Source organism: Trichechus manatus, unplaced genomic scaffold (assembly GCF_000243295.1).
Source record: "Trichechus manatus latirostris isolate Lorelei unplaced genomic scaffold, TriManLat1.0 scaffold00005, whole genome shotgun sequence".
Taxonomy (NCBI): domain Eukaryota; kingdom Metazoa; phylum Chordata; class Mammalia; order Sirenia; family Trichechidae; genus Trichechus; species Trichechus manatus.
Window position 1 is genome coordinate 13,553,670 of NW_004443941.1, and position 72,089 is coordinate 13,625,758.

At 37.8% G+C, this 72,089-nt stretch overlaps 1 protein-coding gene across 4 annotated transcripts; it reads right to left on the minus strand.

The window, feature by feature from the left end:
• Nucleotides 1-2,485: 2,485 nt before the first annotated feature.
• Nucleotides 2,486-58,913, minus strand: FOXN2 (forkhead box N2). 4 transcript variants are annotated; one of them, XM_023735370.1, is made up of 6 exons: nt 58,838-58,913; nt 22,961-23,510; nt 13,403-13,527; nt 11,113-11,177; nt 7,171-7,239; nt 2,486-5,786 (listed from the first exon to the last, which is right to left on the minus strand). In XM_023735370.1, the coding sequence occupies exons 2-6, from the start codon at nt 23,495-23,497 to the stop codon at nt 5,263-5,265; spliced, it is 1,320 nt and encodes a 439-aa protein (XP_023591138.1). In that variant the 5' UTR covers nt 23,498-23,510; nt 58,838-58,913; the 3' UTR covers nt 2,486-5,262. The 4 variants fall into 4 exon arrangements, with proteins under 4 accessions (XP_023591138.1, XP_004369537.1, XP_023591139.1 ...); XM_004369480.2 differs by lacking the exon at nt 58,838-58,913 and adding an exon at nt 58,474-58,629; XM_023735371.1 differs by lacking the exon at nt 58,838-58,913 and adding an exon at nt 57,658-57,754.
• Between the last annotated feature and the right edge of the window lie 13,176 nt (nt 58,914-72,089).

The window sequence follows — 72,089 nt, forward strand, 5'->3', positions numbered from 1 at the left end:
TTCTGCAATCTCTTTTCCGTCCAACTCCCAGTTTCCTTTTATTAAACTTTCTCAAGAGGAACGCAACACCAGTATTTACTTGAGCCAGAATCTTGAGGTTGAGGCAAAACCCTAATGGAAGTAAATTACTTATACAAAAAATTTGTGCAAATCACTTCCAGGTAAGGAGGGATTGTTGTTTATCAACTACATTATGAGCTAAATAAGCTTTTATAGCTCGCCTTGAAGTTTGCTGGAAAATACCCCTCCTCTCCAAACAACAGATTTGTAAATAAACTTTTGGAACACAAACTATCCTTCAGTTTAAGAGCGTTGAATTCTCTGTATACACAAAAGTTAGCTCCTGGTTGTTTTTTCACCTACAGCTTCTAAACATTTCTCTTTATTTAAAATTTCAGGGACCATAACTACACTGGCATTTTAAATCTAAATCTACATTTTTTGATGGCTTTATTTCATTTTTAAAAACTATCAAATTCATTATGTTCTGGAATTCTTAAGACTGAATGCATTCTTAATCCACATTTTAATAATAGGTTATTGTTCTAAAAATATTTTCTTTCCCCTTCAGAACTAGTATGAACTAGAAAACAATAAATGCAAAAGTGAGAATAAAATTCTTTTAAGGAATACATATATGGCTCCCAAATGGCTATAATTTTTAAGTGACTGTTGTACTTCAGAGGGATGCCTTGGAAGGAGGGGGGGCATAGAGAGGGTGGTGGTAGTTTCTAATCAATATGGCTGACTCACGTAACTCAACTTGAAGAAAGAACTCTATGTAGAAAATACTATTTAAATTACCAGCATAGCACTTCAAGGGGGGAAACAAGATAAAGGTGTTGGTTGTAGATGATTCCTTTTTATATTGGATACCCCAATTTTCAAACAGTGATACTACTGGTATATTAAAAGTAACATTAGTGCACTTAGAAATAATCTTAATAATTTTATATCCTACTCAATTTTTGTTATATTTCAAAATATCTCACACACACACAGGTTATCTTTTAAATACATGAATAGGAAAAACAGCTCAACTTTAGGAAGAGAATCATTTAATTAATACTATGTTTTTCAGTGATTAAAATGACATACAGAAACCAGGAAAAACAACACTTTCAAAAATAGAAGATATTTTAAATTCTGAAATTGAAACATGTATTTTCATCTGCATGACTCCAATTCTGTACAACTGCAAAGGTGTGTGCGTGTGTATGTACAGAGAACCATGAGCCGCCTACGTCTACTTTACCCCTCCCCACAAATAAACAGCACAAAAATGTTATAAAACAAAGTTTATTTTGTAATACTTTATCATAATGAATTGCATCTCTTTGGTAAAAATAAACTTTATAAACATTTTAATAACCAGATTAGATACAAAAACTAAACATTTTTAAGTTGTTTTTAATATGAGCAAAGGACTGGCAGCTGAGAAGTGGTTCACTTGTGACTGGTCATCTACTGGCAGTTATAACTCAAACTCAGAAAAATCGTTATGCTACATCAGAAAAGAGGGCAGGGAAACAGTTGAATATCTCAGAACTGCTTAAGACAGAAAGCATTCTTATACGTTCATTTAAAAATAAATAATAGTTACAATGGATTGGCAATTATACATTTTCATACACTGTATGATGGCAACATAACACTTTAAAATTAAGCACGTAGTTTAATAAGAAATGTACAACAATTTAACACAAAGTTTGACAACAGCACTGGCAGTCAGATGCAAAGAATGTGCTTTAAGAAAAAAAATGGCAGGTGTGACGTTAAAATACTCTACTTTGCCTTTCAATAAATATTTTGACTACATCATTAACATATTGAAGTAAACTTTGTTTTAATCAAAGCTTACACATTTCAAATTAAGGAAGAACTATAAAATACGTGTAAACCAGAAAGCCTCAAAAGTCTCATAATTAAATGCTATGGTCTCCACAAACTGCTGTTAAGTTACCGTAGTATTTAAGACAATAGTCTTTACCGCTTTGTGAAGTATTCACATCTGTTGCTTAAATTGCTGGGAAAGGCCTCCTGGTCCACCAAGACACAGGTATTCCCTCCTTAACACTTTCTCTAGCTTTGAATTCATGCTGACAGATATTTAATTGACCATCTAGTATGAACCCTTTACATAATGCCTCAGAAAGTTAAAAAAAAAACAAAGGTGGGGGGACATTTATATATATGAAACTTGACAACATACAAAGGAACCTAAGTTAACAGAAGGCATGCTAGCCATAAGGAGGGCAGGAAAGGCCCAAACGTGGAAAAAGCAGGTGATCCACCCACGGTTAGCTTCTTCACGAAGACAGGTAATCTGCTTTCTCTAAATTGGAAAAGTGAAATATTAACTAATTTAGTAATATATTGCACAAATGAATTTCAAAAAAACAAAACAAAACACTGACTCTGTTTGGGAACTGGAAGATGAAAATTAATTGTGCTGAGTCAAAACTTTACCAGGGATCAGCTATGAACTGGAATTGGTTGCAACACAAATTTTTTTTTTTTTTTTACAATTTACATTTTGATGTAAGGCAAAATTATATGTTCAGCCACAGTTTTAAAATATGTCAGGACATCCCCATATATGTGACCTCTCCAGAGTGGCCAAGTCGTTTTTATTATACGAAAATTTGTTACTATTATTGGAAATACAATTTCCAGTCCACAGGATTTGCAGTGACTCTCCTTAACTGGGTAGCTATTAGCCATGCTTCTCTGTCAACACACCTGAGCAATGGGATCATAATCTCTACGGAAGTCACAATAGGGGAGATGAGGACTGTGTAATTAAAAAGGTTTCTTCCCTTGAAAATAACTGCCTTGGTATATTAGCAAATGGAAGGCTATGCACTGAATTCTGTGCAAAAATTAAGTGCAAAATATCCTGGAACTTCTCCCTGCTAGCTTTTAGCACACAAGTGTTTATCTTCTTGCTAGTGATAAACGTAACTTCAAACGTTTTTATCTGTAGGAAGAGTACAAATCAGGGAGAGAAAATGAAGGCATTTAAAGAGTTACTGCTACTTACATTAAGACAAAATAATTCTGAAGATGCCTGCGCCAACTGAGAACAACTCTCCCCCATTTTCATCTCAGGTCATTTTCCTTTGCTTATAAAGAGTAATGGTCTAATAGACAGGAGCCAGGGAGAACACAGGTGGCACAGAATTTCCATAGAACAAAATAAACTGAAACCAGATCACTGAAACACTGTTACTAAGGTCTATCCATAGGGCCATGGTAAGCAGCTTATAAATGTGTGCTGAAACACTGTGTTATTAAAATGATTTTTATAACATGTTGACTATCTCTACTGTGGTAAAAGCACTTCTTTATTGTTAAATTTACTGCCTACAGTAAAAGGTGTGAATTTGGGCTAGCCATTTTCTGTAGTAGATGGGACATATATTAAGAACCGAAGTCCAAACACATCATCCTGCATGCTTAAGGACTATTTTTCATTATCAATGAATTGCAAAATTACTATACTTCAAAAGCATTGGTTCTATTAACGTGGCTATCTAGGGTCAGTAAAACTAACATGGAAACAAAACAGAGACCTTACTGTCGTTCCCCCGGCTTAAAGTCTTGTTAACTGAAAAAGATATTTGTTTTTTTTAATCAAGTTTCTTGTTTGACAGTTTTGCCCAAATAAAATTTAAGTTAAAATAGAAGTATTTGTTGCTTAAAAAAAATCTCAAGAAAATGCTTTATCGTCTTAGAAAAGCAGAAAGCTGCAAACCAACATCATGAGCGTGACGTTTGTGTATGTGTATACTGATACAGGAAATTATCAGAAAAATAAAAACGTCATTGTATATGAAACAGAGTGTAGCATGAGTTAAGACTGAATTTTTAAAAACCTTTTTTCAAACATTCTAAAAAAAAATATGACAAATAAGTTCAATTGTACTACCATCCTTTGTTCTTTCTGAATAATATAGTTAAAACTATGCAAATGACATTATGAACAAAACATCTCATACAAGCAGATTTCTTCAAATACTTAAAACACCATGGTCGATGCACTTTTGGAACAGCAGTATAAACTCTTTTAGCAAGGATTAATGGCACATATAGGTGTACACTGCCTCCCCAAAAGGGTGTATTGTGTAAGATTTCATTTTATACAAATTTTAAAATCCATGAGGATATTTTTCTCTCTAGTTTTGTTAAATCCTTTGTAGTTAGGTATACATACAAATTTAATTCATACAAAGCTTGCACAGAAGTTTTTTCCTAAATGACCTACCTTAATGACGACAAAGTAATAAGCATTTAAGTGTTTGTTTTAGATTATACTCCATTCCTATTACAAGATTCTCAGAATTCAGAACGTTTAACAAGCGAATGAAAGATCTTCTTACTGCAAAAGTGTATCAACATGGGTGTGAATCCATAACACACTCTATGGCTCTATCTTCTCCTTGGATTGTAGTTTCTACTCAACGAAGACAGCTAGCGACTAAGACTTAAGCAATGTTTGCAAAGCACTCTGGGAAACAGCAAAGGGACCCAATAAATGCTATGACGTGTCTGCAAAGTAAAAAAAATTCACAGATAACATTGTAATAGGAATTGGAGTGTTCTCAGATGAAAATTATACCACAAAATTGTAATTTCTAAATCTTTGAACTCTTTCCTGTATTCTCTACCTATGTAACAAAAAGGAACTTACTAGACATCTAGGATCTTTTCCAATTTATATTTGACTTTGTTCATGCCTCAAAAAAAAAAAAAAAATTAAAAACAAAAACTAAGACAAAATAAAACATCCAAATCTTATCCTTGTGTCAGGGGAGGAATATGTGAGAAAGACATCAGCAAAATTTTTAGCAAAATCAGTAATTACAGTTAATTACAGACTGAAAATGGAAAAAAAAAAAAACAAAGTTGCAAATTCTTACATTTTGACATATTAGCAGAAGGAAAGATTTTTCCTCTAATTTTGAGATAGATGTGGGGTATTTCATTATAAAAATTTCCAAATCTTGGAGACACTTATCACAACAATTATCCTTTTAGAACTTCACATCATATATTTATGATTGGGCATGATCCTAACAGCAATTATTTAACAAAAATAAAAAAATAAAATAAAACATTAATGTTTTGAAGGAAATAAGTAATCAGCACCCCTCCCACCCTGAAACTAAAGACGTCCATTATGGCTTTGAAATCCCTTGTAAAGAATAAAGTAGAAGAGTATTGCCACACTTCAAAATAATTTCACACTAATAAGGATTTCTATTTCTTCCGCTGCTTTTGATTTTGTGTCTTAACAGTACTTATTAGGGAACCCAGACATGTGCGAATTCCAGCGAGGTGGAGCAGAGACCCAGCTGCCTCTTTGAGCTCCTCATCAATTTCCGGACACGGCTGCTTCCTCCTCTTTTTGCCTGGCCGTCCTTTCCCAGCGGTATCTGCACAGGCCTGTGATGCATAGCCACTGTCTCCAAGAGGGTCATCTTCATAATCAACGTCTGTATCTTCCTCACTCTGAAACCCTTCGCTGCCGTCACTGCCCACATGGCCACTCTTTGGGATAAATTCATACAGCTCATCCACAGAAGACAGGGAAGACACACTGGACCTGGATGCACAGCGCTGCGTGGCCATGCTGCTCGCGCTGTAATTGTGATCCTCCTTGGGATCAGTGCTGGTGGCTAGAGAGTCACTCTCTTGTAAACGCACAGCACCGGGATGGCTAAATGCATTGCTGTAACTCCTCTTTTTTTGCAGTGCTGTTTTAAGAGGAAGAGGTTTCTCACCTGAAGAAAATACAACTTCCATCAATAGGTCAAATGCAAAAACAAGCCATCTGGAAACCATGATATTAAAAAAAAAGAGAGAGTGAGACATGAGAAATCAATCAGCTGCAATACTTGGAACTTATGTGGACCCTGATTTGAGCACACAAACTGCAAAGAAAATAGTTATGAGATCATCAGAGACTTTTGAATACAAACCGGATGTCTGACAAAAAAAAAGAAAAACCTACGATATTACACCTGAGCAGTAAGTGCCTTAGATTAATAATATTTTGTGGTTTATTTCTTTTTTATGTAGTTCATATCATTCTGTAGGTATTCATTTGAAAATCTCTCTTAAACCACTTAACAATATATGTACGTTATATGTCCTTTCCATGGAAAATATAATTATTTTGAACTGTTGCACAGAATGCCTCAGTATAAATGTACCACTATTTAGCTAATCATTTCCCTGTTGATATTTACGTTGTTACCAATTTTTCACCAATGCTGCAATAAAAATCCTTCTAGATGCCTCTTCTCTCACATATATGCAGATATTTTTTCTAAGAAAAACATCAAGAAGTAGAATTGCTAAGTAAAAGTATATACACATTTTAAGTTATAATTGGTACTCTCAAATTGCCCTCAAAAGTGGTTGTACCAATTCATAACCAACAGTGTATGACAATACCCAGTTCCAATACTTAACACCTAATATCATTAATCATTTTAATCTGATAATCTGAAGGACAAAAAAACTGTACCTCAGTGTTGTTTCACTTTGCATTTCCCCGATTGGTAGAGAAATTGGACATGAGCACTGTCCACGTACATTTACTCTTTTGAACCCACCTATTCATATCCTTTGCTGATTCTTCTGCTGAACCATTTTCTTATTCTGTGCTTGCAGGATGCTTTTTTTATATATACTGGATATTAATCCTTTGTTACACAGGGTAAAAATATGTTCTCCCAGTATTTTGCTTGTATTACGTTTGTTAAAGATGTCTTTTATTGTACAGAATTTTAAAATTTTGATGTTTAATTAAATTTACCAATCTTTTCCTTTATGAATTTTACATTTAGTATCTTAAAGAAGGCTTTCTAAGGTTATAAATATATTTTCCTATTTATTTTTAGAACTTAAAGCTTATTTTTTCTAAGTATGCTATTCATTTGTCCACTTCTTGTTTAATGTGAAAAGTTGTATCACAGCATTAACTTCAATCTCTCAACTGCTCACATAAATTAATGGAAATAGAACAGAAACTAAGTTATTCAGATGAAAATACAATTTAGTGAAAAAGAAGGAACTCTGTAATGCACGTTTTGTTTTCTAAATTATATTTGAAAAGGCACTCAGAGAATGTATTTTAAAAAGAAAAGCATGATTGCTTACATTCTAAAATTCCTTGTTCTAGAGAAGTATTTAAAAGCATCATTGCAGTGGCAGCATCAATATCAGATTCTGAAAAGGGAAAACAGCGGTCATATTAATGTTTTTTATAAAGGAGAAGGCTATGAAATGTATTTGCATCTATTCAAAGACAAAACCAACATTAAGATTCTGGTGTATATTCTTCTACTTAAAAATAAATAAGTAAATAAATAAAAGCATACACATATATTAAACAAAAATGGATGTTATAGATATCATTTTACGATCTGCTTTTGTTCACTTGAAGTTATGGAGCAATTCTGTGAACATTATTGCATAAAGGAGAATGGAGAGGCACTAGAGACAGTAAAAGTTCTCTTCTTTAATTATTCAAAAGGAAAATAAAAACCTGAACTGTATTTCAGTAATGTTTTGCCCTTCCAAACTCAAAACCAAACTCACTGTCGTCGAGTTGATTCTGACCCCAGCGACCCTTAAACAGGCTAAATTAGCTAAGAATGTACACGAAGGCATTACTACTTTTTATCATTTTTACCCTGAATAATATCCTTACCTATGCATATTACTGTTACAAAGTACTGCATTAATTACATACTAGTTATAGAAGACAAAAAAAATAATTGGTTGGTCTATGTCATGTGATTCTACAAACACTAAATGAAAATTCTTATAGGCAAAAAAACATTAGTAATGCCTTTAGTCATAATTATGCACAAGCCTATGAGCACCACAGATCTATACACTACTCAAGAGATCAAACATAATAATGCATATTTGATAGGAAAAACTGACTTTAAAAGGCTGGTAAAATCAGCAGATCCCACTCCAGATAAGGTGGTTATGCTCTCCTATCTACTTAGATACTAATATTGGATTTTCTTCTCCATCTAGGTCCAAGTGTGAGCTAAGAAAAGTAAAATGGTATAATCTAAAATGTAAGGGAAAAGTTAGAAAACATTTATAAATTTTAGATTACTTCCCATTCCTATCTCAAAGGTGAAAATGTTTATTAGCCCAGAGTTTCCAATTTTATTTGCAGTATCTAATTCTAAAGTCATTGTAGATAATAAAGCCATGGAGACTGGCTTGTTTTCTCCCAACTGGATGGTAAACTCTCCAAAGGCAAGAAATGCTACTGACTTGAGTAAATCAGAAGGCGGCTGCTACAAGGCAGCATGAAATACTATAGCTCATCTCCATCAAATAAAATGTGACCTCCTGACATAACAGTGTCTACATTAATATCTTCCCAATTAGGCTGTTAGTTTCTTTAGGCTAAGCTGATCATCACCAAATTAATAACTAACACTGAGTACTTTCAGTGAGCCTGACATGTTCTAAGCACTTGTATTAATTCATCAAATCCTCACAACTTTTGGCTGTGGATATTTTTTAATATTTCTACTTTAAAGACGAGAAAACAGACAAGAGGGGTATCTAGAAATGGTGGAGGTGGGATCTGAACCACCAGAACCCAGGCCTCTAATTATTCCTCTGCCATCCCTTAATACTTACTAAAATTACAGAATATATTAGAAATTCTGTATCCTGTTATTTGTTTAATAAATTTAGCATCCTGCCATGAGCCTGACATTGTTCCAGGCTTTGGGAATACAGCAGAAAACAAAACAGGAAAATCCCTAACTTCTCAGAAGACAAAGATATAATGAAAACACAGTCTGTCAGACAGTGATAAGCGCTGGGAGAAAAATTGAGCAAGGAAGGGAGACAGACAGTGCTAGGGAGGCGGCCGAAGTTTTAAGGACAGAAGGAAGTACAGAAGTCAGGGAAGGTCTAATGGCGAAGGTGATATGTGAGCAAAGACCTGAGAATGAAGCCATGTAGATATGAGGGAAAAGGATTTCAGGCAGAAAGAACAGCAAGTTCAAAGGATTTAAATCAATGATGCCCCATATGTCATTGCCAGAGGACAGCAAAACGAAGACCTCTCCAGTTCCTTAGAATGAAACCTGCCTACAATTTTACAGAGTTCAGAATTCTAATATGTCTTTGAAGAAAAAAGGTACAGAAGCTAGCCCATATGGTATCTCTGTGTGAACTGGAAACAAGGCCAACTCTTCGTACCAGGACACACAACGGGGAGAATGGCGTGTGGGCTGGATTTAGACCCCACTCACTGCCTCAGCCAGGTGTCCCTGTGCCAGGCACAACTTGCATGGCATTAAGCAAAGGCCCTAACCGAGAGACTCCTGCTCCATGATGTAATTTTCTTCTAATAAAAAATGGTCTACCTTGTTTCCAATTTTTACAAAAAAAATAGGAGGTGGTGGGGAGGAAATGACTCTCACACTAAAATCTATTATAATGATGAGCCGATTACAGAAATTTATAATCGTATAAATGAAGTACCTATAAAATATTTTTTAAAATTTTTTTTAAAAAGGTAGCATGGTGACTTTTTCTAGTAAACTTCCAGCACAACTCAAGGAGTCATATTTCTGAAACAAAATACCTAAAATAAAGCAATCTGGTAAGTGGCTTATCCTGATGACATAAGAAGGCTACATGAACACATTTCTTAGTTTCTAAAATTTTAAAAGTGATAAAAAAAATAAGGTTCTGTTTATTTAAACAGCAGAATGATAGAAAAGAAGTGCTCCTTAAATAGACTTATTTCTTGTAGAGAATTTATTACAGACAAATTAATTTGAACTCTCCTACATGAAATTGACTTTATGAAACCAGACACTTTTCAAAAAGATTTTACCTGTATCTGATCTATCTGGTTTAAACATTTCTATGTAGCTTCCTGCCATGCCTTGCTAATTAACTAAAAACTTTCAACATTAAAAATAAGCATCAGAGAAATGACCCTGTACACTATGATAATCAAGAACACCTGATTATCAATGCTTTGTCCAAAGTACACCCTTGAACTTCCTGGACCAGGAGTAATAAAAGTTCTATAGATAGAATTTAAAACAATTTTTATTTGTAGTACCCAATCTGTTTTGGTATTAAAACTAAACTGAAGACACATTTATCGCCACATTTAAAACACTTAAGAATGCTTTTTTCCCCCATTGATAATGTGCTTTATGCCATTTTAAAATTGGTTCTTTCTTTTCTTAAACACTATATACCCATGGCTGTCAAGTCAATTCTGACTCATAGCAACCCTACAGGACAGAGTAGAACTGCCTATACGGTTTCCAAGGAGTGGCTGGCGGATTCGAAATGCCGGCCTTTTGGTTAGCAGCTGAGCTCTTAATCACTGCACCATGAGGGCTCCGCGAATGTATCTACTCATCTGTTGTTATTGTTGTTAGGTGCCACTGAGTCAGCTCTGGCTCATGGTGACCTTCTGTATAACAGAATGAAACACTGCCCAGTCCTACACCATCTTCACAATCTTTGGAACGTTTGAGTCCACTGTTGTGGCTACTGAGTAGTGTGTTCCATCACAGGGGTCTCATTGTTCAGCACTGTATTGGACAATGTCCTGTTGTGATCCAGACGTTTCACTGGCTAAGTTTTGGAATTAGGTTGCCAGGTCTCTCTTTCTAGTCCGTCTTAGTCTGGAAGCTCTGCTGAAACCTGTCTACCACAAGTGACCCTGCTAGTATTTCAAATACTGGTGGCACAGCTTCCAGCATCATGTATGCTGCAAGTCACCACAGTACGACCAACAGACAGACAGTGGTCTACTCATACGTTGCTGTTGTTGGCTGCCACCACGTTTGTCCCTGACTCATGGCAACCCCATGCGTACATGGCATAAAAAAGGACCAGTGGAACTACATCAAAATGTTAACAACACAATCAAGAGTGACTTTTACCTTTTCTTCTGTAGATGTTTTTATTTTTCAAATTTGCTACAATGAACATATAATGCTTTTATAATTAGAAAAAAATTAAACAAAAAAATCCTGGATTTTGACCTGAGTTTTTCTGATTTGAAATACTGATCTTTACACATACCTTTGAGAGTACGTACTTGGTTCTGCTTTAGTACAGAGGTTAAGTAGTGAGGTGATAAAGAGCCACTGAAAAATACAGAGAAAAGACAAATGTGCTTATAAAAATCTTTATTTCATTTTTTACAGAATTTATAACACAGATAGCTAATTTGTACAATAGAAAACAAACTATTTTTGCCTTGTTTTCTTTGCTAATACTACTCAGTTTAGGAAGGGTCCGCCAAGCAGAGAAATCATGGGCTTTAGTGTGGAAAAGATCCCAAACTGACTCATAACTATTTGGGTGATCTTAGGCAAAATAATTTATCTTGCAGTTTCTTCATCCGTAAAATAGGAATAATTAAATCTCTCACAGAGGGCTAGTGTGATAACTAAACAGAAAGAATGCATTTAAAATGCCTGAAATAATAGATAATACATAAGTTACTTAGTTTTGTACCCAATGCTTAAGTATGATGTGGTATTAGTACAGGTGTTACCATAGAAATTAAAGTATTTATCAAGACAAATGTCTAAGGGAGACTGGATGGTAATGATGCCAGACAGATAAATTCCTGAATAAATACCAATATCAAATTGAACCTTCTACATTCATGGAAAGAAACCAGCATTCTGTTTTGTTTTTGATTCCAAAAATTAAAATCTGTTATGGAAAACTATCTCTTTTCTTTGGAATTTGTGATAGTATTATAAAAAAACTTGTTAATTAAGTCTAGTTCATACTCAGTTTGACATACACTGTACCTCATACTCTTCCTCACACTTACAAATTATAACATGAAGAAGGCTACACAAAGGTATGGCAGATGGGACTGTTATTTTGCCAAAGAACAAAGAGGAGAAAACGTTTCATTTCACATTAAGGTAATGTTTGAAAGTCAAAGATTTTAACTTTTATGCTATCATGTTTTATCTACCTTTTTTCTCTTTATGCCACAAAATTACCTTTATTTATCATCTAAACTTGGTGAGGCTAAAAGATCTAAACATGACCGTGCCAACTATCAAAGGCGCAGGAAAGCACATGTGATGCTTTACAAAACGTGTGACAATTCTCTCATTTCATCTTTAATAAAATATCAGAGCTAAACAAAACACCTAAGTAACCATCAACAGAACTTTCTTTTAATTTCTAAATTATTATTTCTTTAACTGGACCACCTCATAAGCACCAACATTAACTAAAAAGAAGATATCAACTCCCAAACAACAACGATATAAACTCTGATAACTTCTTTTCTAGGTTTCATTTCATAAGGATAAACTACTACTCAGTAGTTCTGTTACAATGATCCTTCTAATCTTCAAATATGGTGAATGAGCTTAAAATCTCAGAGTGTATATATTACTGACATTTCAATTTTAGCATTACTAGTTTTTACTATAGTTTAGCTACAAATACTACTCTACAAGTTATCTAATAATATTTTAAGACTTCAGATTGAAAATTTCTACTTAGTATTTTATTAAAAAGTTTAAAAATTTCTTCAAAAAACAAATTAACCATTATAGACTACCCGTAAAAGTATCGTAACAGTATCTGGTGCTTTCAACTCAAATACACATAATAGAATTTTAAAATAGATTCTGAAGGCTTCTTTAGAGAAAGGAAACAAAATCAGATTTAAGGCGCTCACATCATTTGCAGGTTTGACTTAAAATGAGACAGCTGTAGGATCAACAGGAGTCAGAGGGTTTGAAAACAAAACAGAAGGAAATGTATTACGTTTATTTGCAATAACAAAGCAAAACAAACAAACAAAACCTTCTAAGTGTTATTACACTTGTAAAACATTTAAAAATGAGACTTGGATATAATTTTTAAATACTGAAAGTGCTATAAAAGAGGAAAAAACTTAAAATAGAAAAAATCTAAATATATATACATTATATAATAAATATTACAATGACAAAAACTGTTAATCATCATATTTAAATTTAATATTCTTTTAATTTCCTGTATCTTTAGGTCTGCACTAGTACTGTAGGCAATTAAAATAATTTAACTTTTTTGTAACTAAAATCATATTACAACTTTCTTTAAACTTCAAGTATAATATCTTCAGTACTGACTACATCTTACAGAATTTACGTTCTCACCTACTTAATTTCCTAATTGTGTTCTAGAAACACAGGTAGACTATAAGTAAAAATGCCTTAGGCTAATGTCTTATCCATAAATACTTCTCCATAAAATAAAAATAAACAAAGACCTCCATGTTTAAGTTTCTCCATTTCACACAATGATGCTTATAAATCACCACCTGACATGTCTACGGGCGATCCCTTACCTTTGTGGAGAGGCAGGAGGGGTGTAAAATGTTAATGCTGAGGAAAAGGGTTGCTTCTTCAGTGCCTGCATAAGATTGGGTTTATATTCTGGATCAACGCACCATAAAGAACCTTTTCCATTAACCTAGAATAAATGATACAAGAATTAAGACTTGAAATTTTTAGACACGTACAACCAGTGATGAAAGGTTGTTAATAAATGTGTGGAGAAAAAAACCACTAAAACCTTCAGAATACAATGTAAAAGTTGAGGTGAGTTTGGTATGCACGCATTAAAGGCCCAGAAGCCAGACTGCCTGGGTTCTTCTGTTTTTAAGCCTTCAGGTGAAGGCTTGCAGAACAAATAGTTTCTCATGAAACAGTAGTATATGTATTGTTTTATGACATTGGTTAACAACCCCACAACATGTCACCCCTCTCCCTTCTCAACCTTTTTTTTCTTTTTTTGGTGAAAATATACATAGCCAAACATACACCATTTCAGAAATTTCTACATGCACAGTTCAGTGACATCGACTACGCTCTTCCAATTGTGCTGCTATTCTCACTTTAGATGAAGGCTTACAGAACAAAATAGTTTCTCATTTAACAGTTAGTACACATGTTGCCCTATGACAATGGTTAACAACCTCACAACACATCAGCACTATCCCTACTCAACCTTGGGTTCCTTATCACCAGCTTTCCTGTCCCCTTCTGGCCCTTGTCCCTGGACTGCTGTGCCTCGTTAGTCCCATTTGGTTTTAAGGGGCTGTCCACTCCCCGGCTGAACGGTGAACCTCGGAAATGACTTCACCACTGAGCTAAAAGGGTGTCTAGGGGCCATACTCTCGGGGCAGACTGCCTGGGTTCTTATCTCCAGCTCCACCACTTACCTGCTGTGTGACCTTGGGAAAGTTAACTAATCTCTATCTGCCTGTGCCATTGTGCCCACGTTCGTAAAGTAGGGATAATAATAGTATCTACTTCACAGAATTGAAACATGGTTTAAATCAGAAGAAGCAAAGTGTTCTGCACAGTGCCTGGCACAGGCCCATGGGACTGCATGACTCCAGGACACACCATTCCCACCACTGTCTGCAAGAACAGTACAACCTGGAATTGTGCAGTGAACAGCCTGCAGGTTGTACAAGATGGCCCTGCATGGTAAAATGTCAACAAAATGTTAGCCATTAAACTTCAACAACTCAACAACAAAAAAGCAAACAACCCAATTAAAAAATGGGCAAAGGACATGAATAAACAGACAATTGCCAAAGAGGGCATTCAAGCAGCCAACAAACACACAAAGAGATGTTTGTGATCATTAGCCATTAAAACCAAACCTGTTGCTGTCAAGTCGATTCCAACTCATACCGACCCTATAGGACACAGTAGAACTGCCCCATAGAGTTTCCAAGGGGTGCCTGGTGGATTCGAACTGCCGACCTTTCGGTTAGCCGCTGTAGCTCTTAACCACTACACCACCAGGTGCAAATCAAAACTACAATGAGATCTCATCTCACCCCTGCTAAAATGGCACTGATAAAACAGAAAACAACAAATGTTGGTGGGATGTGGGGAGACTGGAACCCTTATCCCCTGCTGGTGGGATTGTAAAATGGCACAACCACTATGGAAAACAGGATGGTGCTTCCTCAAAAAACTACAAACAGAACTGCCTTATGATCCAGCAATTCCACTTCTAGGTATACACCTTAGAGATCTAATAGAAGAGACACGAACAGACATATGCGCACCTATGTTCACTGCAGCACTATTCACAATAGCAAAAAGATGGAAACAACCTAAGTGTGTCCATCAATAAATGAGTGGATAAACAAAATGTGGTACATACATGCAATGGAATACTACTCAGCCATAAAGAATGATGAGTGCTTGAAACATAACGTGAATAAATCTGGAAGACATCATGCTGAGTTAAGTCAGTCAATCACAAAAGGACAAATATTGTATGACTTCACTTTTATAAAAAAACAAGAAAGGATATATATACAGGGACCAATGTTCATTGGTGGTTACCAGGGATAAGCGGGGGGACACTCTCTAGATAGCAGACATTTGTTATTTTTGGTGATGGGAAATGTAACACCGAATGTGGGTGAAGTGCGTACAGCTTAACCAAGTTAAATAATGTCATTAAGATGTACACAAGAAAAAAGGACCTTTTGGTAACTGCTGTGGCATATATAATTTTTCAATTGCAACAGCAACAACCAAAAATGTATATGCAGGTATATATGTATGAATGTAAGCATATATGCGCAATGTTGTTAGGTGCCGTGAAGTCAGTTCCAACTCACAGTGACCCTATGTACAACAGAACAAAAACACTGCCAGGTCCTGTGCCACCCTGAGCCCATCACTGCAGCCACTGTGCCAATCCATTTCATCAAGGGTCTTGCTCTCTTCTCCTAACTCTCTATTTTACCAAGCATGATGTCCTTCTCTAGGGACTGACTGGTCCCTCCTAATAACATGTCCAAACCACATGAGTATCGGTATGTATATGTGTGCACATATAAGTGTATGCATATGTATATGCATATATGTATGTGCATACATATATATTCATATATATAATAAAGCACATAGGGGGCACAGTTACAGATACTTCTTAGACATAACCAAACACCTCATAGGATTGGTTTTCTGGGTGTGAAGGCTTAGGACCACAGTCTAGTGAGAAAACTTGGTCAATTGGCATAATATAGCTCATAAAGCTTGTTTTTCATCCTAGTTTGGTGAGTAGTGCCTGGGGTCTTAAAAGCTTGCAAGTGGCCATCCAAGGTACAATAATTGGTTTCTATTCGCCTGGAACAACAAAGGAAGAAGGAGAGCCAGGAACAAGAGAAGGATGTGCAATGTGTGGCTAGCTGCCTCCATGAACAACTGCCTCCTTTGCCATGAGACTAGAAGGACTGGATGGTGCCCGGCTACCATTACTGAACATTTTGGTCAAACATTCCATAAAGGAATCCTGATGAAAAGGGGGAAAATACAGAATAGAATTTCAAATTCTCATGGACTCCAGACTTCCTGGAGCCATGAAGGCTGGATGAACACCTGAAACTACTGCCCTGAGATAATCTTTCAACCTTAAACCAAAAATATCCCCTGACGTCTTCTTAAAACCAAACAGTTGAGCTTAACTAGCAAAGAATATCTGCCTTGAGCATTATGCTCTTTTCAGAACTATCTATATGGGATCAAAATGATAACAACAACTTAAACGATTAGATAGGAACCTTAGGGAGCAGTGAATTTATGTTAATGGAGGAGGGACAACTCAGAAAAGGAGAGTTAGAATGGATACACAACTAGAAGAATGTAATCAATATCACTAAATGGTACATGTAGAAACTGTTGAATTGGTGTATGTTTTGCTGTGTATATTCTCAACAACAAAATAAAATTATATATACGTAAATAAAAGAATGGTCATATTAACTTACACTCCTATCAATGGTGTAAAACTACTAGTAATTCCCCATCTCGTCTAATTTAATATTATCAAATATTTTAATTTTTTGAATTCTAATGGGTAAAAACTATTTAGCTTTTTCTTTCACTTTCTGTGTCCCTGATTACTAGTGGGTATGAACATCAACGTCTTTGCATATGTTTATTAACAATTTGTATTTCCTCCTCTATGAGTTGTTTGTTCATATTCTTGTCCACTTTCCTATTAGGTTTCCTTTTCTTGTTGAATTATAGGAGTTCCTTATGAACAGTGGTGTGCTCCTGTTTGTAAACATCTCTTGTCAATTTCACATTCAGTGACATGATAACTTGAAATTGGCCATGATGGGAGTATTTATATCATAAAAATCTTCAAAAGCTATACTCTTCCACCCCTCTGCACCCCAGCCAGTTTTTAAGCATTTACTAGTATACCATTACTTATATGATTTTGAATTCTAATCTTTTGTTTGTTACTTGTCCCAATGACTTCCTCTTAGCCAATCATTTTCAAGCTTTCTGTACCATTTGACACTGTTGCCCATTCACATTTAAATTTATCTTACTTGACTTCCATTACACCAGACTTTTCCTAGATTCTTCTACATCTCTACTTATTCTTCTGTCACCATTCCAACAATGCTCCTTTCCCCTTAATTTTCAGTGTCTGTAAAGTTTCCATTCCAAATAGCTCAATTATACTCAGAATTGATGCTGATGACTTCCAAACTTAAGAGCTGTAATCTCACCATACCACCTCTCTTTCTCTCTCATATTTCTGTACGCCTAGTAGACAGTTTCTCTTTTATGTCTCACCATAAGTATAAACGCAATAGGTCTAAAACCAGAAAAGAATTAAGTGATACAATTAAAAAATAAAATCAAAAGATGCACTTAATACCCAAAATTTCTAATACTATAATAATCTTATTGAGTGGTTTATCACTTAAAAGTTCTTTCTTTAGAAAGATGCCTTTACTCAATCTTGAAACCAGTAATCAGGTGATCCCATTACATATGTTAAGAAGTGAGGTATACTGAGTTTACAAAGTCAGTAAAAGAAATGCCTAATTCATAAACTTCTAATCCTATTTCATTGTTCATGGTAGTTTCCATTTATGATAAGTGATGAGAAAAATTTTTTTTTTTACTCCAACAGGGCTTAATATTTACAATAGCTTAGATAATAAAGCGACTCGTAATCCCATTTCACGTAAAAATAAAAAGAGAAAAACAATTTGTACTACTGTGGTAGGCAGATGCTAAAATGGCTCCTAATGATTCTCACCACTGGGTATTCACACCACTTTGTAATGCCCTCCTCAAGTGTGAGCTGGACCTAGTGAAAAAAATATAGCAAAAATGATAGGACATCACTTCCAAGATTAGATTACAAAATAGTGGGACATCTGTCTTGCATTATCTCTGGATTTTTTCACTTGCTTGCTCTGATGAGCCCCGTTGTCATGTTGTAAGCTGCCCTCAAAAGAGGTCCACATGGCAAAGAATGGAGGCCAACCTCTCTGGAGTTAACACAGTAAAAAACTAAGGCCCTCAATTCAACAGACCATGAGGAAGTGAATTCTGTCAGTAATCATATAACGAGCCTGGAAGCAGATCCTTCCATAGCTGAGCCTTATGATGACTATGGCCCAGGCCAGCATTTTGATTGTAGCTTTGTGAGAGACCCAGAACAACATCATGCCCAGGTTCCTAACCCACAGAAACTGAGATAATAAATGCTGTTGCTTTAAGCCAATAAATTCAGGGGTAATTTGTTACAAAGCAATAGATAACTAATACAACATCCTATAAGTTAGCTATAAGATGATGATGTGTCCTAATGTCTTGCCACTCAAGGTCTGCCCGTGGACTAGCAGCGTCAGCATCACCCAGGGGGCCTGTTAGAAATAAGAACTGTCAGTCTCCACCCTAGATTTGCTGAATCTGCACCTGCACTTCAACAAGATCCCCAGGTGATAAGTACGTACATTCAAGTTTGAGCAGCACTTTCTGCGGTGTGATGGATTGCTTTTATATGGCCTTTCTGACCATGGTCTTGTAACTCCCACCCAATGATCAGGTGGGACTACGCAAATAAGGTGCTTGTGGTTCACCAAGGAGATTGGACAACTTGCTAATAAATAAGGTGCATGACACACTTGTGGGGGTGAGACTATACAAATAAAGTGTATGAAACCCTAATGAGGGGATTGGTCAGTTCTGCCATCCCGCTAGGCTTAAAATGAGCCATCCCACAGGCAGAATGGGGAGAACCTGACTACCACCAAGAAGAAGAGCTAGGAGTGGAGTGTGTCCTTTGGACCCAGATCCCTGCACTGAGAGCCTCCTGTATCCTGAATTGTAACCTGTTACTTCCTAATAAACCCCATAATCGTTAAGTATTGTCTGTGAGTTGTGTGGCTACTGCAATGAATTATCGAACCCAGCAGAGCAGTAAAGAGTGCCATGGGACAGCTGGTGTCAGAACTGGTAAAAAGCCTGGAGAGAGGAGGCATGTCTGACCTCTGCCTCATAGGGATCAGCCTTGGGCTGTTGACGCTGATAATGATTCTCCTCCCCCTTGTGAAGTTAGAGGAGAAAGTCAGATGCCTCCGCCACACCATTTTTACACTCTCCTAGAAGATCCTTCCTTCAGTCACCTAAAAAAATAATTACTTGCTCTTTTAACTTTTACTTTAAGTAAGAACATGAGAGTTCTGCTATCATTTAGGATATAGAAAGCCAGATGAGAATATCACTCTTACCCTAATAAGAAAAATTCAAAAGTAATCTACAAAATCATAATTTTTTATGAGTCTATCAGCGAGCTAAGGCCAAAGGGCAACTAAAATGAACTGAATTCGACAGCATGACAAGGCTCTCTGAGGAAAGATAGAACACAGGATCTGATTCACCTTTGGCAGAGCATGAAAGAAGTGGCAGCCATTAAAAAAAAAAAAAAAAAAAAAAGTGAGGAAAAAAAACAGCTTGAATTTTAACAAATTCTTAAAGGCCCAGTGTGAGCTAGCGTGACAGTTTAGAATCCCTGGCATTCACAGACGTAAGCAGGAGTCTGCACCCACTAGCCAGCTCGTTTCCATGGGACTCTATCAGGTGCTCAGGAAGAAGACTGTAGGCAGGAAAGCAGACCTAAGGAGAGGTGCTCTTGGAGATACAGAGTGATCTGCAGAAACTTCCAAAGTCTGGGGCTGGAGCAGGGATACCAGGTAATGCTCATCCGTGTTCCAAACCCTGCATGAGCCCAAGCCGTTGCTGTGGGGACAGGCATAAAACCTGCCGGCACCTGGGACTCTTCTCCAATAAGTAGCAAAATCTGTCTGCCACTGAGGGAGAGGTCAAATACCCTTAACACCCCAGTTCCAGGCAAAGGATCCAGCTATTCTCACACTTCACTGACACTAGGAAAGGGGCAGAAAATCTGCTCGTGTCCAGATCCTCCAATGATACAAAGCAGAGATCTGCTGCCACTGGGAAAGGGGTTGGTCACTCACCTATACTCAACACCTTCCACTGAAACTAGGCAGAGTTCACCCACCAGGATGGGAAGGGGCAGGAAATTGGCCTGAGCTCTAGAGCAATGCTGTCCAGTAGAACCTTCAATGATGACAGAAATATTCTCTGTCTGTGTTGTCCAATACACTAGCCACTAGCCACATGTGGATATTTGGCTATTGAAGAGTGTAGCTCTAGACTCTGCACTGAGTAAAAGGTGGCGACTGTCCCTAGGGAAGGCAGGGAAAGCCACACCTCTGAGGCACAAGCCTACAAAACCTACTTAGGATTCAAGCAAGAGAAACACACCCCACCCCAAGGGAGCCTTGCATAAAGTAATAAGCAACAGAAATCTACTGCTGTGAGAGAGGCAAGACCAGACAGAGACCCTACTCTCCGCCTGCCCCAACTGTGGCACAAGCCGAATGGAGCAAGAGTGCTGAGAAAAATCATCTAACACTTCAGGCCTCACATTAAGCACAAATAGTGGCAGTTCATCTTTGCAGGAATTTGCAGCTTGCAGTGCACTGACGTAACTATGGCAACTACAAAACCCAAACCAAGTTCAATTACTAACTAGATTAATCCATACTTGTCCACACTAACAACTGACAGAAAAAGAGGCATGCCAATTTCTGGGTGAAAAATACTTAACTCAGACTTTACTATTCTTTTACAATGTCTGACATTCAATCCAAAATTACAAAATTCACACAAACACATGAAATAAAACAGTCAACAAAAACAGACCTACAAATGGACCGAACGCTGAAAACTATCGCACAGACACTTTAAAATAGCTACGATTAATATGTTAAAGGATCTAGGGGGGAATTTTAGCAGAGAGATGGAAACTATTAAAAAAAAGAAAATGCTAGAAATGAAAAATGTGATGAAGTCGTTTATTGGGCTTACCAGCAGAATGAACATAGCAGAGAAAAAAAATGAACCTTAAGAAAGGTCAACAGAAATTATTCAAACCGAAACAAAGAGGAAAAAGAGTAGGGAGAGAGACAGAGCGCTCAAGAGGTGGGACAATAGCAAATGGTCCAACATATTTTTACTTGGAGTCACAGAAGTAGGAGAGAGAATGAGGCAGAAGTAATATTTGAAAAGATAACTAATGAAAGACAACAAACCACAGATCCAAGAACCTCTGAAAAGCCAAAGCAGGATGAATATAAAGAAAAACACACTGAGGCCCATCATAGTTGAACTGCTGAAAAGCATTGGTAAAGAGAAAATCTTTAAGACAGTTTAAAAAAGAATGAGATACAGAGGAACAAAGGTAAGAATGAGGGCTCAGCAGAAACTCTTCAAGCCAGAAGACAACACAGCAACATCCTGAAAGTGCTGAAAGAATGACCTGCCAACCTCTCCCCTAAACAGCTAAAAACATATTTTAAGTACTGAAAGAAAAAAACCTATACCTTTTTCCCTGAAAACAGCTTAAAAAATCCGTTGCCAGCAGACCTGCACTCTAAGAAATGTTAAATAAACTTGTCCAAGCAGAAGGAACTGACACCACATAGGGCATCAGGGGTCAGCAAACATTTTCCCTAAATGGCCAGATAATAAATATTTTAGGTTTTGCAGGTCATAAGGTCTCTGTTGCTACTACTTAACTTTGCTATGGTAGCACCAAAGGAGCCAAAGACAATATGCAAAACAAATGGATATGGTTGTGTTCCAACAAAACTTTATTTACAAAAGCAGGTGGGCTACATTTGGCCTGCAGACTATAGTTTGCCAACCCTTGATCTACACAAAGGAATGAAGAACACCAGAAATGGTAAAAATGGTTATTTTTTATTTTAATCTCTTTAAAAGATTCAATTAGTTGCTCGAAGCAAATGTAACAACAATGTATCATGGGGTTTGTAATACGTGTAGAAGTAAAATGTATGGCAATGATAGCAGAAAGGATGGAGGGAAAAAAACATACTATGGTATGATTATTACAATATATGTGAATAGTATAATATCATTTGAAGGTAGACTGGGATAAATTAAAGATGTATATGAAAACTTCATATCAACCATTTAAAAGAAAAAACTAAAGACCTATAGCTAACAAGTCAACAGTAGAGATAATATTGAATCATAAAAATTACTGAATCCAAAAGAAGGCAGGAAAAGCAGAAAAAAAGGAAAAAGAACAGATAGAGCAAATAGGAAAAAAAAATAGCAAGGTGATAGGTTTAAACACAACCATATTAATTACATTAATGTAAATGGTCTACACTCCAATTATAAATCAGAGATTGTCAGACTGAATAAATAAGAATAATATATTGAAATACCTTTAGGAACACTACAGAAACTCAGAATAGAAAATTAGGATATTAGAAAGATTAATGTATGTACCTAGAGTAGACTAAACATAATTGTTAGATTTATATCAACACTTAAGAAATTTTGAAACATCTGAAATGAAAGCAAATGATGAATTAACATAAAATCAAACTGAAGTCATCTGACTTAACTACTATTAACTCCCCTGACTTCCCCATATTTTCAGTGCTCCATGGCTATATGCCCCCACCTCACCAAATATAGCAATGTTCATAAACACTGACCTTGCCATGGCTTCTTTCCACTTTCTGAAAACATTTATTCAGGGACAGATTATGACGAACAGAATTCTTCCAGCCTGTTGGCGCAGTAGCAAAATATGGGAAGCGGTCCAGAATCCAGCTATAAATTTCTTTGACGGGCAAACATTTATTTGGAGAGTGTTCAATAGCCATATAAATGAGAAGACTAAAGGAGTAAGGGGGCTTTGAAGTTGCTGATTTTTTTTCTGGGTCCTGGTAGCATGACGGTCCGAAAGGTGGCACATCATCTCCTTCTATGTCATACAATGGACTAACAATAGGAAGACCCTCACTTCCAAGGCTGAAGTTGGTAAGAAGATTAGTACTTTCATGAAGCCAGTTCAAGTTTGTGAGTTCATCATCTGCTGACTCACTGTCCACTAGGGTGGCCTTTGGCCTGGCAGCATCCACAGCTTCAGGTAAGCTTCCCATTTTGTAAATCTGGCTTAACCCTGCAAACTTTTCAGCTCCTGGGGTTTCAGCTCTTTTATCTGGTGTCATTCCAATTACTGGACCCATTTACTTTACAATTCTGCAACAAAGGAAACAATTATCAATCAATGTAATTCTTAAGATTCTTAACCTCTGGGAAAATGAAAATACATATTTAAATATCCCCAAATCAGAGAAATTATGCAATCAACTGTCCCACATAATACTTAAGCACAATATTTGTATAACAAAAACACTAATGGTTACAACACAAGAACAGAACTGATTTCATACTATTTGAAACGGTTGTAAATAAAATGCACTAACATAGCACCAAATGTATGGGTGTTATCAACAAAATTAAATAATGTATTTTAAGTATTTAGTAAAGTATCTAGCTCACAGTAACCACCTAATAAGTATGGCTATTATTATAAAAAATAAACAGACTATTTCTTTGAATTATAAGATCTTATAATCTAAATATCTTAAAGATCTATGATTTTACTCTAATAGCCATACACATGGATCAGTCCTAATTAAATTTGAAATATTGTTTAAACAATAATTCCAAATAAACCCTCCCCTCAAATCTGAAATATTTATCCAAAAAAGGGATAGATTATTTCTCAAATTTTTATAGTACACCATACTAAAAAAGAGGTAAAATTTCTTATTTCACTAAACTCATTATCAGCTATATTAACTCTACTATAAATTTTATTATTTCTTTTGTAAACTTCAGTATTTTTAATTCTGTATTGTATATCACATCATCAAGTACTGGCATGAAAAGCTGATATTCTACATTCTCTTAGTCAGGTTTGAACTAACACTGTATTTTCAAGGAAAAAAAATGTTTCTAAACTATCCTTTTTCATTTTAACTTTGTCAAATGACTTTTTTTTTTTGCTTTTTAAACACACTTCACTTCAAAAACATGTCGTGGGAGGATAACTAACCAGAGAGCAAAGTGATAGAACTAATGTGCTATTTAATTCATTTTCAATGGTTCATTAAGATATCTCATTTCTGAATTCAATGACAAACCTTCTAAATCCTATTCAGTCTACTCATGTTTATATAACTGAAATAAAGGGAAGTATCTCCAGAATTATATTCACTTAGAACATACCTGGCAGGTTACTGTAATCTACTACTAGTAACTACTACAAGATGTAGTGACAGAACACTCAGTTATCAATAGCATTAGCTAATGCTTTTTGGGCCAGTCACTGTGCTAAACACTTGACATATTATATCTTAATTAAGCATCAGTTAAACCCTATAAACTAGGCCATTATTACTGACCTAGTTTTACAGATGGGGACAATGACTCAGAGAGGTTAAGTAGCCTGTGTAAGGTTACCTGGCTAGTAAATAAATACAAAAGCCAGAGTTTAAATCCAGGCCGACTGACTTCAGTCTAAACTCTTACTACTACTATACCCAGACAATAGTATATATACACACCTATGAGCAACCAATGACAATAATACAATCCTTTTAAAATTTTAACACTGGTTCTCTCCAGACCCAGTGCTTATTCCTGTTACTTAGACACACACACACACACACACACACACACACACACACACAAACAAGAACTCTATGGCAACAGGTTTGGGTTTTTTGTTGTTGTTATAGATCAGGAACAAGACAAAGATGCTCACGTTCACCAGTGCTATTTAAAATCGTACTAGAAGTTCTAACCAGAAAATTAGGCAAGAAATAAAAGGCATCCAAATTGAAAATGAAGTAAAACCATCACTATACACAGACACTATGATTCTATATACAGAAAATCCCAAAGATTCCCTAAGAAAGCTGCTAGAGCTAATAAACGAATTCAGTGAAATGCAGGGTACGAGACCAAAACACAAAAATCACTTGTGTTTCTATACACAGCAATGAACAACCTGAAAAGGAAATTCAGAAAAACAATTCTATTTACAATAGCATCTAAAAGAATAAAATACCTGAGTATAAATTTAACCAAGTAGGTGAAAGACTTGTACACTGAAAACTATAAAACACTGCTAAAAGAAATTAAAGGAGACCTAAATAAATGGAAAGACATTCCATGCTTATAGATTGGAAGACTTTATTTTGTTAAGATGTTAATACTATCCAAAGTGATCTATAAATTCAATGCAATCCCTATCAAAACTCCAACAACGTTTTTTGCAGAAATGGAAACGTCAATCCTTTAATTCATAAGGAACTGCAAAGAGCCCTAAATAGCCAAGACAATCTTGAAAAATAACTAAGTAGGAGGAACACACTTCCCAAATTCAAAATGAACTAAAAACTCCAGGGGTCAAAACAGTGTGATACTATTAAAGGATAGACATACAGATCAATGGGATAGAACTGAGAGTCCAGAAATAAACCCATACGTATATGGCTAATTGATTTTCGAAAAGGAGGCCAATTCCATTCAATGTGGAAAGAATCGTTTCTTCAACAAATGGTACTAGGACAACTGGATCTTCATATGCAGGAACCCCTACTTCTACTACACATAAAAATTAACTCAAAATGGATCAAGGACCAAAATGTAAGAGCTAAAACCATCAAACTCTTAGAAGAAAACATAGAGGTAAATCTTCAAGACCCTGTATTTGGCAACAGATTCTTAGATATTCTTAGCATAAGCAACAAAAGAAAATACAGATAAATTGAACTTTATCAAAATAAAAAACATTTGTGAATGAAAAGACATTATCAAGAAAGTGAAAAAACAGTCTACAGAAGGAAAAAAAAATTGGAAACTACATATCTGACAAAGGTTTAATATCCACAATATACAAAGGACTCCTACAACTCAACAATAAAAAGACAAACAACACAATAAAAAATTAGATAAAAACCTTGGACATTTTTCCCAGGAAGATAAACAAATGACCAATAAACACGAAAAGATGCTCAACATCATTAGTTACCAGGGAGATGCAAAACCACAATCAGATACCACTTCACACCCATTAGGATGGCTATTATAAAAAAACAACAGAAAATAACAAATGTTGGCATGGATGTGAAGAAATTAAAACCTTCATGCATTGACGGTGAGAATGTAAAATGGTAAAAGTAAAATACAGGATTACACTAGGAGCCATTAATTCTGCTCTCGGGTTTATACCCTAAAGAAACGAAAGCAGGGACTCAAACAGATACTTGTACACCAATGTACACTGCAGCATTATTCACAATAGCCAAAAGGTGGAAACAACCCAAGCGTCTATCAATTGATGAATGGATAAATAAAATGTGGTATATACATACAGTGGAATATTAAACAGCCATAAAAAGAAATGAAGTTCTGATACATGCTACTACATAGATGAACCCTGAAAACATTTGCTGAGTAAAATAAAGTCAGACGCAAAAGGACAAATATCATATGTTCCCACCTACTGTGTTTTTACACAAATAACGCACACCTTCTACGTTTGTTTGCCAACTACGCCCCCCACCCACGAGGCATTTTCATTAACTGCCACTATGCCAATTTTTTTTTTTTTTACATGTTGCTGTAAAAAAATTAGCACAGCACACTTACAAAAATACCTCAGGAGGCAGGAGGAGGGCGCAGTTGACAAACAAACTTAGAAGGTGCACAAAATCATTTGCTAAGGATTCTAAAGCTATTAAAATAGAGCCAAAATTATAAACTGGACTGAGTTCGTTATTCAAGTTTTATGTTCATAAGAGTACACTCAGTTTCTTAAAGAACTTCTATTTTTTAGCAATACTAAAATGAATAGAAGCAATGAGTTGTACTGGTGCAACCAAAAACAAACAAACAAAAACCAATCCCACTGTTGTCAAGTTGATACCAACTCATGGTGACCCCATGTTACAGAATAGATCTGTTCTGTAGGATTTTCTTGGCTGTAAACTTTATGGAAGCAGATTGCCAGGCCTTTCTTCCACGGCATCCCTAAGTGGGTTCGAACTACCAACTTTAGGTTACTAGTTGAGCCTAAACCACATTAGTGTAACAGATACTCAAAATTCAGTCTCTTAATAACTACTGACTAAGTATTCTCATCAGAAACTAAGACGGTTGCAAATATATGCAATTCCTTTGAATTACAAGTTTAGAATAAACCCCATTACTTAAGATATAATGCAATATTACAGCAGAAATTTGCCAAAGAGTTACATAAAATGTGCATCCCCAAGCAGAGTTTTAAAAAAAAAAAAATACTGACATTAAAAGGCTGACACTGTCTTAGTAAGGTTTGAAGAGTCACTGTATTTTCAGGGAGGAAAAAGGAACAGGTTTTAAAGTAGCCTTTTACTTTAGAACACTAAAACCACCATAATAGATAAATAAACAAATTATCTTTTCTTACAAAAAAGTAAATATAAATAGTAAACAAACGTATTAGGAAATATTCAACTTCACTAATCATCAAAGAAATGCAAAGCAAAACAAAAATGTGATATTAAATATGATAATGCATTTAGCACAGTTCCTGGTATATAGTAAGCACAAAAATTAGTAACAGAAAGGATGGCATCCATTTTTGCCCAAATTAGCAATAGTTTAAAAACATTTAATATACAACTTTGGGCAATGACCTAGGCCATTTTGGAAAGCTAACTGGCAATATGTATCAAGAATCACTAAAAATTTATACCTTTTGACTCAATAATTCCACTTATGAGTCACTTTCATGAAAATAATCTTATGTAGGAAAAAGATATTTCTCTTATACACATACAGATTTTCATTTAAGAATTATTAAAGATAGTATAAAACTAAAAACCACCTACATAGCCAATAATATAGAAATGGTTAAATAAACTGAAACACATTTCTTCAATCTAAATCATTAAAAATTGTCTTGAAGGCTGTAAACAAAAAACTTTTTAAAAAACTGGTGAAAAAGTAGAAAATACAAAAAAAAGCTAACAGTGGTTTATATCAGTTTAGCTTTGACATTTTTTCTTGTTCTATTTTCCAGATTTTTTTAAATGTGTTTTTTTTTTTATAGTTTAAAATCACAACAATAAACTTTAACGGAAAAAAGCTTGCACTAGATTATTTTTAGTTGTATTTCCATTTCACACACACAAAAAACCACCTCACTAAAAGATCATGGGCTTACATTCATAGGGCTCAAGTCAAACACAGAAGCCACCTCTTGAATTCTTAGTACAGCTTATTCTATTACAAAGTTTTTCTGTAACATGAATTAGCTCATTGGTAAATAGAGGAACGATTTTAGCATAATGTGGAAATCACAATGGCTTGTACACTTTTCCCAGTCTATGTTTTTGTACCACCAAGTAACAGCAGCTGAACCCAAAACAGGTTAACCCAGTGGAAAGCAGCAAGCTGCTGAAAATATGGTACAGTACTGTATACAATTCGCATTCAACCCATGTTCTTCCTCTTGGCACAGCTTGGCCACATGCTCTTTCTTGGAAGTGCTTAATGAGCTCTTCTCTCCAAATCTTTATGCATTTTTATCCGTCTCCATAACCTTGCAGCTTCAACCCTTCCTTGCAAACCCTTCCCATCAGGCTATCTTCATCTTTCTTTTTTTTTTGGTCCTAAATTGACTGTAGTTTTTATTTATTTGTAACAAATTTAGTATCTCTTTAAAAATATTCCAGTATTTTATTAGGACTTGTTTTTGTTAGCATTCTGGTTACAAAGCTGCACACGTTTTGGGTGAGCTGACCCATCAGCTGTGCACAATTTGTGTTTCCAGGAATATATAATATGTAATAATACAACAAAAAGGTATGTGTTATTTCACAACAAAATCAAGACTTGTAAAGTTTTACTTGTTTTGAACATTCTTTTTTGAGAATCACTTCTTAAAATGAACTGAAACCATTCAGTAGCAGAGCACTAATAATATGCATGGCAGTTTACTTCATAAAGACAAAGGAGCATAGAAATAAAAGGAAATCTAGGCCTGTGATGTAATACTTCCTCTTTACTAGTCTTTTAATAACAATACTTCAACAAGCCACATGTAACTGTTACATATATAACAAATGTCACTTAAAAAACGCATTTAAAGCCAAGAGAATATGATGTGGAAGTTGAAAAATATACTTTAATTTTTTAGCAGTTTAACTAGCTTAATCCAAATGATTAATATATCCACTAATAAATCAAATTTCTAAAACCAAGATATTTCTACAAAAATAAGCAGATAAATGTACTAGACAATTTGTGTTAAGACTCCAAATCTACGTTTCAAGAATAAAAAGAATTTCTTCTCCCAAGGAGAATTTTAAAAGTAGAGAGTTCACAGAAACCCAGTACATCCACTCTGGAATCCCCGTCTAGAGTGACGCTGAGTAATCTGTCATGGCAGTATCTCAAGAAGAGGGTTTAGGATTAAAATGTACCATTTTTTTCTTTCAAAGCTGTGCAGCTCATGCATGTCCCAAAGGTGACTAGCAGGGATCTGCACATCTGCATATTATGTTCTATATTAAAATGATATTCCCCCTAAGACAAGGAAAATAAAATTTCATACTGGAATTCTCAGATCACTTCCCAAAAGGTCCAAAAAGAACACTTTTGCTTAGACTGGTATTAACATTGGTCTGAGAGAAAACGCTTCACTGAGACTAAACAAGATAAGAGAAACTAATCCACAGAATTTTCAATATTATCTAAAACATGACATGCTGCATTACAGAGAATCAGAGGCTTTATATAGATAGCCTTTTTGCCCAAAAATAACTAAGGGACCTCTTAAACACAAAACTTTGGTCTTAAAAAAGTTTTTTTTAGTTATTTTATTTCTCCATGTTTTTAATTGATTGTATCAAACACTGAGTAAACCCAAAAATGTTTTTCTTTATAATTTTACCATATGTTGGGATCCCTAAACATTATATTATTTAGCTTTCCATGTTCTTTTTAAGCATTATATAAAATTGAATCATACTGAATATGTTCTGAGACTTCTCCCCACCAAATTCATTAATAAGAAACTACTGCAGAAGTAATTCCTTTTTACAGATAACCAATCTTCCATTTTACGAATACTTCACACTTTACTGTACTCTCCACGGCCACTGTAGTTGTTTCTTTATGGGGCTACTACAAACAGTATTGTTAAGGACACCTTGTTTATATCTCCTGGAACACAAGTGACAAGAATCTTTCTGGGGTATATTGGATCACACAGTATTTTTCTCTTCAACTTTAACTGATAATGACAAATTGCTTTCCAAAACGGCTGAACCAGTTTACACTCTCACCAGGACTGTATATATTCCGGTTGCTCCATGTCCTACCAAAAAAATTCTCTGCAGATCTGATCAATATGAAACTGTATCTCCTGTGATTGTAATTTGCATTTCCCAGATGAAAAATGAGGTTGAACATCTTTTCATACGTATATGCTCATTTCGGTTTTCCTTTCTATCAAGTGTCTACTGAAGTCATCTGCCCATTTTTCTGCAGGGTTGGCTTTTTCCTTAATGATTTGTATTGTTTGGATACTAATCCTCAGGTGTGACACAAATATCTTTCTCCAATAGATGGCATGTCTTTTTAGTGTCTTTACGGTAGTCTTTTAATGAAGAAGTTCTTAATTCTAATACAGAATCTATTAACCCTTTCCTTTATTGGGTTTTGCAGTTAAGTGTCTCATTTAAGGAATTCTTTCCTACACCAAAGTCATAAAGGTTTTATTCCACATATTGTCTTCTAAGATTTACAGTTTTTGCCTTTCACATTTAAGTCTTCAATTCACCAAAAATGAGTTGTAATCAACTCGACAGCAACGGGTTTGGTATTTTGGTTTTATTCTTCACTTATCAACTATCTTGGTATGCGACATTTCACATTTACGACAATAGTAAAAAATCTACTATACAACTATTTTATGCATTAATGAGGCAGTGGACACGGCTGCAACAGCTGCAGAGTGTCCCCTCCCTCCGAGCATCATCTCTCTCAGGGAGGGTCTCCAGGTGGCCTCTGGAAAGCTGGGCTGAGCTGCCCTGCGCCCTCTGCTCCCTCCTGCCGGCAGGGGGCTCTGCATCCAGCTGCCACATGGGGCTGGCCTCCTCCATGGCCACGGTGGACACGCAGGCAGCCACGGTGGACATGCAGGCAGCCACTGAGCCAGCTAGCAACTGTTCTGGGTTCCCAGCTCCTATGCGGCCTGAGGCCCTTGCAGCTCAAAATTGGTGTGCGGTATGAAGGGAGGAAAGAAAAAGGCATCAGAGAGGGTGTTTGGAAGAAATGCCTGCGAGTTTACACAGTCTACCAAAAACCAAACCAAACCCGTTGCTGTCGAGTCGATTCTGACTCATAGTGACCTTAGTAAAGGGCAGAGTAGAACTGCCCCATAGGGTTTCCCAGGAGTGGCTGGTGGATTTGAACAGCTGACCTTTTGGTTAGCAGCCACACTCTTAACTACTGCGCTACCAGGGCTCCTTACATGGACTACACACAGGATTTTGTCCAGTATTTTAGGCTGATCCAGGTACCTAGTTCACCACACTGCTGGAAATAGATATTTGCATTAGTTTCTGATGGCAATATCCCTAAAGGACACTATCTTGTATCTTAGAGCACTGATTCTTAAATTTTTTCCTGCCTCAGCACACTTCAGAAATTTGACATACTCCTATTAGTAAGAGTGGTTCATTAAGACAGATTCCCAACTGGAAGTAGGTAGAGGACATGTTCCTGGAGGTACAAGTAAGATATCAAAAACTCTATGCACATTTTTTAAAAGAGGGTTGCCTCTTTCCATTCTCTTTAAAAACTATACTCTTAATATAGGAAACATATTTTATCCCCTTAATTATGATTCAGGCTCATCATTATAAAAAGGAATTCAAAAGAATAATGCTTGTAAAGACTGCTCATGTATATAGTACTATCTGCCACTATATCAGTGTTTCTCAAATCAGGGTATCCCATGGTTACATTCTGGGGGCCAAACAGGTTTTGTGTATTTTCATTTTGTGCTTTCATTTCACTAGCAGTCTAAAAAATGTATTTTACCATTTTTAAAGAGAAAGTGAGAGACACTTTTTAAAGAAAACTACTTAATTAACTAAAGTAGGTGCTTCTCAAAATGAGACCTATAATTTTTTTCTTTAAAAGGGATTCATACATTATTCAAGTTTGAAAAGCACCTCTCTACACTAAAAGGCCCCATATTCCTATACTTTAATTTACTGGACTCATCTTCTTAGTTCTAGATCCTATTCCTCACTTGTACTGTAGTCAGTGTACCTCATTATACAAGTCTATGATCCTTATTGAAAATCCTTGGGGCCGATGTATTTCAAAATTCAGAATATTCTGGATTTTAGAAAGGAAAGACAATACATATATAATATTTTATACTCCCAGTGAAATCTGAAGCAGCACCACCTAATCAAATAAATTACTATTTCTGCAGCAAAATGGACATTCACACAGAGGGGTAAATAAAGACTATCAACAGCCTCATGAAATTTCAGATCCTGTGTTGCTACAAAATGGGTTAAGTGAAAACTTTTATGGAAAAAAAGAGACAGAAAAAACTTTTGGTTTTCACAGCATTTTGGATTCCTAAATTGTGGAATTGTAACTGTAGATCTATTATCTATTATAGATTGGAAAGACAAATAAATTTCATTAGAATTTCATATGACAGTAACTAAGATCCGAATAAGGGTTAAAAGCTTGCCTTAAAGTGCATGAATTTAATGCATAAACTTTGTGATCCTCCCCCAAGCTATTTTTAGAAGTCCCTTTTTGCCTATTTGTGGCTTAATAGTTGAGGATAAAGAACAAGCAACTTCCTGATAAGCTAAAATGCATTGTATTATGAATTACTAAAATGTCAGAAGTACCTAAGTATATAAGGGAATTTAAAATACATTCCAAAACTAAACTATTAGCTATTTTGTAACATGGTTATGATATCTCTACATCTAGAGATGTGAATAAAAGGTACAGAAAGAGAAGTGCAGAGATGTAATTATTCAGCATAACCTCTCCTGGTCCTTTTCTAAGGGGCTTCAAAAAGAAACTTCCTGCTTCTACTACTCACGTGACTGTTATCATAGCTGTTACAGTCTATGGTAAAATAGCGTAATAGATTTATAAACGTTAGATCCTTCATATACAAAAACTAGAGTACAGCATCAATAACAGTGGTTTGCTCTGAAGTTTTGAAATTAAAAAGGATGGGCCTGTGTCATGACCACTAACACCCCCTGGCAAGGCAGTCGTCTGAAATGGGACTTCTCAGAAGAGCGCTGCAGTAACAGTTGCATCCTTTTCTTTATGATGAGACTTTCACTTCCTTATTCTATTTGCTTCATGTACTTTGTTTCTTACGTTATGTTAGTATTTTGTCCTTCTTCAAATTATTTAGTTTAAATAATCTAACAGAACTTAAAGCATACAAACTTTTAGAACTTTTAGTATTTTACAGTTAAAAAACAAAACAAACTAAACCCGTTGCCAATGAATCGATTCCAACTCATAGCGACCCTACCAGACAGAGCAGAATTGCCCCGTAGGGTTTCCAAGGAGTGGCTGGTGGATTCCAAGTGCCGACCATTTGGTTAGCGGCCACAGCTCTTAACTACTACGCCACCAGGGCTCCATTTTGTAGTTAAAGACCTAAAAAAAAGTCAAAGTCTAAGTTCCTTCACTAACAATTCTTTGCCAGATGCCAAAAAGAATATAGAAAATAATCATACTACCTCTGAAATTAAAAAAAAAATGTTGAGTTTTCACTATCAATGCCATTCTCAATAATAAAAAGACACAGTAGCAAATATGCTGTAATAAAACAGCACAGAAATATAGTTACACTTATTGGTATCCAACTAATTCAGAATCTATTTTGTTACAGAATTCTTATCAAATTAAAATATTCAAGTAATAATCTGAATATTACTTTACATATATTATGGATTTCAACATTTGCTGTAGTACTTTAAAAACATGGGTTCATGAATATAAAAATTATTTAATGACCAAATAACCAGGCTTTCATTCCAGCAATTATCATGAACATAAAAGTCTTTTAAATGTGTACTTTAGTAAGTAGTATAGATGCATAGCAAATAAGGAATAATTGCAATTAACTATTCATTTTATTAATGATGTGTTTAATACTTTAAACATGCTGTATTATTGAATCTCTTCATATTACATTTTCAATTTTAAAGTTTTACCTTACATTTCTTACAGCCCTAAATGTATGTTATTATTTACTAAATAATTTTTAAATGTTAAAATTTTATATTTAATCCATTACCTTGTCTAAGAATTCTTATTAGGAAATAAAATTTAGCACCAAAAAGACTCAGACCAAAAATAAAATATAGACAAATCCTGATACCTCTGAGCAAACGTATACCAATTTATTTTTCCTTGCACCCCCGAGCAAGTCATTAAATATTTCTTTCCTCATTACCCAAAGAAGGTAAAGAAGTCAATTTTTGCTGTTTCTAAAAAGCTTTTACTACACTAGAGCAAAAAAGAACCATACCATCTGCTATGCTCTACTAGTACTGGGAAGAAACTGGAACAGTTGTACCAAGAGACCCCAAAGAACACTTGCAGTCAGTCCTGTGCTTAAAGCAAGGGATGACTGATTACCCCAAACTGTATGGCATCACCTGACTTACAAATAAAATTGTTTCTCCCTACTATTTAGCTTCCTACTTAAAATCAGACTCATTAAATACTTAAACATCTGAATTCCTGACACACATGACAAATGAATGGAATTTTTTTTGTTACACCAAAAATTAAATGCATTTATAATTTTTAATTTCTGTCTATTTAGGTGGTCTTTGTACCACCACCCATCATGAACTTAATGTCATCAGCAAATCAAGCCATCTTGCAAATGTCAAAAGAGCAATCAGAGAATAGGCCCCATCTCAGATTGGTGGCTTTCCCATCTAATCACTTTGAAGTAATCAATATAAAAAAAGAAAAATTCTGATTTAGGCTAAAATAATCCTACCAAAGGGAAATGCCTGGCAATTACCTCAATTCTTCTTCAAATGTTGCCTCTGATTAAGATTTACTATACAATGAAAAGGAGCCCTGGTGGAGCAGTGGTTAAGAACTACAGCAGCTAACCCAAAGCTCAGCAGTTCGAATCCACCAGCCACTCCTTGCAAACCCTCTGAGGCAGTTCTACTCCATCCTATAGGGTCCCTATGAGTTGGAATCAACTCGACGGCAATGGGTTTCTTCTATAATGGAAAGAAATTTCCATTCAATTTCCCTATCTTTTCCTCACTTCCAATTCCCTTAGGAATGACCATATTTATTAATTATAGTAAGGTACCGTTTCTCAAGACTAGAAGCCACAGCATTAGATTTCCTAAAGTTATTCAACAGTATAATATGCTTATTATAATAAGCGTGACATAAAATATTTTAGCAGCTTAGAGATAATCATTTTCTAAATTTGAAGAACTGCTCATTTTTAAAAGGAAAACAATTTCCTTCCTGTTAATTTATCATTAAGAGTTGGTAGCAAAAATAGTCTAGGATTTACTGAGCACATACTATTTGCAAGGCACTGTGTAACATATCTAACAAATGCCAGAGCTTTAAAGATATTCTATTATCTCAAAACATCTGAGAATGTTAGTAATCTTCAGGTAAGAAAAAAAAAAAAGACATACAAAAGGAAGAAACTTATTACTTTTCCTATTGATTTAATAATGTATTCTTTGTTTTAATTAAGATTCTCCATTATAAATGCTGCCCATTCCGTAAAATATAAGATTACAGGATAGAGTCAAATCCCAAATGTACTGCAAAAAGGCGTATATTTGATTATAATGCTACATGATGTCATGTATCCAGGACAACTGAAGCATTACGGTCTCTTAGGGATAAAACTGCCTCTTGGTCATAGATTTAGGTGACACAGCATGTGATCCATTGTCTCTACACAAAAAATGTGTGCAGCTGCATTTTCTAGTCAAGAAAGGGGTGGGGGCAGAATACAAAAGGGTCAAAGATTTGCCTCATATGGAAACTGCTTCTCAAATGGGGGTAGTAAAAGAAGTAAAAGTGAGGGGGGCGGGGAGACTTTTCTCCAACTCATGCTAAAAGCAGAAAACACTAAAATAGGGGGGGAAAAATCCTGTTGTGACAATCTTCTACCAAATCCACCTTTCTCCTACCTCTTCTTGTCTTGCACACATAGACTTTGCACACCATCATTTAAATTCCATTTCTGTTTAAATAATTTTGTGCTATTTGTACACAATATATAAGAGATGTAAGAGTTTCCTTTCATATTGTTGCAGAATTTGTCTCAAATGTCTCCGCTGTTCAGCAGTTTCTTGGGGAAGTTAAAATGAAGCAATAGCTTAAAAGTTAACAAATGAAACACATGTGCTTCTAACCAGTAAACATTAAACAAATCCAATATTTTATGTATAAAGACCAAATAATTTTATATAAAATGAATCCCTAACATGTAACACGACCTTTCACACAGACAAATACTGATTTCAAAAGTATTCCCACAAAGTAAGGTCAAAATTGAGTAAGAATTGTTTTCTCTGGTTAGGAAAAAGGCTATTTCTAATACTTTTTTTTTCTTTTAACATTGATGACAAAATACTTTATAAGCTTCTACTATTATCGAAAACAAATTTAAAATAGTACTACTGGTAATCTGCTCCACATGTTACGAAACGAAATGATGGAAAAGCACTACTGGTTCTCAGAGTAAATCTAGTTTAGAAAACCCATCTTCTCAAACTTTAGGACTGCAACCAATGCCGTGTCCAAACCAAAATGTATTCGAGGTAGAAACTGAGTCCACAGAAATCAAACCAAGGTAATTACAAATGGAGGGGAAATATCCTTACCATCTAGAATTAGAAGTAATGTCACCCATTCTCTAAATCATGTAGTGACTGGGTTAGCCAACCAGCACTTTGGCTTTTTTGTTTGTTTTTGGCAGCCTTGTATTGCTCTTGAACAGTAATGTTGAAAGAAATAAAGTTACAGAAGTCTAAAAGTCAAAGGACCTAATGTTCTAAAGAACAAGGGTAAATTCGGTTGGCATTTTAATATTAGCAGGTGGTATTCTATGTCATCAAAATTTACTTATGTGTAATATCATTTAAATGCTTTGAATATAAGCCATAATTAGTCAGCCATGCAGTGACTCTCCTACAACTGATTTAATAATGCTACTGAAAATAAGCCTCTTTTAAAAGTATATTCATGATCAGAAATAAATTTAATAAAAGCAGACAGTATCTTACTAATAGCCTACTGATGTCAAATCTGGAAAGAGTAAAATGACTTAAGACTCCATACTGCTTAATTTAGTATATTGATTTTATATGTTATTTTTTAAAAGTATGATTAATTTAACACAGAATTAAGTTGATTTTAAATAGAGCTAAATTACTCCTATATGTATATTTATTTAAGTAAAGTGTATTTCCAGTAAAAAATTATTAAAGAAACTTATGCCATTAAACAGACTATCTCCGAGCATTACAGATGGTAACACTAACCTTAACATTTAAGTTTCTAAATAAACTTACATGGATACAACAGACATTTTAAGTAGCCATATCAACTGCAGCTACATACTGCTAAGTACCCTAGTGGTCACCCTACTAGCAGACAGGGTTAGTCACTAAGTGGACGTAAGTTTGAGATGCTTGTGAGATATCCATGTAGACAGGGTGGACATTTGGGATATGCATAACCTATAGTTCCAGAGAGAGATCCGGTCTGGAGACAGATTTGGGAATACAGGCAGTACCCGGATTACGAACAAGTTTCATTCCTAAGTCTTTCCTTAGGTTGAATTTGTACATAAGGCACAACAGTTAGGTACAGTCTGTATCTAACATCACAAAGTCAAATGTTGTCTTAGTATATAGTATACAGTGTACATTTCTATGCATAAAAAAACTGAACACTTCTAGATACACTAAAACATCTTTGACATAATACAGTAATAATTATGATGTTTTGATGCGCGTTGCAAAGTAGCACCTGTTTGTTATTATGAACCATTGTACGTACCTCAAATTTTTAATACAACAGGCTTTAGAGAGGTTAGTTCATAACTACGGGTTGTATGTAAGTCAGAAGTTTGTACCTCGGGGAATGCCCGTTGTTAAACCTGAAATGTATCTGAAATCTGCCCATTTCTTCCATCTTCACTATCACAACTACAGTCCAGGTCACCACCACATCTTAGCCAGACCACTGCAGCTCCAATCTACACGAACTGCACTCCACATAGTTGTGTTCTGCATAGTCATACACAAGGGCCCTGACAATATCTTCCTAAAATGGTCTCCCTACTATCTATGCCTGATCCTCTTAATCTGTTCTCTATACTATGCAAATGGTTAAAAGCTTGACTACTAACCGAAAGACTGGCAGTTCGAACCCACCCAGATGTACCTCAGAAGAAAAGCCTGATGATCTGCTTCTGAAAGGTCACAGCCTTGAAAACCTATGGCGTGCGGTTCTACTCTCACACGTGGGGTCACCAATAATCAGAATTAACTCGATGGCAACTAGTCTGGCTTTTTTCATTCTATAGCTAAGGTGATCTTTATAATATATAAATCTGATAACATCTCTTTCCTGCTTAATCCATCAAGGGGACCCTTAAGGCAAAGTTCAAACTCCTTAACATGGTGTATAAGACCCTGCATGATTTAGGGTCGCTATGTGTCGGAATCAACTTGATAGCAACAGGTTTTTTTTTTTTTTTAACCTCTCTGAAAGGAGTCCTGGTGGCCCAGTGGTTAAGTGCTCAGCTGCTAGCTGAAAGATCAGAGGTTTGAACCCACCAACCACTCTGTGGGAGAAAAGATTTGGCAGTCTGCTTCTGTAAAGATTTACAGCCTTGGAAACCCTATGGGGGTAGTTCCGTTTTGTCCTATAGGGTCGCTAAGAGTCTCAATCAACTCAACGGCAGCGGGTTTTAACTTCTCTGAACACATCTTCTGCCACTCTTCCCCTTGTTCTCCCCACTCCACACTTTCTTCCCTCTGGATCTTTATAAATGCCAATCCTTTTGCCTAGAACCCTTTGTTCCACCTAGCCCTGGCTAACTGCTGTTTCCCATTCATATCTCAGCTTAAGTATCTTAAAGGAAGCCTTCTCTAACATCCCAGACCAGTGCGGGGGCAGGGGGGCAATTCTATTCTCCCACAGTACCCTATACTTTTTGGTAACATTCATCACACCTGAGATGATTTAATGTACATCTTTTCTGACTGACTAAAAGCTCCATGCGGCAGAGCTAGTTGTCTGTTTTGTTTATTGCTTTATGCTCAAATATTTGTTGTCTGGCAGACCTTGGTTCTATCTCTGCTGATACTTAACTTTTAATATCTGTAAAATGAGACAGTTGACTTTCCTTCTACAATAATCTAAATGCTAATCAAAAATAAAATTCAAATATTATTAGCTTTTCTGTAGATACACACATGTAAGACCTACATTTCTTAAGTGTGTGAACGTATATGTGTGTGTCTGTGTGCAGAAAGGTTAGCAGTTTCTTATATAAAAAAAATTCACTGAATGCTTACTGATACCAAGTATTGTTTTAAATGCTTTACTATTAGCTCTTATAATCTTCGTAACAACCTTATCAGCTAGTACTATCATTAGTTTCCATCTTAAACATGGAAACAGATAACAGAGAAGTGGAATGATATGGCCAACATCACAAACCTTTATCTACATTCCCAAGCTAGTGCTCCTCTACTTGAAATTAGTTCAGACTATACTAACCCTGTTCAAATACTTCTTGTGCTTGTTCTTGCTATTCTAACATCTGGATTGCCTATCTTTCCTACCATTCAGTGAAAACCCTAACATTTAAGGCCTAACTAAACGACAACTTCTCCATTAATTCCCACCCCAACCTCTTTTAGGGATTTTTAATCCCTCCTACTACATTCCAATAGCAGTTATCTCTGTCAACAGCACAAAAGAAACAATATACATGGACTCACTCTGTAAACACTAAAGTTCTATACCTTATAAAGTACTTAACCCAGACTAAGTCAAAGGAAATGTTAACCAGAGAAAGAGAATAGAAAACAATGGACTCAACATCCCTAAGCAGAGTACTCTGAGCAAGTACAACCTGTTGAAGAGAGAAATACGATATTCCTGAAAAAAATTTTACCGAGCAATTTATCATTCGAGTGCAGAATATTATGCTAGATACTATGTTTTCCATTTTGCTTCATGATCTTCTCATTTCCTAAATCTCAATTCTCCACTTGAGAAGTATTTGGAAAATATTATCATCACAGTTTGTTTGTTAGCATAACATTTTTAACACTCACTTGCATTCTGATATGGCCTGTAAGTAGAAGAGAAAGGAAAGGGCCATTTATACCTAGTATTCTAGGCCAGAGGTCTCCGGTTGGTGCAAAGGAATTTTTGTGCTGAGCTGCTAACTGAAAGGTTGGTAGTTCGCACCCACCCAGTGGCACCATGGAAGAAAGGCCTGGCAATCTGCTTCTGTAAAGTTTACAGTCAAGAAAACCCTATGGAGCACATCTACTCTGTAACATATTGGTTGCCATGAGCCAGAAGTGACTTGACATAACGCTATTGCATTAGGAGGCCATAGGAGTCCCTGGGTGGTACAAATGGTTAACCTGCTCAGCTGCTAATTGAAAGGCAGGACGTTCACCTGAAGGTTGGAGGTTTGAGTCCACCCACAGGCACCTCAGAAGAAAGGTTTAGCAATCTACTTCCAAAAAATCAGTCATTGAAAACTCTACAGAGCATAGTTGTGCTTACACACATGGGGTCGCCATAAGTCAGAATCAACTTGACAGGAATGGGTACCCCTACTTATTCTTCAGGTCTCAAATTGGACTTACTTCTTCCAGAAAGCCTTCCCTAACTTTACAAAACTAGGTTTGCTGCCCATGATGAATTCCCATGACACCCTGAGCTTATATCCCTGTTGCAGTGCTCATCACACTGTATTTAATTGTCTGTTTACTTAGCCATCTCCTCCACTAGACTGTAAGCTTCTTGAGGGCAGGGGCATGTCTTCATTATCATTGTATCCCCAGAACCATGTGCAGTGCCTAGAAATTAAAATGTGCTCAATAAATAACTTGTTACCTAACCAAAAAAAAAAAAATTATCACAAAAGAAAACTTTTAAAGTATTATCTTAATTCCACTTGAACAGTATGCTACTTTAAAGTAGTAATTGCAGGAAGTTTACAGTAAATTCATTTGTATGAAGCACTACTAATGGAAAAGTTTATAAAAACAAATAGATAATAAGTTTATTAAATGTTGATGAACCATTAATAAAGTCAGCATATAAACCTCTATTATGACTACAAAAGCCATGTCACCAACCCTCACTTTTTGGGGAAAGTTAGTTCTTATCCCCTCTGTGTTCTCACAGCATTTGAATCTATGTCTAGGAGGGTGTGTCTCACACTGCATCTGATTCCTACCATATACTAATAAGCATTTAATATTTGTTAAATGATTATCTTCACCTTCTAAAAATTATTTAAATCTTTTTGTTCTTCTAAACAGCAAGATAATTTTCCATTAAGCTTTCTGATTACAGGCACACCCTGTTGATATTTCCGGTTCGGTTCCAGACCACTGCAATAAAGCAAATATCACAATAAAGCAAGTCACATGAGTTTTTTTGGTTTCCTAGTGCATATGAAAGTTATGTTTACACTACCGGTAGTCTGTTAAGTGTGCAATAGCATTATGTCTAAAAAAACAATGTACATACCTTAATTAAAAAATGCTAACCATCACCTGAGCCTTCAGTGAGTCATAATCTTTTGCTGGTGGAAAGTCTTGCCTCAGTGTTGACGGCTGCTGACTGATCAGGGTGGTGGTTGCTGAAGGTTGGGGTGGCTGTGGCAATTTCTTAAAATAAGACAACAATGAAGTTTGCTGCATTGACTGACTCTTTCCTTCACGAAAGATTTCTCTGTAGCACATGATGCTACTTGACAGCATTTTATCCACAGTACAACTTCTTTCAAAACTGGAGTAAATCTTCTCAAATCCTGCCACTGCTTTATTAACTGCTTCATGTAATATTCTAAATCCTTTGCTGTCATTTCAACAATGTTCACCAGGAGTAGATTCCATCTCAAGAAATTACTTTCTGTGCTCATCCATAAAAGGCAACTACTCTTCATCCATTAAAGTTTTATCATGAGATTGCAGCAATTCAGTCACATCTTCAGGCTCCACTTCTAATTTTAGTTCTTTTGCCATTTCCATCACATCTGCAGTTACTTCCTCCACTGAAGTCTTGAACCCCTCAAAGTCATCCATGAGGGCTGGAATCAACTTCTTCCAAACTCCTATTAATGTTGATATTTTGACCTCCTCCCACGAATCACGAATGTTCTTAATGGCATCTAGAATGGTGAATCCTTTCCAGAAGGTTTTCAATTTACTTTGCCCTGATCCATCAGAGGAATCACTATCTATGGCAGCTATAACCTTATGAAATATATTTCTTAAATAATAAGACATGAAAGTCAAAATTACTGTTGTGTTAGCAGGCATGGAAACAACATTAATCTCCTTGTACATCTCCATCAGAGCTCTTGGGTGACCAGGTTCACTGTCAATGAGCAGTAATATATTGAAAAGAATCTCTTCTTCTGAGCAATAGGTCTCAACAGTGGGCTTCAATTATTCAGTAAAAAATGTAAGCAGATGTGCTGCCACCTAGGCTTTGTTGTTCTATTTAAAGAACACAGACAGAGTAGACTTAGCATAATTCTTAAGGGTCCTAGGATTTTTGGAATGGTAAATGAGCATTGGCTTCAACTTAAAGGCAGCAGCTAGCTGCATTAACCCCTAAAAAGAGAGTCAACCTGTCCTTTGAAGCTTTGAAGCCAGGCATTGACTTCTCCTCTCTAGCTATCAAAGTCCTAGATGGCATCTTCTTCCAATATAAGGCTGTTGCTTCTACACTGAAAAATCTGTTGTTTAGTGTAGCCACCTTCATCAATTATCTTAGCAAGATCTTCCGGATAACTTGCTACAGCTTCTACATCAGCACTTGCTGCTTCACTTTGCACTTCTTTCCTTAAACCTCATGAACCAACCTCTGTTAGCTTCAAACTTTTCTTCTGCAGCTTCCTCGAATTGAAGAGAGTTAGGGCCTTGCTCTGGATTAGGCTTTGGCTTAATGGAATGTTGTGACTAGTCTGATCTTCTATTCAGACCACCAAAACTTTCTTTACATCAGCAATAAAGCTACTTCACTTTATCATTCAAGTGTTCACGGGAGTAGCACTTTTAATTTTCTTCAAGAACTTTTCCTTTGCATTCACAACCTGGCTAACTGTCTGGCACAAAAGGCCTAGCTTTCAGCCTGTCTCAGCTTTTGACATGCCTTCCTCACTAAGCTTGATCATTTCTAACTTTTGATTTAAAGTGAGAGATGTGCAACTCTTCCTCTCACTTGAACACTTAGAAGACTTTGCAGGGTTATTAACTGGCCTGATTTCAATATTGTCGTGTCTCAGGGAACAAGGAGGCCCGAGGAGAGGGAGAGAGACAGGGAAAAGGCCACGCGGTGGAGCAGTCAGAACACACACATTTATCAATTAAGTTTGCCGTCCTATATGAGCGCAGTTTGCAGCACCTCAAAACAACTACAATAGTGTAACATCAAAGGTCACTGATCACAGATCACCATAACAGATATAACAATAATGAAAAAGTGTGAAATACTGCAAGAATTACCAAAATGTGACGGAGAGACACAAAGTAAGCACATGTTGGAAAAACGGTGCCGACAGACTTGCTCAATGCAGGGTTGCCACAAACCTTCAATTTGTAAAAAATACAATATCTGCAAAAGTGCAATAAAACAAAGCGTGCCTGTATTTCATCCATACTTCTGAATTATTACCTTTAAATAAAGGTAAATCAACAAATGTGTTTCCAAAAGCCTAACCAATCAGTATTAAGCTATTAAACACAACTTCTTCTCCAAAACTTAAGAATGGCCCTAGTTGTACACAAAAATGCAGACAAACTTTTAAATACTGGAAAGAGCTAGAGCATTAGATTTCAAAGCACTAACACTCATATGTATTTGCAACAGAATGACAATCCCATGACCCTTTCACATGTTTCCCAAAGGACCTTTAATAGATTCTTAAATGCTCTCTCTACTAAGAAGAAAACAATTAGGGCAAAACAACAGGGTCAGAGCTTTTTGACATGTAAAATCAGTGGGCAGAATAAAGTTATAATAATATTAAAAGAAATGAAAGCTTAAGGCTTTGCCAAGATTTTAAGAAAAAAAGATATGATCAGTTCCCAAATTAAAATTACCCTAAAGAGGATTCTGATAAGATAGCAGCTGTGGTGGCAGCATCAATTTTTTATTCCTTGTGAATCCCCACATACAAACAGAGCAACTAGAAAGTAAACTCAAAAACCCAGGGATAATATTTACAACGAAGCTATTTGATAAAGTCTCCCCACAAACCTCCAAATACAAAGAATTGAAGACAAACCACCAACAGCCACAAGACTTGTTTTTTATCAGTGTCTAAGTGAGAAAAAGCAGAAGGAGGCAATGAGTTGTCTGAGACTTGAGAACAGAAGTACAAAATAGCCGGCAGGTCTTCACTGGAAAGCACTGAGAGACAATTTGTGAACAGAAGCTGAAACTGGGGAAAAGGGGGTGTCTACTCCAAATAGCAGGTTAGTATAACGGGTCCACAGTAAGGTCTTTATGCCTGGAGCAGTCTACTCCTTTTGAACTCTTGAAACTGATATTGTGGGCTCCCTTCCAAGACAAAGCTCCACACTTAGGAGCAACTTCTGAGAGAGGAAACAAAACTGGGTAGGATAGGGACAGACAAGATGAAGTAAAAACAAGGTCCAGATAGAAGTGCCAGAGCCTAACAGTCAGGAAATCTCAGAACACCATCCACCATATTTGTTAATGATACAAACACATAGTTTAAAAAAAAAAGGAGGTGGGAGGGGAGCAGCATGATGTTAGAACGCCTATCTAAACCAAGTCTCTTTCTGCAAGTTTACGAAACTAGTTTCACATACAAAATGAGTAGAAGTATTAAGGTTGAATCCCATACAAAGCTGTAACAAGAAAAAAGAAACAGGGTAAAATGATACCCCTACAGACAATGAAAGCATGCCAGAAAGAGATACTTGCAAAACAGATCAAACTGATCTTAAGAAAACGATATGACATGAAATATACATATATCTATATATACCTACCATCATGAATTGTGTCCCCCCAAAATATGTCAATAATTCCCAATATTGTGTGGTTCTCTATTTTGTGATTGTAACTTTATGTTAAAGAGGATTAGGGTAGGATTGTAACACCCTCACTAAGTCCCTGATCCAACGCAAAAGGAGTTTCCCTGGAGTGTGGCCTGCACCACCTTTTATCTCACAAGAGATAAAAGGAAAGGCAAGCAAACGGAGAATGTGGACCTGATACCATCAAAAAAGCAGTGCTGGGAGCAGAGCGTGTCCTTTGGACCCAGGGTTCCTGCGCAGAGAAGCTCCTAGTCCAGGGGAAGACTGATGACAAGAACCTTCCTCCGGAGCTGACAGAGAAAGCCTTCCCCTGGAGGTGACACCCTGAATTTGGACTTCTAGCCTACTAGACCGTGAGAGAATAAACTTCTGTTTGATTAAGCCATCCATCTGTGGTATTTCTGTTAAAGCAGCACTAGATAACTAAAACAGAATTTGGTAATGAGAGAGTGGGGTGCTGCTCTAACAGATACCTAAAATGTGGAAGCAGTTTTGAAACTGTGACTGGATAGAGGACCAGCAGCAGCAGAGAACTGGCAGCGGCAGAACCGCATGGTTTAAAATCAGGAAAGGTATCTGTCAGGGTTGTAATCCTTTCACCGTATTTATTCAATCCATTGCTGAAAGTGAAGAGAACTTGAAGCACTTACTGATGAAGATGAAAGGCTATAGCCTTCAGTATAGATTACACCTCAACATAAAGAAAACAAAAATCCTCACAACTAGACCAATAAGCAACATCATGATAAATGGAGAAAAGACTGAAGTTGTCAAGGATTTCATTTTACTTGGATCCACAATCAACGCCCATGGAAGCAGCAGTCAAGAAATCAACGACGTATTACATTGGGCAGATCTGCTGCAAAAGACCTCTTTCACGTGTTGAAAAGTAAAGATGTCACCTTGAGGACTAGGGTATGCATGGTGTTTTCAATTGCCTCATATGCATGTGAAAGCTGGACACAGAATAAGGAAGACCTAAGGAAAACTGGGGTCACTATGAGTCCAAAATGACTCGACAGCAACAGGTTTTATTTTTTATTTTTTTAAGGAAAATCGATGCCTTTGAATTAAGGTGTTGGTGAAGAATACTGAATATACCATGGACTGCCAGAAAGAACGAACAAATCTACCCTGAAATAAATAGAGCCAGAATGCTCCTTAGAAGCAAGGATGGTGACACTTCGTCTCACATACTTTGGACATGTTACTAGGAGGGACCAGTCCCTGGAAAAGGCTATCACGCTTGGTAAAGTACAGGGTCAGCAAAAAAGAGGAAGACCTTCAAGGAGAGGGACTGACACAGTGGCTGCAACAATGGGCTCAAAAGTGGCAACAATTGTGAGGATGGTGCAGGACTGAGAAGCGTTTTGTTCTGTTGTACATATGACTCGGAAAAGACTCGGTGGCACCTAACAACAACAACAACAACAACAACAGTGGCCATATGATCTGGCAATGTACTAATAGTACTCTACTTTTTTAAATGATAGGAGAATGAAGACAGAATATACAAAAAATAAATAACGTTTCACTGAACACATGGCGATGGATTGAAACTCATAAATTAATAAGGATTAAAAAAAAAAAAAAGCCTCACTTTCTGAGGAATGCAAGCAACCAATTCATTATCTTGAAAATTGGCTCAATAAAAGCCAAGAATCAAGCAATAATTTGCCTTTCCTACATGATCTGTACCACTGAGTAACCAAATAGTAGATGACAGAAAATTATTCTATAAAATTCTATTCTCATGAAATTATTCCAACAGATAAATAAAAACAAAATTATGGAACTGCGAGAAAAAAAAAAAACCTCACCATTTTGCAACCTGTAGTGGATTAATGGATCTAGGCATTGAGCATTAAAGGCTGCAAACATCAAAAGAGAGCAAAAACAAGACACTATGTGCCTCCTGATGCAGACAATGAAAACAAAACAAAAAACCCACCAACTATAGTCTTGAAATGGAATTAAACTCTAGGTCTGGTCACTCCTCTGGATCCAACTGCCAATTTGCAGGAAATGCAAAGGACAGAGGCACATGCTGAACTGCTCTATGAGTATGCAGTGAGCAAAATCCAGACTATGCGAAACGCTACAAGTCAAAACGCCCAGAATTCTTGAATAGATAAATTATAGGGAAATGAAACAGATAGAGGGAAAACCTGGAGACTTGAAGGGGGTTGTGATTAGGAAGGGGCACATGGAAGGGCTCCTAAGGTGACCAGCAAAATTCTATTCCTTAACCTGGAAGATGGTTAAAGGGTGTTGGCCTTATAATTTATACATATGTTTGGTGTGGCTTTCTACATATATGTTTTATAATAAAAACGATAAAAAAGAAATTTTGGAAAATAAAAAATTGCAGCTGATATAATTCGAAAACTACTTCTAGGTATCAGTAGAAAATAGGTTAATAAAAAGCTTTTGGAATAATCTTCAAAACAACATAATGAAATTACACGGCAAACCACGGAACAATTTTCTACAACACTGTTTCTTTCTGGTGTTTGGCAAACAGGACAATGAATTAAAAAATCAGTACTGTCTTATTACATGGTAACAACCTGTTCTGGTTCTCACGTGTAACACATGTTTAAAAAGTATTTGACATTTACTGAGTCTTAGAATAAATACAATTAAATTCAACAAGTACTTCTCCAGCACATATTATGTATGGGGTACTTACAATTCCGTTGAACAGATAAGAAACACATATAACTATAATAGAAAACTTGTATATAGTAAGTGCTTTGAGAAAGGTACAAAGTACCATAGGTTCAAAGGAAAAGGGCATCTCACCTGCTGCTGTATAGTACTAACATTCTAACCAGGCCCTTCTCATATTCCTTCAATCTATACTCCCTAATACTAGCAGAATGATCTTTCAAAAATCAAAATCCCCTTTTCAAAACACTTCACAAAGTATTGCACAAAGGAGGCAATTCAAATGCCTACAAGGGCCAGCCAGGTAAGTAGCAACTGAATGAAGCCGAGCTGGTGTAAGACAATGGAGGACAGGGACTGCCTTGCATAAAAGGGAGAGAGCAGCTAATAAGCTTTAGCCAATTATGACCATTCGGGAACATGAAACTAATGTTGCCACAATATTCAAATTTTCAAGTGATGACAAACTCTAGGTTTTTGTGTGTAACGTACGAATATTTAGATATTAGCAAATAATTATTATAAGCCAAACAAAACAAAGCTGTAGGTGAAGGTTACAAAATCTAGTTCTAATACTTTTGTTCCAACAGCTGGTACCTAGGTATCATCAAAATTGGATGGTGGTCTTCATAATTCAGGGAAAAAGTTAATCGACAACTTTTTCTCTCATAAAGTTTTCTTAAAACTTTAGTCTGCTAGCAATAGGCAACAGATAACACAAAAAAAGTAGAAAAGAATATTCGATAGTCACCTCAAAACAACTATTTTTGGTTATGATTGTTTTTATAAATAGTTATGCTTGTAATCATCATTTTATACTGCACGTATGTTATATGCTCAAATTTTCTATTCCTAAAATTGTTTCTAGATTGTACGATGGAGTCAAATACATAAATGTATTTGCTCTTTAGCAAGAGAACACCATGAAACTCCAGAATCACAGACTCAGTAATAAAACCTAAAATCTTTGGTATGGTGACCCACAAGCTCCCTAAAACATCTGGTTCCTGTTTGCTACATTTCACACTACCCCCAAACTTCCTGGATATACTATGATCATTCCTTCATGGACTCTCTACTCAATGCTTTAAGATGCTTTAAGACTGCTCAGAGTCACATCTCCTGGGAGACTTCCTTGAATTATTTGCTTTCTCCATAGTGCTTCCTTAAAACCAAAAAACCAAACCTGTTGCCACTGAGTTGATTCCGACTCATAGTGACCCTAAAGGACAGAGCAGAACTGCCCCATAGGGTTTCCAAGGAGCACCTGGTTGATTCGAACCGCCAACCTTTTGGTTAACAGCCGTAGCTCTTAGCATCCTATAAAAATAAAAAACAAAAACCATTTGCCATTGAGTTGATTCCAACTCATAGTGACCCCATGTGTTGACCTTTCCATTATAGAAATTCCTTGCTATTCAGGATTATTCATTTGTTTACCTTTCCATCTCTGCCACTAGACCAGTGGTGTGATGATTAAGGTTGTGTGTCAACTTGGTTGGGCCATGATTCTCAGTGGTTTGGCAGTTACATAATGATGTAGTTTGGCAGTTATGTAATGATGTAGTCATCCTCCATGATGTGATCTGATGTGAACAGCCAATCAGTTGTAAGGGAAGTTTCCTCAGGGGTGTGGCCTGCATCCAATATATATATATATGGATGTTCTGGTGAAGCTCGCTTGCCTGCTCTGGATCCTGCATTCAGCTCTTTGTCATCATCCAACCTCCAGTTCTTAGGACTTGAGCCACTTGCCTGCCATACTGACTGCTGATCTTGGGATTCATCAGCCTCAGCAGCCTGTGAGCCAGCGGCCTGCCAACTTACCTTCCAAACTTGGGATTCATCAGCCACCGCAGCCCATAAGCCAGCAGCCTGCCATCTAATCCGCCAGACTTGAGTTTGTCAGCCCCTGAAGCTACGTAGAGTCAGGAGAAGCCTCCAGCCTGATGTGTAACCCAAGAACTTGGGACTTGCCAGCCTCTACAACCACATGAGACATGAGCCATTTCCTTGAGATAAGTCAATCTCTCTCTGTCTTTATATATATATGCTTCACTGGTTTTGCTTCTCTAGAGAATCCAGCCCAAGACAAGGAGTTTTCAAATTTTTGACGCTATCCCACAATAAGAAATACATTTTTCATAAAGACTCACGACACATACACATACCTGAAAGTTTCATGAAATAATTCTTTCACACTTACCATGTACTATGCACTGAATTTTTTTTTTCTTTTAAGAAATGCTAGTCACAATTTACTACGTCAATTTTTATCACCCATTTGAAAAAATACTAGAAGATGGATCCTTTTAGACAAAAAGCAATACATTCATTTTTGTGTAACCAGTGTCTAGCACAGACCATCATATTTAGGAAGCAAATGTTTAAATGAATGAATAAACATAGCAGGGTGCTGCACTAGAAAAGTGAAAAAGTAAGGCTTTGAAGTCAAGCATATCCATCAGCTACCAACTTACATATGTAATCTTTGACAAATGACTTAAACTTCTTGAGTCTCAGGGAATAACACCACTTACTTAACTCACTATATCTGTAAATAGTAGCATTCCTGCCACATAATAGGTGCTCTATAAATATTACTTTCCTCTCCCTACCTTGTATTTTTCCCTATTCTTTCCAGAGAATAAGGCAAGATGTACACATTTCGTCCTGGTAAATACGATTTTTTAAGAAGAACCTAGGTTATAGTACAAACAATATGGATTTTGAAGTCTGACAGACTTGGGTTCAAATATTCAACAGTGCATTTACATAATTTCCCAGAATCTGTTTATCTATGGGAATAAAACACCGCATACAGGGTTTTATTATCTGGGAATTAAATTATACACTCATGTGTCTAGAGTATAGTCCTGTGCCAGTACATAGTAGACACTTAACAAAAGGTAGCAATTGTTGCTTTGATTATTAACAAATGTTTTTCAATCAGATTAGGAGGCAGCATTTGAGCTGAGCTTTTAAGGTAAGGGGGGTTGGTCAAAAGCATACCGAAAAAAACCAAAAAACCTCACTGCTGTTGAGTCGATTCTGACTCACAATGACCTTATAGGACAGAGTAGAACTGCCCCACAGGATTTCTAAGGAACGGCTGGTGGTCAAACTGCTGACCTTTTGGTTAGCAGCCGAGCTCTTAATTTGCGCATGGCACAGGCAAAACAGTAAAATCTTAATTTATAAGACATTTCTTCCTCTTTTTTTTATTTCCTCAATCAGGATAAAGAAATAAACCACAAAGATGTAAGTTTATCAATTTACTCAATTCTCTACCTCCAACATTATGTCTAAAACTCAAAATAACTACACTAACCCAATCTCACTGCAAAATTCTAATCTAAATATTAAATTATGTCCAGTGGGCTGTACAATGTGAAGTGTATTAATAATATATTTTATTAAGATTTTCAATAACAGTTCAAACTAAGTGTGTTTTGTAGTTAACCTAGTTAACTAGAAAAAATTAACTGGAATCCTCATTCAACAAATCTTTGGTTAATCAAATCTTACTCTCCAATACAACTGGTATTATTTTATTAATAACGTTCCCAATGTTAGAATGCCATCAGTCTTCTATTAATTATAAAGTGACCTCCCTCCAAAAAAAGGTTTATATCATCACTTTCAAAAATATGATTTATGTTTTTTATTTCCTTTAACCTCATTTTTTCTTCCATAAATAATCATGGGCTCTCATTAAGAGAGTCCAGGGTCCCTGTTCTTTCTCCAACACAGTTTCCAAGCCATTTCTAAGAAAAGGAAGCTCCTGAGTGGCAGAAGCACCAATACCTATGAAAACACTATCAAGAAGCTTTTATTTTCTTAAGTTTACACCTACCTTTTCCAAGAATTTTCTTATACTACCTGCAAACTTTATAAGGTACAAAGATAATTCATGCTAATTAAACCATCCTGGTACATTAACAGTAATACATCTGCTTGGGGAGAATCAAAGTAATTTTTCATTATCTGCGTGAGCAGCAAAAAGATGGTTGTTTTTATGTGGCATATATCTAACCCTTATGATAATAACATCTATATGGCTCCTTAAGTAAAGAGCTTTATTCAGCCTTTTCAGATTTCCAGTAATTTTGTGTTTATAACTGTCAATGAAATGAAGATCTGTACAGGTGAGGGGTACATTAAATCAGACACACTCCAGAAGAGGAGGAATGATGACTCTCTTTCTCATGCCTTAGCATCTAAATACAGTGGTTGTTCAATGAATATCTACCAAGTTTAAATGTTTATTTCTGGTGAAAAAATTTGGTTGAGGGAAATAAAGGATACATGAATCAAAATTAAATTAAGGCCTTCGGCATGGGCTGTGCTTAGTGACTTGCTTCCAAAGAATATGGAAGTGGGGAGGTGTGAGTAAATCTACAGGGGAGAACCACTGCAAACACAACCTCCACCAGGTGATCAAGTCTAATATCAACAATGGCAAGTCACATTGTTAGCATACACCCTTGATATAATGTGAAGAGAATGGCACTTTATCTGGGTTGTCTTCCTCCCTAAAACCCGTAACACCATTCTAATCATGAGATAAACATCAGACAAATCCCAGTTGAGAAGCACTGTACAAAATTCCTCAGTAGTATACCTCAAAACTGTCATGGCCATCAAAAACACGGGAAATCTGAGATACTGGAAATTTTGGAACAGAAAAAGGACATTAGAGAAAAATTAGTGAAATCTGAATAAAATGTTTAGTTTACCTAATAGTTATATGGCAATTTTGTTTCCTTAATTGTGACAAATGTACCATAGTACATAATGTAAGAAGTTAACAACAGAGGAAACTGAGTGAGGGGTATAAGGAAACTCTTTGTACTATCTTGCAACTGTTCTGTAAACGTAAAGCTATTCTAAAATATAACGTTTCCTTAAGTTTTAGAAATTAGATTAAGAGAAATAAGGAATGCATGAATCAAAACCTCTTAAAAGTGAACAATGATAAACATTATTTTGGTCCCTTTACATGTGATGGTAAGACAGGGATAGCATTCTTATATAGTGAAAAATAAAGTTATTAATAAAATAGTACCATAGGCATTGTACAAGTCTATAGTATTAATTATGAAGTCACATATAACCAAAGCAAATACCCCCTGCATCTTCCTTAGTCCTCAACACTTCAACTGTTACCTCTATGACAAAAATTTGCAACACAGTCACCTCTGTATGAAGGGATAACCCCACATCTCCATTTCCAGTCATTACAAGTTATATTCACTCTGCTATCTCCCACTCACTTCACACTCAGCTAAATAAACTTGTGTTTCTTGATAATGTTCTCTTCCCAAAGCTCTCTCTTAATTATTGATTTTTTCCTTTAATACATTGCTCTCCTCCTCATTCCTCTCCATTCCCACAGTTAATAATCAGTCCTGTACACTGTGGTCAAATGAACCCTCCCCAAATAAGGATTTTTATCATATCATTCTTCAGTTCAAATACCATCTTTCTTTTGTACTAAACCATGTTTAAATTCAGAAGCAATGTTTTCAAGACCATCCACAGTTGGTTGTTATTTTGTATTGTTCCCTTCACTTATAAAGAAAGACCTTTCCATCCATCTCTTCACCTCTACTAGAAGTCCTGCCTTTTCTTTATTCAGAAAATAATCAAATATTCACTAAGCATATAACAGATGTCTGAGAAAATAAGACTCCTTTGACCTTATAATCTGGTTGTGGTGATAAAACCTAAAAAGATAACTAACAAAGAACATGGGAATATTTGTCTTGTTCAAAGTTATATCCTCGGTTCCTATAACAATGTCTGGCACATGGTACAGGCTCAAAAAATATTAAATGAAAACAAGGCCATATAGAGTGCTACAGCTCAAAAGAACTACATGCTATTAAAGAAGGGAAGGAGCCCTGGTGGCACAGGGGTTAAGCATTCGGCTGTTAACCAAAAGGTCAGCAGTTCGAATCCACCAGCCACTCCCTGGAAACCCTATGAGGCAGTTCTACTCTGTCCTACAGGATCACTATGAATCAGAATCGAGTGGACAGCAACAGGTTTAGAGAAGGGAAAGAACTTTCAGTTGCAGAGATGAAGGAAACTCTAAAATTCTATGATTCTAAGACTTCTCAGGGCAATCAAAATTTCAGCCAGGCCTCTAGCTTGAGCCAATCATCAGTAGTTATGAGGATGTGTGCAGGTGCATTTCCAACAGAAAAATGTTACAGCAGCAAAGGTTAAAAAAAAAAGAAGTAAAATTGTAATAACAGGCTGAGGTAGTGAATAATGAACAATTCCTGTAGGTTATTGGGAAGATAAAACGGGAGAAGGCTGGGGCCAAAGTTTAAAAGGTCTTGAGAAGACGTTTGGTACAGGTACTCTCCAGTTATGAACGAGATCCGTTCCAAAGTGTCTTTAAGTTGTAAGTTGGAACAAGTTTGTATGGTTCTCATTTAGCCTTACTTTAGTGCAAAAAAAAGGCTCAAAGCCTTTTCAATATTCAATAATTTAAAAGCCGCAAGTGCAACAAGCGAATGTGATTGTGATGAAGAATATGTTGTGAGCAGGGGTTGGTTCAATCATTTCAAAGTGAGGGCAAATTTAACAGGGCTTCAAACCAGCTCAAGGGGCCCTGGTGATACAGTGGTTAAGTGCTTGGCTGCTAACCAAAAGGCAAGCAGTTTGAACACACCAGCTGTTCCATGAGAGAAAGATGTGGCAGTCTGCTTCCGTAAAGATTTACAGCCTTGGAAACCTATGGGGCAGTTCTACTCTGTCTATGAGCTGCTATGAGTCAGAATTTACTCGATGGTAAGGAGTTTGGGGTTTTTTGCTGTTGTTGTTGGAACCGGTGCAGTCTAGTTCGAACCCCTGCTGAGAATTTGCATTTCTACCCCCAGATATACTGAATCAGAATCCACATTTTAATGAGATCCTCAGGTGATTCTTATGTATACTAAACTTTGAAAACCACTGCTCTACTAGTGGTTCTCAGAATTGGTCCCTAACCAGCAGTATTAGCATCACCTAGGAACTTGTTAGAAATGCAAATTCTCAGCATGGGTTCCAACTGGAACTAACTAGTTGGAAGCCCCGAAATTTACATAACATTAAAGGGCAAGTACAGAGTTGTCCATAAGACTGCTGTTCGTAACCTGGGGACTTACTGTATTCATGTTTGATACAAGGGGTTTTGGTCATTAGAGTGCTATCATCTTCAGGAAATGTAATCTAATGGGAGTAATGTGAACGTGAGACTTTTGAAAGCAAGGGCCTTATTTTCTCCAAGGAGCGCCCCCATCTACTCAAACCCTCTAAAGTTTCCCTTTCAATTCTTACAGCACCTGCCTGCATCATACAATTTAACTCCTAAATACGTCCTCTCAGATTGTAAAATCTTTTTTTATACGTTAAATCCTGTCTCTCCAACCTAAGGAAAGTGATCATATCTTAAGACCTCTTTTTCTTCCTTAAGAAATCAGCAAAGCATTGGGCGCTCAAAACTATTTTTGAGGACCTTTTTGCATTTATTTATGCAAGACCCAGTTACTAAAATGACAACCTAAAAGCAAACAAAAGGACATTAAAAAATTCACACAGAGAAGTTAAAACACTAAGGGCAACACTTTTTAAAGGTTTATTTTAATAGTTGGATCTCAGAACTAATAATGCTCCAGCATATTCTCCAGCATGTTGTTAGTGCTTCCTGCTTTAATAAGTGTTTCATCACCTCATTTACTTTCCTTTCTCAACTAAGCATTGCTCCCAGTGGTCAATGCACACACTCATTTCTTAATTGTATTATCTTTTCTGCACTGAAGCCTAGAGTACCTCTCCAATATTTTAATCTATTAATTGAGTACCGTTGTTATGGTGTAATTATAAAATTCTATAAATGATGCTGCTATAACTTAAATTCTCTACACAACTCTTTCACACCTTCTAAATGTTTCCTGTGGTTTAGCATTCTTCAGATAAAACTGATTCAAACAAAAACACATTACAGAAAGAATTCATATCCACCAAAGCAGGCACAAGGATTGGATTTAAATTTTAAAGTTTTCCAAACTCCCCAAAAGTTTAGGTTTTTTTTTAAATCTTATCTTCAACTCTTTCACCTTTTATCGTACTATATACTAAAAAGTAAATTTATTCCCTTAACTGAAATCTATTCATGTTAACATTCATATTAACTACTGGTGTATTACTATTTTTCCAAGAAAAGCTTAAGAAAGTGCACATACACAAATCAACGGAGTATTTATTTCATCCCTTAAAAAGCATTTCATTGGTAATATATATCTTTTCAGGTCACAATTTGTATGTAAAAATAATTGAGATTTTTATAAAACTACCACTAAGAAATCCTCCAGAATGTGATTATTTCTGATTACACTCGAACCTCTGTCATGGATGATTCTGAAATTCAAATGATTGTTTTCCAGGGATGGGAAACTCCATAATGTATTATTCTATTCCCCAGACCCATGGGCCTAGTACCTGACTGATGGTGCCTAATACTGCTGAGATTTTAAAGATTAATCATCAAAACGGCAGAGGAAGGCAAAAATGCCAATAACATACCTTAGCATAACTGCAAAGAGACAGATTAAGATTAAGATGGAACAGGGATACACTGAGTGTAAACGGTTCAGATTTTTTCACTTCCCCATCTCAGAAGCACCAAAATAAACGGGGATTCAAAGCTACAGCTCGCTTACAAAGCCCCAGGGTACCACGGAAGCCCCAGATCCCAGAGCCGGTAAAGCACTGGATTGCACTCAACCGACCACGTGGCTGTCACAATCAGAAGGGAGATCGGAGAAACAGCACAAAACTAACCAGGAACTAAATAACCGCCCTCCTCCCGTTAACCTCGGATTCGGGGTAGAAGAATGAAAGTCTGTGTCATTTCTTTACACGCTAAGACTTTTCTCCCCCCTGTAAGGAAAAAATGAACTACAGGAGCTGCTTTAAAGACACTTTAAAGTAAAAATCAAAACCAAGAAGATCTCAAGACTAAATTAGAATTATATCCGAACTCCCGTGCGCTGCGGAGGAAGAGAGGCGTTTTGGCAAAGGGGTGGAGTTAAAGTGGGGCAGAGAGCACTGTGCACTTGGGCCGCTTTTCCTCTAACTCCCACCGGCCTCTTGGGTTCCGGACAATCTGCTGCTGCAGTGGGGCGAACTCGGAAGGCAGAAGAGCCTCACACACGTCCTGACGACCTCCTTCTACCTCCCTCCCACAGCCCACCTCTCACCTTGCCAGGCAAACGAAGTCTGAAGGGCAGAGGTAACCGCGGGCCCAAAGAAGGCAGCAAACAGGAAGTGTCCATATTGCACCGCTGAAACACTAACTCCCCACCCACCACGACAGCCACCCTCCGAGGGGCCCAGGACGCCCGCTGGAGGAGGGGCGTGAAGGGCCGGGGACGGCCACCCCCATCCGGACCCCGCCGCTGCCCACCCCAACGCCCGGCGGCCCCACAGCCCGAAGTTCACTCCCAGCCGCGCCCCGCGCCTCCCCGGTACTACTTGGCCCGGCCCGGCCAGTCCCGCCTGGGGCCGGACGAGGACCCCACCCCCGGCACGTCGCGCTCCACTTCCAGTCCGGGGTGGGGGTGTTGCAAAGACTAGCGTGGGCCGCGGGTACTGCCCCTAACAGCGGATCCCCCTTCCCCGACTCGCGCCCTAGTCTTCCTCGGGGCCACCTCAGAGTCCTCCTGGGGAGCCGGCACCCTTCGCCGAGGTTTCCGCCGTACGACACCCCCTCCCGGCTGATCATTACCTCTCAGGAAACTCCTAACTCCTCATGGGGCCACACTCCCCTCAGTTCGACACCCCCAGGAGCCCACACACGACCCGAGCCACGCGCAGGGCAGACCCCCGCGCCGGCGCCGATTCCTCACAGAACAAAAATGTCCGGGCGCGTCACGGGACAGCTGCCTCCGAGCCCCACGCCCGGCGCTGGCCGCACGCGCTGCCTCAGCGCCCGGGAGCGGCGCCGCGGGCCAGGGCGGGGAGCGCGGCCGCCGAGTGGCGCCGGCCGGAGAAGGCGCCGCTCGCCCGGGACTCACCGTCAGCTCGGCCACCGCAGGGGGAAGGCAAGGGACGGGCAGGGGAAGACACAATATGGCAGAGCCCCGCAGCTGCTCCCTGCGGCTTCCAGCAGCCGCCTCCGGGAAGACGCGGCAACAAGCAGGCAGCGGCAGCTGCGGTGGCGGCCGCGGCAGTACCACATCCCCCTCCGGCTCTCTTCCTCCCCCTCCCTCCGCCCTCCCCCACTGCCATGGCAACGCGGCGCCTGGGCAATTAGCCCCGCCCCTCCCTCCCGTCCCCGCCCCTCCCTCCCATCCCCGCCTCCCGCGACCCCTCGGGAAGGGGGCTCGGCCCACCCCTGCTGGTCTCCTCCCATCTTCTACCGAAGGGACGGGTCCCGACCTGGCCGGCTGCCCTGATCAGCGGATGCGGGGATGCGGTGTCCGGAAGGGCGGGGCTCGCACGGAAGGCAGGGTGGAGACGTTGTGGGCTAGTGCGGGTTTCGGGGTGTGAAGGGGCTAGGGAAGGCGGGAAAATGGAAAGGCCTCGCCCGTCCCGGGATGGACCTATAGGAGTGCGGCGGAGGCGCGACGCGGCCGCTGAGTGGTCGGGATGGCGCGGGGCGGGGCCAGGGTGGCCGTCCCGGCAGGTCTGCGCACTGTGCCAGTACTGGGGCTGCAGCGACGGCCCTGGAGAGGTAAGAGTTATCCTCTGACCCCCCCATAGCCCTAGCTTCTCCAGGTTTCCCAAAGGCTTTGAACGCGTTTTATGAACTGTATTGCGTTAATATTAACTTAAAGTATTATTCCCCTCATTTGAGTGGGGAAACTGAACTCAGTGTGTTTGTGGTGGGAAACAAATGGATTTTGGACTCATCCAAAGTTCAATAAATGTCATATTTTTTGAATATTCACCCAGTGCTAAGGTCTGTGCTAAGCCGTTTACATGCATTACCCATAAACCCGTTGCTGTCCCGTCGGTGACCCTACAGGACAGAGTAGAACTTCCCCCTAGGGTTTCCAAGGCTGTAATCTTTATGGAAGCAAACTGCCATGTCTTTTCTCTCACGGAGCGACCGGTGGGTTTGAACCACCGACCTTTCGGTTAGCACTCAGAGCTTTAACTACTGTGCCATCAACCATAATCCTCACATAGGATTGTCAGATAAAATACAGGACACCCAGTTAAAAGTATTTCAAATATACATTGAATAACTTTTTAGTATAAAAAATGCCCCATGTGAGATACACTTCCTGTCACTTTTGTTTTGTTTTTGCTAAACCTGCCAACCGTATCCTCACCCTTATGAATTCCCACTTTACAGGTGATGAAACTGAGATGTAGAAAAATAACTTGTCAAGTATATAGTAAGTGGCAGAGCTAAGACACCAAGGTACTACTCTCATTATGATACTGATAATTAAATCTCTGAATTTCTACATCTGCAACTTCAAAAACAAGAGCTGTTGTTAGGTGCCATCAGGTCGGTTCCGACACAGTTACCCTGTGTACAACAGAACAAAACACTGCCCAGTCCTGCACCATCCCCACAATCATTGCTATGTTTGAGCCCATTGTTGCAGCCACTGGGTCAATCCATCTCGTTGAGGGTCTTCCTCTTTTTCACTGACCCTCTACTTCACCGAACATGATGTCCTTCTCCAGGGACTGATCCCTCCTGATAACATGCCCAAAGTACGCGAGATGAAATCTTGCCATCCTGGCTTCTAAGGAGCATTCTGGTTGGACTTCTTCCAAGACAGATTTGTTCATTCTTCTGGCAGTTCATGGTATATTCAGTATTTTTCACCGACACCATGGGTCAAATGCATAATTCTTCTGCGATCTTCCTTATTCATTGTCCAGCTTTCACGTGCATATGAGGTGATTGAAAATACCACTGCTTGGGTCAGGCCCACCTTAGTCCTCAAGGGGACATCTTTGCTTTTTAACAAAGTCTTTGATCTTCATCAGTAAGTGCTTCAAGTTCTCTTCCCTTTCAGCAAGCAAGGTTGTGTCATCTGCATATCATAGACTGTTAATGAGTTCTTCCTGCAATCCTGATGCCCAGTTCTTCTTCATATAGTCCAGCTTCTCGGATTATTTGCTCAGCATACAGATTGAATAAGTGTGGTGAAAGGATACATCCCTGACACATACCTTTCCTGACAACCGCACAGTATCCCCTTGTTCTGTTTGAACGACTGCCTCTTGGTCTGCCTACAGGTTTCTCATGAGCACAATTAAGTGTTCTGGAATTCCCATTCTTCTCAAGGTTATCCATAATTTGTTATGATCCACACAGTCAAATGCCTTTGCGTAGTTAATGAAACATCCTTCCTCAAGCGCTGTAATGTGTTAGTTAAAAGATTAATGAACTAGACTTGTATTTTTGAGCTGATATTATGCTAAAGTCATCTAAAGGAAGGATGTCAGATGGTTGGACAGGGGTGCGATTTCAGTACTTGTCATACGTGCCATTTCCTGTACATATGCCACTGCTGTACCAGGTTAATAGAAACTGCTCAGTGACACTACGTGCCTGAGGCCAATCAATACCTGTCATGCCTGCCATTCCCTGGTTACGCCTCTGGTTTCACCACATTTGGTGAAACCCATGTGAAATTGTTAACTACAGATTAGTGAGTAAGCCCAAGTAAGCCCGTGCTTACTTTGCTTACTGGGTCATCTGCCCCTGTCAGGGATTGCAAATTTGAAAAGATGCTTTGATTCTGTAGGAAGGAGCTGTGGGGTTGCAAGAGAGACAGATGCCGGCCATTCCTAGAAGCAGAATTTTTGATGTGGTAAAAAAAAATGTGAAATTGTTCACTACAGATGATCTGGTAATCAAGGCAAGCAGTGTGCTTACCTTACCTATTGGGTAATCCACCCCTGCAAATGCATCAAAAAATATACTTTTGAAATGCCCTCATGTTTAGGCTGAAAAGTGATAGTCACTCAAATTTACATGTTTACATTTTAAATGCATATATCATTGCAAAATGTTATGTGTATTTACAAAAGACTTTGTGATCATGAATTGATGATTCTAAAAATAACTAGTATACCAAAAAGGAATCCAGACTTCAAAGCCCCAGATGTTGAGAATCGTGTCGTTTTCGTCTTAATATTTGTCAATAAACAAATAACTTCCCTCAAATTATGTGATACAGCATTCCGAAATACTGGTGGGCTACTGAGCTAAAATGTTAGAATTATGAATAAAAGTCTAGTTTTTTCCCTTAAGGATCTTTTTCAATGCATTCCTTAAAAGTATTCATAATATCTACATTTTCATAAGCCCAGGTATTGGTGGTAGTTTGGGCCAATCCTCCTGCTGAGTACACTAGAAAAGCTTAACAAGATATAAAAAATATCAGCATGACGGCATCAGAGAGCTAACAGGATAGTGAGGAATTACTAGAACATATCTGAGAAATAACAGAGACCCAGAGAATTAAGACTGCCATTTTCCCATTCCCTAGAGAGTTGCTAAGAGGATAAGCAAGCCTGGGGACAGAGGTTAAAGTTCAGGGCATGGCAAGGGGGAGGAGGGAGAACTCTGTTGAAGTCCCTTTGCTTTGGACTGGAAATCCAAATGGTTACACCATAGAAGTAAAGGGGCTATTGCTGTTTCAAATAATCTCAGCCTTGAAATTGGATTAGTCTAATTCCTTCTCGCTAATGCCCCCAAGGTCTTGACAGAAGCAAACTAAAATCCTTTCTTGAGTAAGATAATATTATCTTAGGCCTCAATCCATTTCTACAAACAATCTTGAAAGTACATACCTCGTATACATAAAAAATGTCATACTAGGAAATAAGAAAAGCATAGCAGAAACAATAGAGAACAAAAACAGACCCAAAGGAATTGAGATAGTGGAATTATCACAGATTTTGAAATAACAATGCTCATTATGTTCAAAGAAATAAAACATAAGGTTAAAAATTTTAGAAGACAACTAAAAACTTGAAAAAGAACCAAATGGAAATTTTAGAACTAAAAATTCCCTAATTGAAATTGAAGAACTCAATGGATGTGTGTAACAGCGTATTGTTGCTGTTGTGTGCCATCGAGTCAATTCCAACTCATAGCAACCCTATATGAAAGACTAGAACTGCCCCATAGCGTTCACTAGGCTGTAATCTTACAGAGCAGATCACCAGGTCTTTTCTTTCTGCAGAGTGGCCAGTGAGTTCAATCTGCCAACCTTTCCGAGCACTTAACCATTGCACCAACAGCGTATTAGACACAGATGTTCTGTATGTTTCTATAATGATCTCAAATCCCATAAGGTGTAAGTCACTATTATGCTTTCAAAATACCTATGCATAAGTACTCATAATATGAATTTAGAAATAGAAATATGTCTACCTTTGAGAGACTCTCTAACATTAAGTCATTAGAAACCTGTAAGTCATAAGTTATTGAGAAAATTTCTGAATTTAGGTGTAGAAACATAGAAGCATGTGAAGTATGTAAAGAATGAACGTAAACAACATTTAAGTTCACTTTGACCCAGCATGCTGTGACACAAGAAAACATAACGTAAATCTAAACAACCTCCCTAATCTCTAATCTTGAAGAGAAGATGTATCATGTGGCTACTCTGTAACCCTGGAGAAAAGACATAACATACTAGTCTTTGATGTCACACTGGCCCTTGTTGTGTGGAGCTAAGGCAACAAATAAAAAAAGCCCATTGCCACCGAGTCGATTCCGAATCATAGTGACCCTAGAGGACAGAGTAGAACTGCTGTATAGGGTTTCCAAGGAACAGCTGGTGGATTTGAACTGTTGACGTTTTGGTTAGCAGCCATAGCTCTTAACCACTGCACTACCAAATATAAACCTAAATTTCTGACCACTCACTGAGAGAAGGCAGAGATGGAACTGAGATTCTGTCTGCTACTGCTGACGTTGGACCCTAGTTTGAGGAACCTCCACCAAATTCAAGCCATGGTAAAGCCTTCCTCCCAAGACTTCTCGTTAAAGGTAAAAGCCTGAAGTCTAAAGATTTGGAGTCTAACCATTCAACAGACATTGTACTTGTGATTGTTAATTCTGATTCTCTGGTTTTAAATGAAGGTTGTGAGGTTTTGCTTGAGTGTCTTGCCATGACTTCCTTACAAAAAATAAACAAGTTTATATATGACAAACCTGAGTATCTATTAATTTTCTCAGATAAAATCCTACATGACAAGGTAGAATTAGTGAACTAGAAGATAAGTTAGAAGAAAATATTCAGAATGAAGCACAAAGAAGAAAAAGGTTGGAAATACAGAATACAGTGAAAGCACATAAAAGGTACAGAAGGTTTGACGTGTGTGTAATTGGAATTCCAGAAGGAAAGAGGAGAATAGAGCATAAAAAATATTTGAACCAATGAATCCCAAGCAAGATACATAAAAAGAAATCCACACAATTGACACCTAAATGTATCATGAAAAACTGCTAAAATCCAAAAACAAAGAGAAAAATCTTAAGAGCAACCAAAGAAGATAAGATTATTACCTTCAAAGAAACAACAATTAGACTGATAGCTGACTTTTCGGCAAAAATGGCTGAAACCAGAAAATAATAATATGATAACTTTAGAGATTGAAACATATCTTGAGAATGAAGGTGAAATGAGGAAATTTTAAAGCAAACAAAACAGAGTTTATCACTAGCAGACCCACAGGGGCATTCTTCAGGCCAAAGGAAAATGATCTCAGATGGAAAGTTGGAGCTACAGGAAAGAATAATAGTCAATAAAAATGATAAATGTGTGGATAAATCTAAATGAATATTGACTGTATTAGACAATAATAGTAATGTCTTCAGTGTTTAAAAATGCCCAGCAACAATGGTATATAAGTCAGGAGAGGGCAAATGGAATCAAGTGTTCTAAAATCTGTGCATTGTCTGGGAGAGCGGGAAAAGTTACAATTAATAGTAGACTCTGATAAGTCAAGAATGAATCTGTAATCTCTAGAATAATCACTAAGAGAATAGTAAAAAAAGTATGCAGTTTCCAATCTAAGAGAGGGTAGAAGAAGCTGAGTAATAAAAAATAATCTAAATGCAATATAGGAGGAAAATAAGAACATACGACAGGAGGAAAAATAGAAAGTACTTAAGGAGATGGTAGATTCACATCCAAATATATCACTAATTACATGACAACAGATCTTTAGTTAATGACAAAGATTGGTTTTGGTTACCTATTTCTTTGTAACAAACTACTCCAAAATTTAGTGGCTTGAAACTATAACCATTTTATTCATTTTCATTATTCTGTGGGTCAGGAATTTGGATAAGACACACTAGAGACAGCTCATCTCGGCTCTGGGTATGTCTGCTGGGCCTAAAATTTCCCAGATAGCTTCTTCACTCACATGTCTGGCGCCTCAGCTAGGATGGCTCTGATGCCTGGGGGCTTGCTGGAACAACTTGACTGAGATCATATGTAACCCTTTCAAGACCCAATTGTTTTCTGCTTTGAATTTTTTGGTTGATACCATCTGTTTTCATTAATGAAAGCATGCTGAATCATTGAGTGTTGCTGAATTTTTGGTAGGTAGTATGGATTTTTTTCTTGCCCTCTCCAAGTGTACCCTTAGAGTCCAGAGGGACATACTTTGTTCCACTAATTCTACCCCCAGCATCTCCCTGAGTCCACTGGGACATATGTGTCCCAAAAAATTTTTCAAATTTCTATTTTTCCTACCAAAAATGCACACACCTTATACAACACTCTGTAGAAACAGTAATTTGTGGCACATGCCCTTTTTTTGTTTGTTTCAAACAGTCATAAACGCCCCTGACTTGCGGCAGCATGCACTGTCAGTGGGAAAGCAGCTTCCCAATGAACGTGAGAGGCAGAAAATGTTGGTGGGCAACCATATATCCCACTGGTGTCTTAGTCATCTAGTACTGCTATAACAGAAATACCACAAATGGATGGCTTTAACAAAGAGAAATTTATTCTCTCATAGTCCAGTAGGCTACAAGTCCAAATTCAGGGCACTGGCTCCAGGAGAAGACTTTCTCTGTCGGCTCTGGAGAAAGGTCCTTGTGATGCATCAGTCTTCCGTTGGTCTGGGAGCATCTCAGCACAGGAACCTCAGGTCCAAAGGACGTGCTCTGCTCCCGGCACTGCTTTCTTGGTGGTAAGAGGTTTCCATGTGTCTATGCTCGCTTCTCTCTTTTATATCTCAAAAGAGATTGGCTTAAGACACTATCTAATCTTGTAGACCTCATCAGTATAACTGCCGCCATTCCATCTTATTACATCATAGTGATAGAGTTTATAACACATAAGGAAATCACATCAGATTGCAAAATGGTACACAATCATACAATACTGGGAGTCACGACCCAGCCAAGTTAATACACACATTTTTGGGGGGACACAATTCAATCCACAGCACACCCATCATGGAAGTGGTAAGGGGCCTTGGCTGTCATTCTTGGCTGGGTTCTTTGGTTTTTCTCCTAGTAGTTGCAGAACCTCTTCCTGTCCACATGGCCTCTATGCATGGACTCCTCAGAGGCTATCAGACTTCTTATATTCAAATATAGGGCTCCCAAGAGGATTAGGCTTGGAACTAGTGCACTGTCACTTCCACTGCATTCTATTACCAAACCCAAACCTGTTGCCGTCAAGTCGATTCCGACTCATAGGGACCCTATAGGACAGAGTAGAACTGCCCCATAGGGTTTCCAAGGAGTGGCTGGTGGACTTGAACTGCAGACCTGATGGTTAGCAGCTGAGATCTTAATTACTATGCCACCAGGGCTCTGCATTCTATCAGATAAGGCAAATTGCAGGCTCATCCCAGGGTCAAAGGGAGGGAACTACATAAGAGCATAAATACTAGGAGGTGGGGGTAAACCAGTGCTACCAATTCATGTGACCAATTCACACAGGTTGTCACACTGGCTAAAAACTCAAAACCCAACCACATGCTGTTTGTAAGAGACATATCTAGGCCAAAAAATGCAGAAAGGTTGAAGGTAAAAGAATGGAAAAAACTAAACCATGCAATAATGTACAAAAAAAAAAAAAAAAGTATACTTTTTTAATACTAAAAAAAGCTGAAATAATTATATTAATATCAGATTAAGAAGACTCTAGGACAAAAAGCATTACTAGAAATAAAGGGAGGCTCTTCATAATGATAAGGATTTAATCTTCCAGGAAGTTAAAAAAAATTCTAAATTTGTATTCCCCAAGTAACACAACCTCAAAGTATATAAAGCAAAAATTACAGAACCACAAGGAGGAATAAAAAAAAAGAAAAAAAGAAATCCACAATTTTAGCAGGAGATTTTAACAAACTCAGTTACTTATAAAACAATAGATGAAAAATTCACTAAGAATAGTATAGAAGGTTTGAACACCAGTATTAGATAAGCTTGAGTGAAAGGACATATAGAGTACATGTCTATAGTCCTTTACATTTGTACCTACAGAAACCAATTCATTGGTTCATGTTATCTCTGTTTTGGTTCATTGAAGCTGGAAGGGATATCAGAACTTCCCAAGTCTTTAGGCAAGTTAGAGCCTATCCCAATTTTACAGATTTATTTACCATTATATACCTTTGCCTCAGTCATCAAATAAACATACTAAGTTCCTACTACGTGCCAGGCCCTGTACTTAGTACAGAGATGAATGCTATAGTTAAAACTACCGGCAAGCAAATCAGAAAATAATATGTATCCTAAGTGCAGTGATAGAGCTTTGCATAAGAAATAATGGGAACCAAATCCTAACTCATCCTGGGGTGGGAGTTACAGATGGCCTCCCAGAGTTGATGATGCTTGAGCAAAGGTTGAAGAAAGAAAAGCATATGGAGTCCAATGGGAATGGAGGGAGAGTGATTCCCAAGTAAAGCCTAGTAGTGTAAGAGCATGACTGTTCAAGTCGGAAAACTGCCCATCATTTAGAATGTCTAGAGTATAGAAGGTTGTTTCAGTTAGGGGTTATCTGGTTGCAAGAAACAGAAACTCATACCAGCTGGTTAAAGTAAGGGAGGAGTGAATATAAAAACAGGCAGGAATCATGTGGGTCACAACTTGGGAAGCACAGCCAACATTCAAACGATAACTCTCCTCTTTCTCTTTCTCATCATCTGGTCCCTAGTCTAGAGTTTTCTTTGTGTGTCTGCTTCATTCTCTCTGCATACTGGCCTCTCTGTTCACTTGCATGTGGCCTATTATGACTACCCTAAATAGCATCCTTAGCTCTCCACCGCTGCCCCCTACCCAGTTTCCCCAACTTTCCTGCCTAGCTCCCCACAGTTATTATGTAAGTCAGTCTCAGGGTCTCATTTCCAGATTTCCAGGAGCTGTAATATGACTACATGCCAGATGAGCTCAGCAAATTATGGCCCCCAAAAAACCCAAACTCCTTTCCTTTGAGTTGGTTTCAACTCACGGAGACTCCATGTGTGACAGAGTAAAACTGAGCTCCCCGTACGATTTTCTTGGTTGTAATCTTTAGGGACGCAGATCGCCAGATCTTTCTTCCTTGGGGCCCCTATGTGAGTTTGAACCTCCAACGTTTTGGTTAGTAGTTGAGTGCCAACCGTTTTCGCCACCTAAACCCGAAACCAAACCCATTGCTGTTGAGTTTGTTCCAACTCATAGCAACCCTATAGGACAGAGTAGAACTGCCCCATAGGATTTCCAAGGCTGTAATCTTTACAGAAGCGGAAGCAGACTGCCACATCTTTTTCAGACAGAGTAGTATGTTCGACCTTTCAGTTAGCAGCCTAGTGCTTAACCGCTGCACCAATTATGGCTGTACCTGTTAAAACCCGTTGCCATCAAGTCAATTCTGACTCATAGCAACCCTATAGGACGGAGTAGAACTGCCCCATAGAGTTTCCAAGGAGCGCCTGGTGGATTCGAACTCCTGACCTTTTGGTTAGCAGCTGTAGCACTTAATCACTTCGCCACCAGGGTTTCCCAATTATGGCCAGAGGGACTAAATCTGGTCTTGTAAATAAAGGTTTAATGGAACACAGCCACACACATCATTTACATAATGTCCATGGCTACTTTTGCATCACACGAACGAAGTTGAGTAGTTTCAAGAGAGACCCTATGGCCTGCAAAACTGAAAATATTTGTTATCTGGCCCTTTACAGAAAAAATTTGCTGACCGTTGCACTAGACATTTGGGTGTAGAGATAAGTTGTTGTTGTTAGGTGCGATCAAGCTGGTTCCGACTCAGAGCGACCCTACGTACTACACAACGAAACACTGCCTGGTGCCGCGCCATTCTCATAGTCGTCGTTATGCTTCAGCCCATTGTTGCAGCCACTGTGTCAATCCATCTCGTTGAGGGTTTTCCTCTTTCTCGCTGAGCCTGTACTTTACCAAGCATGATGTCCTTCTCCAGGGACTGATCCCTCCTGATAACATGTCCAAAGTATGTGAGATGTAGTCTCGCCATCCTTGCTTCTAAGGAGCGTTCTGGTTGAACTTCTTCCAGGACAGATTTGTTCGCTCTTTTGGCAGTCCACGGTATATTCAATATTCTTCGCCAACACCACAATTCAAAGGCGTCAGTTCTTCTGCGGTCTTCCTTATTCATCTTCCAGCTTTTGCATGCAAAGGAGGCAATGGAAAACACCATGGTTTGGGTCAGGTGCACCTTAGTCTTCAAGGTGACATCTTTGCTTTTCAACACTTTAAAGAAGTCTTTGTAGCAGATTTGCCCAATGCGATGCGTCTTTTGCTTTCTTGCCTGCTGCTTCCATGGATGTTGATTGTGGATCCAAGTAAAATGAAATCCTTGACAACTTCAGTCTTTTCTCCGTTTATCATGATGTTGCTTATTGGTCCAGTTGTGAGGATTTGTGTTTTCTTTATGTTGAGGTGTAATCCGCACTGAAGGCTGTGGTCTTTGATCTTCATCAGTAAGCGCTTCAAGTCCTCTTTACTTTCAGCAAGCATGGTGTGTCATCTGCATAACGCAGGTTGTTAATGAGTCTTCCTCCAATCCTGATGCCCCTTTCTTCTTTATGTAGTCCAGCTTTTCGGATTATTTGCTCAGCATACAGACTGAATAGGTATGGTGAAAGGATACAACCCTGATGCACACCTTTCCTGACTTTAAACCATACAGTATCCCGTTGTTCTGTCAGAACGACTGCCTCTTGGTCTATGTACGGGTTCCTCATGAGCACAATCAAGTGTTCTGGAATTCCCATTCTTTGCAATGTTATCCATAATTTGTTATGATCCACACAGTCGAATGCCTTCGCATAGTCAATAAAACCGAGGTAAACATCTTCCTGGTATTCTCTGCTTTCAGCCAGGATCCATCTGACATCAGCAATGATATCCCTGGTTCCACATCCTCTTCTGAATCTGGCCTGAATTTCAGGCAGTTCCCTGTGCATATACTGCTGCAGGCGCTTTTGAATGATCTTCAGCAAAATTTTACTTGCATGTGATATTAATGATATTCTTCAATAATATCTGCATTTAGTTGAATCACATTTCTTTGGAATAAGCATAAATATGGATCTCTTCCAGTCGGTTGGCCAGGTAGCTGTTTCCCAAATTTCTTGGCATAGATAAGTGAGCACTTCCAGCGATGCATCAGTTTGTTGAAAAATCTCAAAACTGATATTCCCCCATGTGTCTGTCAGTTTGTTGTACTGTGGGGGCTTAGGTATTGCTGTGATGCTGGAAGCTATGCCACCAGTATTCAGATACCAGCAGGGTCACCCATGACGGACAGGTTTCAGCTGAGCTTCCAGACTAAGAAAGACTAGGAAGAAGGACCTGGCAGTTTACTTCTGAAAAGAATTAGGCAGTGAAAACCTTATGAATAGCAACAGAACATTGTCTGATATAGTGCTGGAAGACGAGCCCCCCAGGTTGGAAGGCACTCAAAAGATGACTGGGGAAGAGCTGCTTCCTCAGAGTACAGTTGACCTTAATGATGTGGATGGAGTCAAGCTTTTGGGACTTTCATTTGCTGATGTGACATGACTCAAAATGAGAAGAAACAGCAGCAAACATCCATTAATAACTGGAATGTGGAATGTACGAAGTATGAATCTAGGAAAACTGGAAATAGTCAAAAATGAAATGGAATGCATAAACATCAAAATCCTAGGCATTAGTGAGCTGAAATGGACTGGTGTTGGCCATTTTGAATCAGACAATCGTATGGTCTACTATGCCAGGAGTGACATCTTGAAGAGAAATGGCGTTGCATTCATTGTCAAAAAGAACATTTCGAGATCTATCCCAAAATACAACGCTTTCAGTGATAGGCTAATATCTATACGCCTACAAGGAAGACCAGTTAACACGATGGTTATTCAAAGCAGAGATATGGTACTGTATATAAAGACTTAGAGGGAGTCAGCTCTGGTAATCAAAGCTCTAAGAATGGATAACCCCTCCCGCTCACCGCAGAAAGAGGATAAGGTGAGGGGAAAAAGCAGCCGAAGAAATATTATGAGAAAGCAACTGTTTGAAGGCTCTAACACAGGAAAGAAAAGAATCATTCTCAAGTATTCGCCAAATTTTTTACACAACAACGGAAGAGTGCAAGATAGTTACACCTTAATCTGGAGGAGTTCATTCACATGCTAAATTTAGGAGACAGTGTCCACGTAACTACCTTTAAATAACTCACTTGTGGCCAATTTCCCAGACCTATCGTAGTTAGCTCTTGCTGAGGTGAGCTGGCTGAGGCAAAAAGTTCGCTGCATGTACAAACACTTTTAAACGCATGTCCAGGTTGAAATATTATTTACCTTTCAAGAGCAAGAGAAAATAGGCATCAAGAGAATGACACAGATAGATGGAAAGCCTGAGACTTTGGACGTGATTAAATCTAGAATTTACCATTTTGGTAAACTTAGTGGTCATTGTCGGAAAAAGCTTTCACAACCCAAGTCTTTTTGGGTGAGTGGAAAAAAAATTAGGGTTTTACAAACCTTAGAGGTCATTCTAGTCCCTTGCTACTCAAAGTTTGGTCTGAGAGGCAGCAGCACAAGCCTCACCAGAGAGTTATTAGAAATGCAGAATCTCAGGCCACACCCTAGACCAACTGAATAAGAATCTGCATTTAAAAAAAAAACAAACAAAACCTTTAGATGATTCATATGCACATTAAATTATGAGAAATACTGAATTTTAACAGTAGTTTTCAGACTTTTAAAAAAAATTGGAACAGTTGTTTTGTGGTAATGAACTTTTTCATGGAGCCCAAGTCTATAAAACAGATCGAAGTAGACCCGTTCTGGTTGAAGATGGGAAAATGCTTAAAGGCAGAAAAGGGTCAAAAAGGTCTAGGCATTTTCATCCAATGCCCGGGCTATCCAGAAACACAGCCACTGGTTTGACAGAATGAGGGGAAGTAATGTCAAAATCCCAGGCCCTCCTCCACCTCCTTCTACTATAATGAATCCCTGGTAGTGATGGGGTGTGACAGTAGTTGAGGATTTCTCAATGGAGACAGATACTGTTGTAGGGTAAAAACATCACAAAGTTCAGTAAAGCAAAAAGAAAGTTTTATTCGGCATATATTTAAAAAGGCAAAAGTGGGAAATGGACAACCATGCTGCCAGAACCATGTCTGCCCGAGTCCAAGGAAATATCACAGAATAGGCAAGAGTGGGAGAATGGACA

What these genes read in the sequence shown, in the direction of transcription:
- FOXN2 (XM_023735370.1), bottom strand. Translation starts at nt 23,497, where the DNA reads ATGGGTCCAGTAATTGGAATGACACCAGATAAAAGAGCTGAAACCCCA. An exon ending in TGGAAAGAAGCCATGGCAAG is followed by an intron (nt 13,528 to 22,960) that starts GTCAGTGTTTAT and finishes CATTTATTCTAG; the next exon opens with GTTAATGGAAAAGGTTCTTT. An exon ending in CCAAGTACGTACTCTCAAAG is followed by an intron (nt 7,240 to 11,112) that starts GTATGTGTAAAG and finishes TTCCCTTTTCAG; the next exon opens with AATCTGATATTGATGCTGCC.